The 72,089-nt window shown below is 38.0% G+C and overlaps 2 protein-coding genes and 1 long non-coding RNA gene across 5 annotated transcripts; all 3 read right to left on the reverse strand.

Annotated features, from left to right (window-relative positions):
• Nucleotides 1-24,618: 24,618 nt before the first annotated feature.
• On the reverse strand, nt 24,619-27,046 carry LOC122196349 (uncharacterized). Its single transcript, XR_006187716.2, has 2 exons — nt 26,556-27,046; nt 24,619-24,905 (listed from the first exon to the last, which is right to left on the reverse strand). It is a non-coding gene; the product is annotated as an uncharacterized LOC122196349 (long non-coding RNA).
• Nucleotides 27,047-34,760: 7,714 nt separating this feature from the next.
• Nucleotides 34,761-36,427, reverse strand: LOC111877360 (mitochondrial pyruvate carrier 1). Of its 3 annotated transcripts, none has more exons than XM_023873890.3 (5): nt 36,293-36,427; nt 35,585-35,689; nt 35,456-35,510; nt 35,087-35,222; nt 34,761-35,010 (listed from the first exon to the last, which is right to left on the reverse strand). In XM_023873890.3, the coding sequence occupies exons 2-5, from the start codon at nt 35,675-35,677 to the stop codon at nt 34,962-34,964; spliced, it is 333 nt and encodes a 110-aa protein (XP_023729658.1). In that variant the 5' UTR covers nt 35,678-35,689; nt 36,293-36,427; the 3' UTR covers nt 34,761-34,961. The 3 variants fall into 3 exon arrangements, with proteins under 3 accessions (XP_023729658.1, XP_042754752.1, XP_042754753.1); XM_042898818.2 differs by lacking the exon at nt 36,293-36,427 and adding an exon at nt 35,985-36,270; XM_042898819.2 differs by lacking the exons at nt 34,761-35,010; nt 36,293-36,427 and adding an exon at nt 35,985-36,279 and having other exon boundaries at nt 35,083-35,222.
• Nucleotides 36,428-63,243: 26,816 nt separating this feature from the next.
• Nucleotides 63,244-65,402, reverse strand: LOC111877346 (O-fucosyltransferase 37). The gene is made up of 6 exons (XM_023873866.3): nt 64,704-65,402; nt 64,389-64,560; nt 64,211-64,300; nt 63,918-64,111; nt 63,589-63,847; nt 63,244-63,494 (listed from the first exon to the last, which is right to left on the reverse strand). The coding sequence occupies exons 1-6, from the start codon at nt 65,354-65,356 to the stop codon at nt 63,357-63,359; spliced, it is 1,506 nt and encodes a 501-aa protein (XP_023729634.1). The 5' UTR covers nt 65,357-65,402; the 3' UTR covers nt 63,244-63,356.
• Between the last annotated feature and the right edge of the window lie 6,687 nt (nt 65,403-72,089).

Consider the following 72,089-nt stretch of genomic DNA (forward strand, 5'->3'; position numbering starts at 1 on the left):
AGATTTATTCAGGATTTCTCCAAGATAGCAGTGCCGCTCACCCGACTGACCAAGAAGTCAGTGGTATTTTGTTGGGGTCCGGAGCAGCAGACAGCATTCGAGACCCTCAGGCAGAGATTGTGCGAGGCTCCAATCCTGACCTTGCCAGAGGGAGTAGAGGACTTTGTAGTCTATTGTGATGCCTCGATCACAGGTTTGGGAGCAGTTCTGATGCAGCGAGGCCATGTGATAGCTTATGCCTCGAGACAGTTGAAGCCTCACGAGGCTAATTATCCTACCCATGACTTGGAGCTGGGGGCAGTTGTATTTGCCCTCAAGATTTGGAGACATTACCTTTATGGGGTCCGTTGTACTATATACACGGATCACAAGAGTTTGCGATATCTTATGGATCAGCCGAGTTTGAACATGAGGCAGAGGAGGTGGTTGGACGTGCTGAAGGACTATGACTGTGAGATCCTTTATCATCCAGGGAAGGCCAACGTGGTGGCCGACGCCCTAAGCCGCAAGGTGTCGGCGGCCCCTATCAGGGATCTGTGTATGAGGATGACAGTGACAACTCCACTGTTGGAGCGGATCAAGGAGGCTCAGATGGAGGGCCTCAAGGAGGAGAGGCAGAAGTGTGAGAGGATAGTGGGCCGAGTAGCTTCATTTGATTACGACAGTCGGGATTTGTTGACGCTTCATGGTAGGGTATGGGTACCGTACTGGGGTGGGGTACGGCAGGTATTGATGGACGAGGCTCATAAGTCTCGATTTTCTATCCACCCAGGAGCGACGAAGATGTATCGAGATCTTCGACCTGATTATTGGTGGCCCTGCATGAAGCGAGACGTCGCTTGGTATGTTGAGAGATGTTTGACCTGCCGGAAGGTCAAAGCGGAGCACCAAAGACCTCACGGCAAGATGCAGCCGTTAGACATTCCCGTGTGGAAATGGGAGGATATCACCATGGATTTTGTCACCAAACTTCCCAGGACCGCACGTGGAGTGGACTCGATATGGGTAGTAGTGGATCGGTTGACGAAGAGTGCCCATTTTATCCCGATCCAGGAGAGTATATCAGCGGAGAAGTTGGCCGATATCTATGTGCGAGAGATTGTGGCACGTCATGGAGTGTCGGTATCTGTGGTGTCTGACCGAGATGTCCGTTTCACATCCAGGTTCTGGAAGCGGTTCCACGACGAGATGGATACTCGTCTCCATTTCAGCACCGCTTTCCACCCTCAGACAGACGGGCAGAGCGAGAGGACGATTCAGACTCTCGAGGATATGCTTAGGGCATGTGTCCTAGATTTCGGTGGCAGTTGGGATACGTATCTTCCGTTAGCGGAATTCTCGTATAACAACAGTTACCATGCGAGCATTGACCGACCTCCCTTTGAGATGCTGTATGGGAGGAAGTGTAGGACCCCGATTTGTTGGGGCGAGGTCGGTCAGCGGGTCATCGGGAGCACGGAGGTGGTGCTCAAGACGACTGAGTTGATCCAGCAGGTCCGTAGTAGACTGCAGACTGCTCAGAGTCGGCAGAAGAGCTACGCCGATAGGAGGCGTTCGGACTTGGAGTTCCAGGTGGGGGATATGGTCCTTCTGAAAGTCTCACCTTGGAAGGGTGTCATCAGGTTCCGGAAGAGGGGCAAGTTGGGCCCCAGATTTATTGGTCCTTTCAGGGTTTTGGCCCGGGTGGGTCGGGTTGCTTATCAGTTAGATCTTCCTGAAGAGCTTAGTCAGATCCACAACACTTTCCATGTGTCTCAGTTGAGGAAGTGTTTGGTGGATGAATCAGCAGTCGTTCCCCTAGAGGATATTCAGGTTGATAGTAGCCTGAATTATATTGAGAGACCGGTCGCGATTCTGGACCGGAAGACCAAGACCTTGAGGAACAAGGTGATTGAGTTAGTGAAGGTGCAGTGGCAGCACCGGAAGGCGTCTGAGTGGACGTGGGAGGCTGAGGAGGAGATGAGAGAGCACTACCCAGAGTTATTTGCAGATCCAGCCGTAGCAGACTTCGAGGACGAAGTCTGAGACAAGTGGGGGAGAATTGTAACGACCCGTTCCCGGTATGTTAATTCATTGGTAATTGTTGTAAGTTTTGCAAGAGGAACTCGGCGAGTTCATAGCCTGACTCGCCGAGTAGGGTCGCGGCTGCGAGCACGCGTGAGCCGGGGACTCGGCGAGTCCATATCCTGGACTCGGCGAGTCCATCCGTCTGGGTGAAACCCTAAATCCCCGGGTTGCCCACTATTTAAACCACCTTATAACCCCATTCTCGCCTCCCTCACCCTGAGAACACAGTGAGAAAACCCTGATCCCCCTTTGAGAGCTTATAAGTGTTTTTGGTGCCATTTTGTGAAGGTGTGAAGAAGGAGAAGAAGAAAGAATCAAGGAGAAGAGTTGTGGTGCAAAGATCCAAGGGCAAATCTGAGTTATTTGAGGTATTTTCGGAGTTCCCTCTTGTTATATGCTTTAAACTTCCATTAGGGCTCTCCTAAGAGCTAGTTGATGCTTGTTCCAAGCCTTATGTTTGCATGAATGCCTTAATAAGTCGAGATATCTTTAGATCTGAATGATGGGGTGTTGTAGAGCCCAGATCTACTGTCTTTTTGGAGTTACTTTGCATATTAATCATAGATCTACCCATTTTATGCATCTTTTAGCCTTAATTCCCTTATTCATGAGGTTGTGCACGTAAAGTTGGAAACTTTACGTGGTAAATCAGCTTAATGGACTCAGATCTATCAATTGTATGTGTTGGATTCAAACAAAATCGAGTAAAAATCAGTTGCATGGCGGCAACTCGGCGAGTCGGGAAGAACGACTCGACGAGTTGGGTCGCGAGTTCCCGAGTCCTTCATTTTGGTCAGTGTCGAGTGAATCCAGTGAGTTAGAGAGTGGACTCAGCGAGTTGAGGGTAGACTCAGTGATGGAGGGACTCGGCGAGTTGTTCATACAACTCGGCGAGTCCAAGGCAATCTTCTTAGGATCATGAACAACTCGTCGAGTTTGTTCATACGGCTCGGCAAGTCGGATGAAGATTGTCTGAGTTCTTGGATCAAGAGGGTACTCGTCGAGTCGATGCCACACTCGACGAGTAGCAGCGTGTAGAACTGAGAAGTGAGAGTAGGACTCGGCGAGTTGGGTGGCCCAACTCGGCGAGTCAGCCCAAAGAGAGTTGACTTTGACCTAGGGTAAAAGAGTCATTTTACCCCAAGTGCAGTGTTTAGTATTTGATTGAGTGTGCTTATGGACTTGTAGCCGAGGAGATTCAGGAGCAGCAGGCGTTAGCTTCCCGAGCCACACACTCAGCAGCCAGCTTACGAGGTGAGTTTCCTTCAAGTAGGGACGGGTCTAAGGCCACAATGCCGGCCGTCCAGGTAGCAGTAGTTTCCGGACTACAGTCCGATGTAGCAGCTAGTATGTTTGATGCCTTCGTGGCTCAGACAGGATTTATGGGCTATGTTTTATGTGTTACGTGTTATGTGTTCCGGGCTACGGCTCGATGCAGTATGCAGTGTATGTGTTCATGCTAGTTGATATGCTATGATATGTTCAGTCAGTTAGTTCCGGACTCCGGTCCGATGCAGGGGACAAGGTCCCAGTTAGTTCCGGACTTCGGTCCGATGCAGTTAGTTCCAGACTTCGGTCCGATGCAGGGGACAAGGTACCAGTTAGTTCCAGACTTCGGTCCGATGCAGTTATTTCCGGACTTTGGTCTGATGCAGGGGACAAGGTCCCAGTCAGTTCCGGACTTCGGTCCGATGCAGTTTCCGGGCTTCGGCCCGATGCAGTGGGCAAGGCCCAATATGTGTTATATGTTATTGTATGGTATGTGGTATTTTGGGGGAGCTCACTAAGCTTCGTGCTTACAGTTTCAGTTTTGGTTTCAGGTACTTCCGCAAGCAAAGGGAAGAGCTCGGGGTGACAGCATCGTACACACCACAGCTTAGCTTTTATCCTCGGGATGGTTTTAGTTGTTTTGGATTTGATGTAGTATGATACAGTTTTCCGCACAGTATTTTATTATGATTGGGATACAATCGCGTATGTTTTTATGTTATGATGCTCATATTATGGTTTTGATTATATTGAAAAATGAAAATTTTTGGGTCGTATTTTTGGGTCGTTTTAAGTTGGTATCAGAGCCCTGGTTTGAGAGATTCGGATACACTTTCGGGTGTATCTGAACTCAAACTAAGGGGAAATAAAAAGATTTTTTTTAAGGAAAATGTTTTCTAAAAGAATTTTGAAAGCACTTAGGAAGAAAGGAATTTTTTTTTAAACAAGATAAGGGTGTGGTGCATGCGATCAGCCGAGCTCAAGTAAGTACTCCCAAATTACCCATACAAGTTATTTAGTTTCAGTTTCAGTAGAACAGCATGCTAGTATAAGACTAAGGATCTAGGAGGATGCCTTATGTGCCTGCTTTATGTGTTACATCTTTATGAGTATTGCATGCTAGTATTGAGTAGACAGCAGTAGGATAGCCTGTTTAGGTTATGCCTGATAGTATGAGCTTAGCACTGTATGCTAGATCAGTCCCTCGTTTTGAGAATAGTTTTGCCTGAGTATGTTTCCTTATTCCGAATGCTGCTTGCTTCGTGCTTTGTGGGAGTTCTGAGTGATGGAAGTTAGCCATTAGGTGAACACGTTACACCACATGTGATCAGGGTTGAATAATCCCAGAGTGCTGGAACTGGCCCTATTGCGCAGCTCTTGTTTGAGTCCAACCGTTATAGGGACGGGTCTTTTACTTGAAGGATTATCTGATCTTCGTCACATGTGATGGTGTTCAGGTGATGGTTAATTAGCATTATAAGGAGACCTGCAGCAGCTGAGGACTAGTTGAGTTGAGTCTGAGGTTTCCCTGGGGCAAGCCTAGGATGAGGGTAGCAGAGATCAGTAGTAGTAGAAGTGACCTGGGGAGTCAGGGCAGTTCTTGAAGAAAGTACGGATAGATGTGGAAGGTAGTATGGGCCCGTACTACTGGAAGCAGAGGATCCGTACTCGAATCAAGAAAGGCTGAGACAAGACCAGGAAGCTAGTTGTAGTATCAATGATCCCTCAAGATATTTCTGTTTTCTGATGTAGTTGTGATGTGTTTCAGAATGGTGGTTCTGCGTTCGAGACCAGCAGCCGGCAGCGGAGGTGCCGAGGAGGGATCAGGTTCAGGTTTGGGGGATGAGCGCATGGATGAGCAGACCCGAGAGTTTCTTTCTTCGGAGATTACGCGCATCATTATAGAGCAGAATCCTGTGATCTTCGGTTCGATCAAGGAGGGGATTCTAGAGCTGATGGATGAGAGATTGGGCACCTTCCGTGCCGAGGTGGCAGCCATGATGGGGTCGCGCACCCTTACTTTGAGGGAGTTTAGGGCATGTGGAGCTCCGGACTATCATGGGGCGCGAGACCCCATAGCGAGCAGCAGATGGTTGGCGGATGTGGCCAACGCTTTCCGCACTAGCAGATGTCCCGAGGGGGACAAGGTCAGATTGGCGTCCTGTCTTCTGAAGGACAGGGCACGAGATTGGTGGGAGGAGGTCGGACATGCCATTGGGGATGATGCAGCATTGGACGCCATGACCTGGGCTGATTTCTCTACCAGGTTCAGGGCGGAGTTTGCACCGGTCATTGAGGTGCAACAACTAGCTAGGGAATTTCAGGACCTCACCCAGACTACAGAGACAGTGGCGGAGATCACCGCCAAGTTCAGGGAGAGGGCTCTTCTCGTTCCTCAGTATGTAGCTGATGAGGAAATGAAGAAGGCCCGTTATCATGAGATGTTGCGGAGCGATATCCGCCAGTTTGTGAGCCGGTCCAGCTGTAAAACGCTGGAAGATATGATTGCTAGGGCTCGGGAGAGGGAGATTGATCTCGAGATGGAGAAGAAGAGGAAACCGGAGGCGGTTTCGGGTTCAGGCGGTTCGGGCAAAAAGCCCAAGGTTTCAGACCACAGATCTAGGAGTCAGCAGAGCCACGGTCGATGTGGCAAGTGTGGGAGATTGCACGAGGGAGCGTGTAAGGCAGGGAGTTCTGGCTGCTACAAGTGCGGTCGGATTGGGCATTTGAGTAGGGATTGCACGGCCCCTGCTACTGCCGTCGCAGCATCAGAGCTGATTTGCTTTCAGTGCAATCAGAGGGGACATAAAAAGTCCCAGTGTCCGAGCGTAGCCGCAGCAGGGAAGGTGGTTGCACCTGCCCCTGCTACCTTGAGGATTACAGATGGCCGGCAGGGCCGAGCTGATGCGCCAGTGGCGAAGAGTAGGGCGTTTCAGATGACAGCAGAGGAGGCGCGAGCGACTCCTGATGTGGTGACGGGTATGTATCTTCCCTTTATCTCTTTATTATTATCGATTAAATGTTGCTTATGATTGTATGTTTTATTCAGGGTCGTTCTCTGTGAACGGCATTTCTGCTTTGGTATTATTCGATTCGGGGGCTACCCGATCATTCGTATCACTTGCGCTTAGCAAGAGATTCAGTAGAGCTCCAGGGGAGCTGGATTGTCCATTAGAGGTTGAGATAGCAGATGATAGGACCGTGAGGGTCGGCAGAGTGCACAGAGGGTGTTCTCTTCAGTTATTTGATGAGCAGTTTTCAGTGGATCTGGTACCTATTCCACTGCGAGGGAATAAGGTTATTGTGGGTATGGATTGGCTAAGCCCCAATGGGGCGGTGATTGATTGTGAGCTTCAGCTAGTGAGGGTTCGCACTCCCAGTGGGGGAGAATTGGTGATTCAGGGCGAGAGGCCACAGCGAGGACCGACCTTTTGTTCCGCCGCAAGGGCGACGCGCTATGTTCAGCAGGGTTGCGCCGGTTTTGTAGCTTACGTTTTGGATGCCCGGGAGAAGGGCAAGTCGACAGTTGATGAGGTTCCTACTGTTCGAGACTACCCGAACGTGTTTCCCGAGGATTTGCCGGGGATACCTCCTGAGAGACAGGTTGAGTTCAGGATCGACCTCATTCCTGGTGCGGCTCCGATAGCCAAGGCACCGTATCGACTAGCTCCCCCTGAGATGCAGGAGTTGTCTACACAGCTGCAGGAGCTGTTAGACAAGGGTTTCATTCGGCCGAGCAGTTCGCCTTGGGGAGCGCCGATCCTGTTTGTGAGGAAGAAGGATGGGTCGCATCGTATGTGTATAGATTACCGGGAGTTGAATAAGGTAACGGTGAAGAACCGTTACCCACTCCCGAGGATAGATGATTTGTTTGATCAGCTTCAGGGAGCGTCTTGGTTCTCCAAGATCGATCTACGCTCCGGATATCAGATGCGGGTTAGAGATGAGGATGTACAGAAGACTGCTTTCAGGACCAGGTATGGTCATTACGAGTTTGTGGTGATGCCATTTGGGCTCACCAATGCTCCAGCCGCGTTCATGGATCTCATGAACCGCGTGTGTAGGCCGATGCTGGATCGGTCAGTGATAGTATTCATAGATGACATCTTGGTATATTCCAAGACGCAGGAGCAGCACGAGGAGCACCTGCGGGAGGTGCTGGAGGTTTTGAGGAGGGAGAGACTTTTCGCAAAGTTCTCCAAATGTGAGTTCTGGTTGCGCGAGGTGCAGTTCCTTGGTCACCTCGTCAACCAGAAGGGTATTCTGGTAGATCCGGCCAAGATAGAGGCCGTGATGCAGTGGGAGGTCCCGAAGTCTCCATCTGAGATTCGGAGCTTCCTAGGGTTGGCAGGGTATTATAGGAGATTTATTCAGGATTTCTCCAAGATAGCAGTGCCGCTCACCCGACTGACCAAGAAGTCAGTGGTATTTCGTTGGGGTCCGGAGCAGCAGACAACATTCGAGACCCTCAGGCAGAGATTGTGCGAGGCTCCAATCCTGACCTTGCCAGAGGGAGTAGAGGACTTTGTAGTCTATTGTGATGCCTCGATCACAGGTTTGGGAGCAGTTCTGATGCAGCGAGGCCATGTGATAGCTTATGCCTCGAGACAGTTGAAGCCTCACGAGGCTAATTATCCTACCCATGACTTGGAGTTGGGGGCAGTTGTATTTGCCCTCAAGATTTGGAGACATTACCTTTATGGGGTCCGCTGTACTATATACACGGATCACAAGAGTTTGCGATATCTTATGGATCAGCCGAGTTTGAACATGAGGCAGAGGAGGTGGTTGGACGTACTGAAGGACTATGACTGTGAGATCCTTTATCATCCAGGGAAGGCCAACGTGGTGGCCGACGCCCTAAGCCGCAAGGTGTCGGCGGCCCCTATCAGGGATCTGTGTATGAGGATGACAGTGATCACTCCACTGTTGGAGCGGATCAAGGAGGCTCAGATGGAGGGCCTCAAGGAGGAGAGGCAGAAGTGTGAGAGGATAGTGGGCCGAGTAGCTTCATTTGATTACGACAGTCGGGATTTGTTGACGCTTCATGGTAGGGTATGGGTACCGTACTGGGGTGGGGTACGGCAGGTATTGATGGACGAGGCTCATAAGTCTCGATTTTCTATCCACCCAGGAGCGACGAAGATGTATCGAGATCTTCGACCTGATTATTGGTGGCCCTGCATGAAGCGAGACGTCGCTTGGTATGTTGAGAGATGTTTGACCTGCCGGAAGGTCAAAGCGGAGCACCAAAGACCTCACGGCAAGATGCAGCCGTTAGACATTCCCGTGTGGAAATGGGAGGATATCACCATGGATTTTGTCACCAAACTTCCCAGGACCGCACGTGGAGTGGACTCGATATGGGTAGTAGTGGATCGGTTGACGAAGAGTGCCCATTTTATCCCGATCCAGGAGAGTATATCAGCGGAGAAGTTGGCCGATATCTATGTGCGAGAGATTGTGGCACGTCATGGAGTGTCGGTATCTGTGGTGTCTGACCGAGATGTCCGTTTCACATCCAGGTTCTGGAAGCGGTTCCACGACGAGATGGATACTCGTCTCCATTTCAGCACCGCTTTCCACCCTCAGACAGACGGGCAGAGCGAGAGGACGATTCAGACTCTCGAGGATATGCTTAGGGCATGTGTCCTAGATTTCGGTGGCAGTTGGGATACGTATCTTCCGTTAGCGGAATTCTCGTATAACAACAGTTACCATGCGAGCATTGACCGACCTCCCTTTGAGATGCTGTATGGGAGGAAGTGTAGGACCCCGATTTGTTGGGGCGAGGTCGGTCAGCGGGTCATCGGGAGCACGGAGGTGGTGCTCAAGACGACTGAGTTGATCCAGCAGGTCCGTAGTAGACTGCAGACTGCTCAGAGTCGGCAGAAGAGCTACGCCGATAGGAGGCGTTCGGACTTGGAGTTCCAGGTGGGGGATATGGTCCTTCTGAAAGTCTCACCTTGGAAGGGTGTCATCAGGTTCCAGAAGAGGGGCAAGTTGGGCCCCAGATTTATTGGTCCTTTCAGGGTTTTGGCCCGGGTGGGTCGGGTTGCTTATCGGTTAGATCTTCCTGAAGAGCTTAGTCAGATCCACAACACTTTCCATGTGTCTCAGTTGAGGAAGTGTTTGGTGGATGAATCAGCAGTCGTTCCCCTAGAGGATATTCAGGTTGATAGTAGCCTGAATTATATTGAGAGACCGGTCGCGATTCTGGACCGGAAGACCAAGACCTTGAGGAACAAGGTGATTCAGTTAGTGAAGGTGCAGTGGCAGCACCGGAAGGCGTCTGAGTGGACGTGGGAGGCTGAGGAGGAGATGAGAGAGCACTACCCAGAGTTATTTGCAGATCCAGCCGTAGCAGACTTCGAGGACGAAGTCTGAGACAAGTGGGGGAGAATTGTAACGACCCGTTCCCGGTATGTTAATTCATTGGTAATTGTTGTAAGTTTTGCAAGAGGAACTCGGCGAGTTCATAGCCTGACTCGCCGAGTAGGGTCGCGGCTGCGAGCACGCGTGAGCCGGGGACTCGGCGAGTCCATATCCTGGACTCGGCGAGTCCATCCGTCTGGGTGAAACCCTAAATCCCCGGGTTGTCCACTATTTAAACCACCTTATAACCCCATTCTCGCCTCCCTCACCCTGAGAACACAGTGAGAAAACCCTGATCCCCCTTTGAGAGCTTATAAGTGTTTTTGGTGCCATTTTGTGAAGGTGTGAAGAAGGAGAAGAAGAAAGAAGCAAGGAGAAGAGTTGTGGTGCAAAGATCCAAGGGCAAATCTGAGTTATTTGAGGTATTTTCGGAGTTCCCTCTTGTTATATGCTTTAAACTTCCATTAGGGCTCTCCTAAGAGCTAGTTGATGCTTGTTCCAAGCCTTATGTTTGCATGAATGCCTTAATAAGTCGAGATATCTTTAGATCTGAATGATGGGGTGTTGTAGAGCCCAGATCTACTGTCTTTTTGGAGTTACTTTGCATATTAATCATAGATCTACCCATTTTATGCATCTTTTAGCCTTAATTCCCTTATTCATGAGGTTGTGCACGTAAAGTTGGAAACTTTACGTGGTAAATCAGCTTAATGGACTCAGATCTATCAATTGTATGTGTTGGATTCAAACAAAATCGAGTAAAAATCAGTTGCATGGCGGCAACTCGGCGAGTCGGGAAGAACGACTCGACGAGTTGGGTCGCGAGTTCCCGAGTCCTTCATTTTGGTCAGTGTCGAGTGAATCCAGTGAGTTAGAGAGTGGACTCAGCGAGTTGAGGGTAGACTCAGTGATGGAGGGACTCGGCGAGTTGTTCATACAACTCGGCGAGTCCAAGGCAATCTTCTTAGGATCATGAACAACTCGTCGAGTTTGTTCATACGGGTCGGCGAGTCGGATGAAGATTGTCTGAGTTCTTGGATCAAGAGGGTACTCGTCGAGTCGATGCCACACTCGACGAGTAGCAGCGTGTAGAACTGAGAAGTGAGAGTAGGACTCGGCGAGTTGGGTGGCCCAACTCGGCGAGTCAGCCCAAAGAGAGTTGACTTTGACCTAGGGTAAAAGAGTCATTTTACCCCAAGTGCAGTGTTTAGTATTTGATTGAGTGTGCTTATGGACTTGTAGCCGAGGAGATTCAGGAGCAGCAGCCGTTAGCTTCCCGAGCCACACACTCAGCAGCCAGCTTACGAGGTGAGTTTCCTTCAAGTAGGGACGGGTCTAAGGCCACAATGCCGGCCGTCCAGGTAGCAGTAGTTTCCGGACTACAGTCCGATGTAGCAGCTAGTATGTTTGATGCCTTCGTGGCTCAGACAGGATTTATGGGCTATGTTTTATGTGTTACGTGTTATGTGTTCCGGGCTACGGCTCGATGCAGTATGCAGTGTATGTGTTCATGCTAGTTGATATGCTATGATATGTTCAGTCAGTTAGTTCCGGACTCCGGTCCGATGCAGGGGACAAGGTCCCAGTTAGTTCCAGACTTCGGTTCGATGCAGTTAGTTCCGGACTTCGGTCCGATGCAGGGGACAAGGTCCCAGTTAGTTCCGGACTTTGGTCTGATGCAGGGGACAAGGTCCCAGTCAGTTCCGGACTTCGGTCCGATGCAGTTTCCGGGCTTCGGCCCGATGCAGTGGGCAAGGCCCAATATGTGTTATATGTTATTGTATGGTATGTGGTATTTTGGGGGAGCTCACTAAGCTTCGTGCTTACAGTTTCAGTTTTGGTTTCAGGTACTTCCGCAAGCAAAGGGAAGAGCTCGGGGTGACAGCATCGCACACACCACAGCTTAGCTTTTATCCTGGGGATGGTTTTAGTTGTTTTGGATTTCATGTAGTATGATACAGTTTTCCGCACAGTATTTTATTATGATTGGGATACAATCGCGTATGTTTTTATGTTATGATGCTCATATTATGGTTTTGATTATATTGAAAAATGAAAATTTTTGGGTCGTATTTTTGGGTCGTTTTATTTTGGCCCGTACTACTGAAAGCACAGGACCCATACGCGTATCGGGGAAACCATGACCTCTAGGGTTGGATTGAGAGTTGGTTCCCGGGATAGTGGGAAAAATATGAGATTTTGAGGTGTTTTTTAGTATGGAGATTCCGAGGCATGCTGGGAGTGGATCCGGGTCAGGATCGGGAGCAGGAGAGGGAGTTCCGGGCGGGTCAGTACCGCCCGAGGTTATTGGTCAGATGAGCACATGCGAGTTGGATGCGAGGATTCGTGAGATCCTGCGTGATGAGATTGCTACGTTGTTCCAGGCTGAGTTGCCGAAACTGTTTGGGTCGATCAAGACTGCCATGGTTGAGTATTTTGATGAGCGCTATGTAGCTCTCACAGAGACGGCTGCCGTGGCGGCTACAACGGCTGTAGCAGCGGCAGGGGGAGGAGTTGGTCGGGTTTTTCAGTATCGGGACTTCGATAATACGAAGCCTCCCACCTTTGATAGAGTTCAGGAACCGATTGTTGCTATGAGATGGTTATCGGACGTGGAGGGGTGTTTCTTCACGTGTTCATGCCCTGCTGATCAGAGGGTGAGGTGTGCTCTGAACCTGTAGAGGCTCGGGCGGAAGGATTGGTGGAGATTGACCACGGGGTCATATTCGGATGCGCAGAGGGCTACGGTTTCATGGGATCAGTTCAGAGAGATGTTCAGCACTCGTTATGTTTCGCGAGTTGAGAGAAAGAGATTGGCTCAGGAGTTCCTTGAGCTGAAGCAGGGTTCGGAGTCGGTGACTGAGATCACCAGGATGTTCACAGAGAGGGCGATGTTCTGCCCTGAGTTCGCTTCGGAGCATGCTTAGATGTCTCGATATCTGAGCATGCTCAAGAGGGATATCAAACAGTTTATGTCTACGCAGAGGTGCGAGACTTTGTTCGAGTTGCAGGAGGCCGCCAGGCAGCGTGAGTTAGAGATTGAGTTGCAGTTGCGTGAGCTGAGGCAGGCTCTGGTGCAGTCGCAGCCGGCGCCAAAACGGTCCAAGACCGTTGATTCTAGAGTGGGAGATCTGAGTAGCCACACTTGTGGGAAGTGTGGCAGGAGTCACACCGGAGTTTGTAGGTCCGGTGGTGCAGGCCGCAAGTGCGGAAAGGAGGGGCACTACGCGAGGGATTGTAGGCAGTCAGTGTTGGTTTAGGATTTGAGGATTTGTTATCATTGTCATCAGGTTGGACATTTGAGGGTCAACTATCCATAGCTCGCTGCAGGACTGGTGCAGGCTCCAGCACCGACCACTTTGAGGATCACGGGTGGAGGTCAGGGTGGAGCGGAGCCCCCAAGGGCTCAGGGTCGTGCTTTTCAGCTTACAGCAGAGGAGGTCAGAGCAGTGTCGGATGCAGCCGCGGGTATGTTTCTTTCTTGATGTCTTGTTTATCTTGTGATTATTGTGGAGTAGTGTTTATCTGCTAGTCTCATTATGTGGTTTTCGGTGTGGTATTTGTTGTTCTTTGCGGGTTATGGTTTGGTTATGGATTGGTGTTGGGAATTTTGTTGGTTATCATTCATGGGGGTTATTAGTGGAAATCCGGCGTCTGATTTGAGGGATGGTTAGCATCCGCATTCTGAGGAGTGGTTAGCTGCAGATTGCGTTTCTTTCGAGCTCGGGTTAATCAGTGTTGATATGTGATTTTGTGAAGGTTGTTAGTGCTAGTGGGAATCAGTCCGTGTGTCAGTGTTGGTTTTGTGCAGGGTTGTTTTAGGAGGTCGGTGATAGCGACCGGTGGTTGATAGTCAGTGCTATAAGTGGGGGAGAATTGGAAAATTCTCCGGAAGATAGATGAGCATGTAAGGTTGTTTAGCTGTATGGGATCCAGTAGTGTTATGTCAGCCAAGAGCATAGGCTGGTATGAGTAAATGGCAGGCGTGCGAGGTGAGATACAGACCTAGGGTACCTGATTGGGGAGGGCCTGGGATCAGGCCGGGATTGAGTACGTATGATGGAGATAGAGTTCGGAACCCCTAGAGGGCTAGAACAGTATGCATGGGAGGGTTTCCCGGAGAGATAACTCGGAGTGATGGATGCTAGTTGAGCGGACCGGATAGACTGAAGGCCGGTAGGCGTACCAGTCAGGCCAAAGGCTCGGAGAACGGTCCAGCCAGGGTGAAGGCCCTGGAGGGCGGTCCAGAATGGCTGAAGGTTCTGAGAGTGGTCCAGATTGGCTGAAGGCCTGGTAAGGCAGTCCAGTCATGCTGAAGACTCTGCAGGTATTGTTAGATCGGTTCGAGGAAATGGATTGAGTATGTCGCGATATGTTAGCATTGGAAGGTCTGGCCCCGGGTATTGATCTCGATTAGTAGAGATGGTGCATGGACTCGAGATTCCTTGCGAGCAGATTTAGAGCATGTGTGTTGCATGGATAGCGATTATGCTATAAGGGAGTGGTGTAGCATCGGGCGAGCACGGTGGTACTTGTCGCAGTGACAAGGCGACCAAGTGGATTCCCTTGGTAGGGAATGAGAGAGGAATATAGTTCCGAGAGGGATTGTAAGTTCACGGAAGTGAAAGCAGCAACGCAGAGTTGTGATTGGAGTGATCCAATTAGGGTCTTTGAGCAACATGATTGTGGCAGTAGTATGGAAACACATCCGGATGGGATGTCTGCTGAGGTTGCGGAAGGATTTCCACAAGGGTAGAGCTAAGAGGCTCGGAAAGGATGCTGGGAGGGAGTCTTGGACCTCCAGTTTGATTCTGATCGAGGAATTGTGTATGTAGTGGTGATTCATCCTGGGGGATGTTTGGGGGTGTCATTAGTGTGGCGGGTTTTTCCATTCCGAGGGTACTAGAGCTAGTTTAGCATGTGCATGCGATTGCAAGAGGAGAACTCATGGGAGTTGCTCTAGGGCTGAAGAATGTGTCATTCTGTCAGCATGGAGTGGATAGAATTGGACTCGGATCGGGAACTCGGTGGTTCAAGGTTATATCTAGCTCGTAAGAGCCAAGTGATTGTTGTGATCAGGATTGAGAAAGTACCATGGAGTGGTACTCGGTTGATAAGTGTGGAGCCTGATAGGTGTGGTTATCAGAGGGTGAAGCCGGTGGCCGGCTTGAGGCGGTAGTTCAATGAATCTCAAAAGATCTAGGAATTTTCAATAGATTTAAAACTTAAATTTCTTTTTCGTTTTTCATGGTGGAAATTAGTGAATCGTCATTCACTTACCTTCAAATGTTCTGCATTTTGGGTTATGGCATCCCTCTCCCAAGTTGTAGAGTATTGTGTTGGGTCCTAGCCTTAATATCTCATTTGGGTGATTTATTAAGGACTCAATCAATCAACTAACTTGAATTTTTCTCCCGTTTTGTAGATGTCAAAGTATGACAACTATGGTCTTCCCAAATCCCGTAGAACAAGCTTTTCACATGTAGATGATATTCCACGATTCGATCGAGGAACACGAGATCATGCTTCACTTCCTCCACCTCCTCCTATTGTTCTCCCTAACCCACAAGTTCAAAAGATTTAAAAGTTCAAACTCACTCAAGCCCTTTTGGCAAGTAAATGTGAAGAAGGAAAGTCAGTGTGTGCACACGTCCTAGAGATGAAGTCACACATTGATAGGTTAAGAATGTTGGGGTCTGTTGTCTGTGAGGAGCTGGATGTTGACTGGGTTCTTCAGTCACTTCCTGACTCATATAGTGAGTTCGTAAGATAGTATTATATGATGAACCACGACATAACCCTCATCGATCTCACCTATATGCTTATTGCTGCTGAATCAGCAATGATTTGGCACACTGGAAAAGCAAAGTTGATTGGTGGATCTGCCTTCTAGACCTCTATGGATATAGGCAATGGCAACGAAAGGCATGCCATGATCGAAAAGTTTGATCATAAGAGAAAGGAAAAGTCAGAAGTAGTTCCGTGTGCTGTTCCAAAAGAGTCAATTTGCTTTTATTGCCAAGATAAGGGGAATTGGAGACGAAGCTGCACTATTTACCTAAGAGATCTAAGAGATGGGAGAGTCAAAACATATGACTCTACTTTAGGTAAAATCCATTAACTAACTCTTTTAAGTTCCTATTCTAGATTCTTAATACATGATGTGATAAGATTACATTTCGATGTTTTGTAGGATCGAAGAAAAGAGAGGAAGCTTAAGGGAAGAAGTAAGCTGAATCTAATTGTGAAGAAATGGATTTCGATCGCATTCCTTGAAGATTAGATTCTTGAGCTACTACTTGGAGTTAGAATAGATTGCTAAGAAATATGTATTAACATAGTTTTCAATTTAATTGCATCGTAAGGATAAATTTTTCCGCAATAAAATAAATTTTGATTTTATATTATTTATTTATCCTTGCAATGGCGTGTATGAAAAATTGATGTTTGTAAGTTTCTATTATTAGCAATAATGGATTTGATTCTTAATTATGTTATTTGTAGAAAGGTCAAGAATTTACCAAATAGGGAAAGTTTCTCATCGCCCAAGTTTCAATTGGATAGAAACTTAGAATCATACAACTTGATTGCATGATGAATGAGAAATTTCATATTTGGAAATTTAGACAAATTCTTTGACAAAGTGTCAAGTAAAGGACTAGGAGATCGAGTACACAAAGTTGTGTGTTGATCAAATCCACCACAGGAGTAACAAAGATATTCGTCATGATTTACTAAGGTTAAGTAAATATGATTATACTTATGAGATTAAGTGTAATTCTGAATTGATTGAAAGAGTTTCAATCAATAGCAGAACGGATAAGAAGAATCAAGGAGGCAGAAAGATAAAAGTTTCTCTATTCTAAGAATAAGGGAGAGTACCTTTTATTATGTTTTATGATAGGTCTTAATGATTAAGAACCATATCTCAATTGATCCTCTAAATGAGTCTTAGTACAATTGTATGTCTGAGAAGAGGAATCAATAATTGAAGAAATGGTTAAATCAAGAAGTCAATCATACTTTGTTCCAAAAACAAGTCTTAGAGTTAAGATTGTGAAATTGAGTGACAAGTCCTAAGAAGGTTTATAACATTCATCAAATGTGGAAAGTTGTGATGTATTGGATAAGACAAAGACCAACTAGGACCAATTTTGTGAAGTGTTTTGTCTTGATAAAAGCCACACTAACTCTTGAATATTCGTTTGTCGAGAAATGTTTATTGACAAGAGAATCTTATATGTCAAGGAGTCAGTGGGAGTCTTAATGGTCTTGAAAAGTTCAAGAACTAATCAAGAATAAACCTTATCAATCATCACTAGCACACGACTTGAGGTTTACAACCTATCGTGTTGACACTATCTTGTTTCTGTGCCGTTCCAATTGAGTTAATTATGCATGTGAGTTCTATGAGTTCTCATTTGAACGCATAAAAGGCAAGCACCTTGATCAATGAAAAGTACATTGATAGGAAAGGGTGAGCTGCTTAACTACTTGGAAGACATGGTGGGCACTCTTGTTTCCATAAGGCAAGAACTCAAGAATGACTGTGAGGAAATGCTTTCACTAAGAGATATTTTAAGAAGATAGTGATTGTGAAAATTGTATTCTCAAATTCGATTATGGTTACGGTATCCCTTTCCATATTTCGAATTGTGAGATTTGGAAATTAGTCTGAATTGTTTAGACACACATATGAGCTATCTAAGGCAAAGATGTATAAGATTAAGAAGCTTAGATAAAGGATTATCAAAGCATTAGGTATTAGAAATATGAACTTCAGAAATTCAATAAGTATTGTTTTCTGGAAGTTCAGTTGTTTTCTAAAACATGTCAAAGCTAGTGGGAGCATAAGTGTTATGCTTATATGATAATAGTCATCATGATAGTGGGAGCACAAATGTTGTGCTTGTATGATTATTAAGGCAATTATTGTAAGTTAGCAATATTAATTATAGAAAACAAGAGTTATACTTTGTAAAGTCGTAAGGGTTGAAAAGTTGTTTTGCTATAATTAAGGAAGAGAATATTGTACTTCATTTCAAATCTAAAGGCTTAGGTTGTGGAATGTTAATAAATTTAGTCAATGATACATAGTGTGTTCTCAAATTTCGATTATGATTATGGCATCCCTCTTCATAGTTCGAATTGTCAGAACGCGGCACATATAATATTATGGCAGAAGATTGATAAAGTATCAGATCTTCATGTAAGACATTATGCATCGTATCCCATACGCTTCGGGTAAAGGATCGATTGCAGATGCTATAAAATTTGACCATTCTAAAATTTTCCAAATGTCTAGCGCATTTAGAGGGAAAAAGGACTAGAATCGGTTTTAACTAAAATAATTAAACAACTATCAAAGGACGATCCAAAGCTCGCTGAGGATTGGTCACTTGTGAGTAGTTGGAAGTATGGTATTGGATGGACCATATCGACATTATTATAAATAGATAAGATTCTATTAAGAATGAGTTGTCATATGGCAAATATGGAAATGTTTCCATATTGGGAGCTGATTATTGAGAATCTATGTCTAGATTAGAAACTTTTATGCAAGAAGGATGTTCAAAGGAATGTACTTTGAGTGAGAGACATCATATCTATAGAATTGCTTCTGACAGAGAATGGCCAAGTCTTGATGATTTTGAGCTATGAAAGGATCATTGCATAAAATGTTAGAATCTAGCATATTCTATAAGTGGCAAGTATTTGATATTCTTATACTTATGATAAGGATTGGGAGTTGTGAAATGAGTATGATTGGAAATGTGTTCATTTGATCTATTTCACAAAGTAAGGACCGCAGGTAAACATTGTGTGCATGCTAAGAGCGTGAGACAATTGTTGTTATAATTCAAGTAAGAAGTTGATTACCCGAAACAACAAATAATGAGTAATCAATATGGTGATTAAATAAAATGTTTTATTTATACCCAAAGTTTGGGGCCATATGGGATTAGTATTATTCTTGTGTTTCACTTTGCATGTTTTGACTTCGTGAATAATTAAATTGGTTCAGAACAATCAAATTATTCGAATGGTCCACAGTCATTCATATGTTGGAAGTAGGTATGAATGAATACTGTCATGAATTGGTTTGTAAATTGTCTAAAGTGTATTAGACATAGCAAAGGTTTGCTGCATCGTTCATGAGTGCTTATGAATATGATTTTGAGCATTGGATCACAAGAATCACTTCATGGATTCTATCACGAGTGATTGGTGAGATGATAACATCTTATATTCTTGAAACCGAGATGTGTGAGTTGTATCTTGCGAGTCGGTTACGCATTGATAATATGTAAACGCACCAGTAACTTGGTGTTATAAAACATATTTTTGTGTGTGATTCGGTAAGTGAGTGCAAGCAAGCATTGAATCAAAATTTATCCGTTCCTTTTATCCAAAGTAGGATGAAAGCGATATTTGTGGGCCCCTCGATGATTTAGTGATGACACCCTAAGCGCTTGGCCAAGCCAAGACTAATTTGATGTGTTCAATTGTAGTCTGTTGTCAATTGTCATAAATCGGAAATCGGGAAACAACACATAGACTGATAGAATGATTTCAATCCATGTCTCATGTCTATACGATATCAAGAATGGAGGAATATATGATCCCTTATCTAAAGGACACGCTTCTGATAAGATTAGAGTTAACAGCGGCTTTTGAAAGCTACGATTGCTAATCAGGATCTGAGGTTATACGCAGAATAGTTATTAGACTTATCCAAGTGGGAGACTGTTGGATTAGTGTCTCAGTCCATAACTATTTTGGTATGTACTTGACCCGATTGTGCATGGTCCTTTTGGGTTGCCTTCACACTGGTGACTAGACAGGATGATTGTTGAGGAGAGAGGATGGTTTATTGTTAAGAATAATAAATTGGAGTATAAATATAATTTGTTAATATATTATATGAATAATATATTAATTTGGAATCATATGATTGATTAGTATTTAATCAGAAATTAATTAAGAATTAATTTTGGGATTAAATGAATTAATTAAAAGTACAGGGGCTATTTTGTAATTATTCAATAGTTGAGGCTTTGGGCCATTGGATCACCTTTATTAAGGCTTGAACAAAAATCCTAGAAGGATCTAGGAGTTTTCATCCAAGGGCTTAAGGAAAGGAGTCCATGGACATGCTTAGGCCCTAAGCTAAGGGATTAGGGTTTACACCTTGAAACCCTAGTTAGTCTTAAGTATAAATAGCACCCTAAGGCACTAAGATTTCGTCCAAGCCTTAGGAAACCATAAAAGGGGCGAAATCTAGGGCAAGATACCCTTCTCTCCTCTCTCCCATATTCATCCTTTCACCTAGTGTGTTTGTGAGCCATTAGAGGTACTACACTTGTGGTACTTGCTTTCAAGAGATAAGGAAATTCAAGGAACTAGTTGTTATTGCTATATAACAACAAAAGGCATGTATTCTATTTTTATATATGAATTTCGAAAATAATAATAGCATGCCATGTTTTTTTTTTGTGTTTATAAAGTTCTATAACTAATAGTGAAAACATAGATCTAACTCTAGGGTTGCATGCACACATAGGATTGTTTGTATAAAACCCATCATTAACAATATCTTGAAAGAGGCGAAGATACAAGATTCCTTTGGGGGATTCTTGGCATTATCACATGACACCTATTTGAGTTTGTCTCAAAAGGACCTAACATATTGGTTTGAGCTAGATGAAATGATTTATATTCTATTTGCTTGGCAAATGAATCCATCATTTATGTCATATCATGAGAAAAAAATTGAATACATGGTTAGACCTACGTTGATTTATGCCATTCAAGGATCACATAGAAATCTTTGTGACTTCAAGAGTATACTTAATCAAGCTAAAAGACTCTGGGTCACGAAAAAACACCAACCATATTCTCCAAGATATTTTACTATAATTAGAGTAAATTCAAATATGTAGATAATAATATTTACAGAATTCACACAAATTAAATTTATTCAGACCCACTAATAAACTTTTTCTTTTTAAGCTAAGTATGAGTGGTCACACTTCAACTATAGGACATCATTATTCTAGAAATGGGATTTTGGTTTGAATTTAGTATTTGGATATTGGAACACCATGAAAACAACTATTATATATTGTTTCTATATATTAGGATATGATCATCACATCAATACTTATTGTGTTCTACATATATTAACATGTTTAATCCATGAAGGATCTTATTATTATTCTAAAAGTTCATAGCCGGTTATAATTGTGGGAGCAATTATGGAGTAAGACTAATATGAATTGGATTGGTTGACTCTCACTAAATGAAAAAGTTTCATAGGTACTTATCAGAGAACTAGTATTGAACGGACCCGCATAAAGATCAACTCATAGATTACAATTATGAGTGACACGTGATTAAAAGGTACTATCTTTGTATCCTTAACACTTAAGATACATAGTGGTACTTAAGTGTAGGGAGTGTTGTGATTTGATATGGTCAAATGTTGATCCTTAACCGGGCAGCTATAAAATCCATTTTCAGGTATGGTGTGAACTATGCAAGAAGCTTATGTAGTCAAGATGAGATTTGTTCCTATTGTGCGTTGAAAGTTAGACATATAACACATGTTACCCAAAGTTGAACTACAAATGAGATTAATTGCGATCCAAGTCTCATGTTTAATAGGATGTCTGTGACAAAGGGATAACAGATAAACTTACCTTAATACATCAATTGAAGCTTGGATCTTTTAGGAATTCGATGTTGATGAATGACATTCTTCGTAATGTGTTATTGGGGGCAGTGAAATGTTGCTAGACGTTCACCATTGTCTATATTAATCTATGATGAGTCTTGTGCAAGTCGGAGATTAAAAGATCTTGTATGCCCAAGAGTCATTATAGAATGATATTGCTAAAAACATATGATCCTATAGGGTCACACCTTATAACAAGTTACCACTAATTGATTATTTTTTAATATAATTTGATTATTAATAAATATATCAACACTTTATTTAATTGAAAAAAACATTATTTTGGGAAATAATATCTTTCTAACATAATGGGAATTATTATTTCTACCATATAATAATAAAGAAAACAAAACTATTTATATATCATGTGGTATGATTATTAATGTTGTGTACAATATTTTTGATCTCTTTAAGTAACCAATTGGTCACACATGCAACTAGTTAGTTGAATAAAGTAATTGGTAATTGGTTTTTGTCCTTTTTTGGAACCATGGCCAAAAATGAAGCATGATGGAGTTAGATTTGCTTTTAATCAGTTTATTACTACAACCATGCTTGTAAGAAATGGTCTCTTACTTTTACCTTTCATCATGAATGAAAGATATGGCCATACTTTACCATATGACTATTTTTTTGACTCTTGAAACTCTCTTAATATATAAGGAAGAGAAAGTGATCAAATTGATCTAGTTTTGGGCTTAAAACCTTCTTCTTTTACTCCCAAAACCGAGAGCACTTTTGTGCTCTCAATTCTTCTCCTTTGCCTTGTGTAGTATAAAGTTTAGACCTTTAGTTGCTTCACCGTTGACAATATATTTGGTATATATTTCTAAGGCTTATGAACAACTAATTTACAAGTGAATGACTAGCATCTAATGGTGATTTCATCTTTCTTGGTGGATACTTCTAGAGAGGTCTTAATTTAGAGCTTAAGTCATCTTCATCAACTTCCTAATTGCTAAAAGGAACCAAAGTCTTCAAAGGTTGTAACACATTCCTTATATGGTTGTTTTAATCTTTCTAAGTATTGCAAAATGATATTTTAATGGGAATAAAACTAGTTTTATTTTGTTCAAAATCAAAGTCTTCTGTTGCCATGTTTATGTTTTTGAAACAATTCTTGAATAAAAAAACCCAACAACAACCACTACCACCGCCACCACCACCACCTACCACACCCACCCACCACCATTACTCATCACTCGCCACCATCACCACCACTACCACCCATCACCATCCACTACAACTTTTATCGTTAATTCCACCATCCACTGTCACTATCACCGTCATCGCCACCTACCACCACCTACTACTGTACCACCCACCATCACTACCATTACCGTCTCCACCACCACCTACCACCTCCACCGCCACCGACATGAATGCTCAATTAAAAAAAATGAAAATTTACTATTTTTATAGTTTATATAATGTATCTTTAGATGTAAGATAGAAAGAAAAGTAAAATTAAACAAAACAGACAAAAAAAAGGACAATTCTATCATTTTACATGGATTACAATTCAATTTCATGTCAACTAAACATAATTTGAAATTAATTCCAATTCCATTTCCTGCCAACCAAACAGTTAATGGAACTAGATTCAAATTCTTGACAGATTCATTTTTCAATTCCAATTCCAATTTCTTAGAAATATTCTACGAAACACATTAGCTCTTATGGCCATTTATTAAAAGAAACATAGTTTATTAATATAAATTCATTTGTTGTAGGTATTAGTCAAACTTAAGCCTAACACAACAAAAAAGTCAAACACAACATTCAAAAAAGAAAAGAAACGCGACGTTGCAATGTGTTGTGCTAACAACGTGAGGAAACGGTGCGTTATGAGGGGACGGTGTTCTCGGCATGACAACGAGGATACGGAGTACCACCTCAGCCTCTCCATGGCATTTTAGATTCGTACTCAGCATTCTTAATTTTTCCAAACATATTTCATCATTCAAACATTTTCTTTCAATATAAGTAACCAAACATGAAATAAGCTTTTTATATAGGCAAAATATTTCAATTAATTATGTAGTTAATTAGCTTAAGTTGAAAAGGTAGTAGTTTTTGTTCAAATATTGATTTAAATAACTTTTATAAGAAATAGATAGATAGATAAATACGATGTAAAATGATTATATTGGTGACTATTATTTTTTTGTTTGGTGAAACATAGACATTGAAGGAATTTATTTAAGACCAACAAATTTTCTTGAATATGTAATATTATGTAGTAATATTTTATCTATTAAATTAAATATTGCAATTGGACTTAAAAATGTAGTTTATTTCATCATCCAAGCATCAATTTGACTTCTTCCGTCCCTTACTTATGCTTATGCAATTACGGTGACACCTTTCCAAACGACTTCTATGTTTAATACGACTTGGCGGTTGGTATACGTCATATATAACTTGATGTTTGGTAGATGTTATGGTCTTTCTCTAATTTTTATTGATTACAAAATTATTGAGATTTAAAAGTATAAGTTCAAAGTATTTTCAAAATTTTATTAATAATTAGCGAAACTTACTTATTAACAAAATCACATCAACACATAACTATGAAATATATTCGTATAAAAATGTTTTAAAAAATTTCAAAAATATTATAAAATGTATTTTTCGTCTTTGTTTGACAAACTAACTTATAAGCTACCTTTTAGTTTATAAACTAATTTTTAACTTATAAGCTATCTCAAACTATATCATCAATAAATTAGCTAATAAACTAATTTAAAAACTAAGCTAAACTATTATTATAGTTTACCGACACAAAATTATAATAATAAATTAGTATATTGTTGTCGAACAAAAATTTAATTAAAACTAGAGAAGGTTTTCCGCTTTGCGGGAGTTGGAAGCCATATGTTGATTGCAAATGGGAGGCATTCCTTAATTTTTTGGTTGTCGTATTTTTAATTTTGTGACTCATGTAGGGCAAATAGAAAAGGACATTGCTATTCTTTTACATTAACCAAAACCATGTTAATTCTAAAATTGGGGAGAATTTTCAAAGTATAATGCCTAAATAAGAAAAGTTTGAAACTGCAATTACGTGTAGTGGAAGATGCTCATACTACAATACCATAATGAGTAAAAAATGTAAAAATACTATGTTGTAACAGAAAAGATGTAAGTAAGATGTTGAAAAAAACAAATAATCGAATGTACATTGCTATTTATGGAAATATGAGGTTAACACATTTATCTAAGGTTTTCTTCTTTCTTTTTCCTATCTCCGACATCACTTCAGCCGCCTATTACATTTTAAGATCAGTACATTGACTAATTTTGAAATACCTAAAATACATATCTGAGAACCACCCATCACACCTATTTTGGCATTCGGCCAAAAGAACATAAAATCCAGACTATATGGTCGCTCACACGTTGCATAATTTCCAACCTCAAAGCTTCCACCAACAAAAATAGTAATCTTGGGTACCTATAAAGAATAGAAAAACACAAGGCTAAAATAGGCTACTAAAGTATATTACATTCCAAAAGAGATTGCATAAAGATTGATATTAAAAAATATATATGATGTCAGTTACATTCTGCAAGCTTCCAATGGTTTCAAGACTATTGGGTGACAGGTTGCTACAGATGGATAAAGTACTTTTATATCTTGAAGTAAATAGTTGCAACCTTACATAATATCATATGATAGCCATTAATTTAATGCAGATTTTTATTAAAATCATGCTCGATTACACCTAGGTAGTGTTAATCTGAAAATTTTCTCTACCTATTTATGTCTTTAGTAATCCATATAAAACATAATTAATTCTTAAATAATATATAAAAAAGAAAGGAATCCAAAATAGCATATAATATAACTTTAACAAAAACAATATGTAGAGTTGTCTTTGTAGTGAAAAAAATAATCAGACCAACCATTGGGTTGAGAATTCTTTCAAGCCAGTGTGACCTCTCTTTGCAGTCAAATAAATAACACACATAATGAAGCATTGAACCAATATTTTATATTTTTTAACTTGCACAGATCATGAGTAGTTAATAAAAAAACATAGATTTTTAAGACTTTTAAGATTTAATTGCTCTACAAAAAAAAGTAAAGTCAACTGATGAAGTAAAATCTAATTATGCAGAAGTGAAATTGCAAAAATTGTTAATAGATAACTAACTAAAATATGCTGGCAAACATAAACAAAACACCAATTCACCTTCAACTGGGTACACAACATATTGACAACAATGGAAATTCTAGGCCACAACACAATTTACCATATTCCTTCCCAATAGGGATCCTAAAATATAAAATTATAAATATTAAAAAAATTGGAAAATGAAAATAGCATATGGAAAATTTTGTGAAACCTTAAGCTTACGGATAAGGGAGACTGTGTATCCAAACTGTTGTCACTAAAAAATGAAGCATAATCCATGGATGACACAGTTAATACAATTATCTTTGAGGATGAAAGATTTGTTGTTGGAAGGGATGACCATCCACCCAAAGGGAGACAAGTTCCTTCCCTCAAACATGATTCTGAATCATGGGTTCCTACTTTAGTTGTATACAGAACATTTGCAATCAAGTTCAGGGGTAAATAAGTAAAAAAGTTCAATAGTTAAAAAGCAGTATGCAGAATGCAGAAGGTATTTCTTTTACATGCATTAGTAGATCAAATTTAGTTACTATGGTAACATGTGTTTCCTTATTTTCATTTTTAAGGAAATCTACATGTATAGAAGTAGTTGTCATGTATAATTTGAAATTTTGAAAAAAAGACAATTATAACCCATGAAAAAATGGGAGAACAATAATAACTAAAATGGCATGGACCATTGTTGAGGAAAAGCAATTGAATTCATCACCACATCATCTATAAAAACATCAAAACGTTAAAAAAATTATTCCTAATCAATATTATAGTAACTCTTCAAAATGGCCTAAAACATATATTCATCAAAAACCCACAACAACTTCCATTCGAAACACACACAACAAAAAACCCTAGAAAATCGAACAAAATTTGGTAGCAACGATTGGAAGAAATTAGAATCCATGGTTAGAATCGAAAACCCACAACCACCAATTGAAACTATCGATTCAGAATCGAAAACGTACCTTCAAGGAAACACAGGAAGAACGCAATCGATACTTGAAGAGGAGTAGAAGCACTGGTGTCATAGTGGAGTAGAACAACTTTCGCGATCTCCTTTGCTGAGTGTGTTGAGAGCCGTCTAGGCCGGCGGTCGCTCAATCTCGAACCCAACAATTTTGAAGCGGTGATTAAGGTAGCGTTTTTGGGAGAAAGAAGATGGACTCGGAAATGGCAACAAAGAATCCGTCGGCGGAACCATGATAGACCCAAGATCTATCTACCTAGTAAGCACTAAAAGAAACACAAAATATACTGAAAAGACTCAGATTTGTATTGATAATCCCAGTTTTTGAGATCTGGGTATCTCCAAGGAAGAAGCAAGTTCTTTACAAAATTCTTTGCTAAAGAAAAATAAAGAAAACAAGGCCTACTTATACTCTGAGACTAGACTAGAAGGACTGACCATTACATAAGACCCAAATCTTGTTGTTCCCCACCAAAAAGGACCACCTGCAGAGATAACACAACTAATAAAAAGAAAAGCAATAAAACAAGGACACTCCCATCTTCAAGAAGCTAATTGGCTGTTGTTTTGGTACTAGTGGGACCTCCTTCGGTAAACCAACATAGATTGGGGCTTATCAACATCGGCCGCCCAAACCTTCACCTTGTCCTCAAGGTGAAAACTTGGTAATTGTTGTGTCATCTTGGTGAAATCCTCCCAGGTAGCTTCTGCTTCAGTCAACGCTTCCCATTGGATTAAGACCTATAGTTCCTTGTGGTTTTCTTTCTTGTTTCTGACCCCTTTGAGCTCTAGGGGTTGAACCACCAGTTCCAAGTTAGCATCTAGATGAGGTGGTAACTCTGTGGTCTTTATAGGGACTCCAAAAGCAGGACAAAGTTAGTAGATGTGAAAGACATGGTGTATGGCGGCAGCAGCTGGAAAGTCGAGCTTGTAGGCCACCTTAACGACTCTCTTTAAGATGGAGTAAGCCGGTAAGGTCCATAGTACCTGGCTGCTAACTTTTCAAATATTTTTTTAGCCAAACTCTGTTGCTTATAAGGTTTAAGCTTGAGATAAACTAGATCTCCCTACTTGAATTCCTATTATGTTCACTTCTTATCTGCCTGAACTTTCATTTTCTATTGTGCTCTTAAAAGGTTCATTTTTAAATCATCCAATATTGCGTCTGGATCTTCCAAAAGTCGGTCCAAGGAGTCGATGGTTGTTTGTTGACCTTCATATCTGATGATTGGAGGTGGGTCTCTTCCATATAAGTCTTTGAAAGGAGTACACTTTGTAGATCTGTGGAACGATGTATTATACCAAAATTCCACCCACGCCAACCATTTTGCCCAAATTTTCGGTTTTTCTGAACAAAAACACCTAAGATAAGTCTCCAAACAACGATTCACCACCTCCGATTGTCCGTCGGTTTGGGGATGGTACGTCATGTTGTGTTTAAGTCTACCCCGTTCAATCTGAATCGTTCTTGCCTAAATTGACTCAAAAAGATCATGTCCCTGTCACTGATAATTGAAAGAGGTAACTTGTGTAGTTGTATTATTTCCCACATGAATTTGTCAGCTACTGTGGTGGCTGTGAACAGGTGGCAAAGTGGGATGAAGTGAGCGCATTTACTCAACCTGTCCAGCACTACCCAAATTGTATCCCATCCATCAAATTTTGGAAGTACTATGAAATCCATGGTTACTTCATCCCACATTTGAGCGGGTGTAGGAATCGGCTGAAGAAATCCAACTGGTGAAGTGGTGAGTTTTTTGTGCTTTTGACAAACTTCACAATTTTTGATATACTCCCTTATAGTAGCCCTCATACCTGTCCAGAACACCTCTCTTAAGGCCCTCTTGTATGTTTTCTTTTCTCCTGAGTGCCCACCTATGGAAGAATAATGGAATTCCTTGATTATATTTGGTATGAGGGTAGATTTGGTGGGAATCACTAATCTGTTTTTTATACAATAGGTTTTCTTGGAAAACAGAAAACCCCTTGTGGCTATTAGGGTCTTCCAGAACCTATTTCTTGACACGTGATATCATTTCGTCTTGAGCCATTTCTTCTTTTAGTTTGTCGTAAAATTGCCACACGCCCACTGTCATGGTGTTGCAAGATGTAACAGGACCCTTTCGTGAAGCGCGTCCGCCACTCTATTGCTAGCCCCAGACGGTATTGTATGTCAAACATGAACCCCATCAACTTGGTCACCTACTTTTGATAATCACTCCCGATTACTCGTTGTTCCAGGATGTATTTTAAGCTCAGCTGGTCCGTTCTAACCAAGAATCTTCTACCCATCAAATAAGGCCTCCACTTGAGCACAACCTTCACTATCGCCATCAATTCTTTTTCATAAATTGACTTGTCCTGCGCTTTAATTCCTAATCCATAACCTGAAGGATCAGTCTCCATAATAAACAGTTTCTTAAAGTCGAGCATAGCTAAAATAGGGACAGTGGTCATAGCGGTTTTAAGTTGCTAAAACCCCTTATTGGCAGCCTCATTCCATCCATAGCAGTCTTTTCTCAGTTGATTTGTTAAGGGCGTGGCGATTTCAGCATATCCCTTAACAATTTTTTTGTAGTAACCCGTGAGTCCGAGAAAACCCCTCAATTCTCTTATGTTCTTGGAGTTGGCCAATCCAACATAGCTTGCACTTTAGAAGCTTTAGTAGCCACTCCCTTGGTAGATATCTCATGGCCCAAATATGAAACCTTTCATTGCCTAAATGCACGTTTCTTCTGATTGAGGAACAATTGGTGTTTTTGTAGTACTTCAAAAGCCATGGTGATGTGGTTTTGATGAAGAACTTCACTAGGACTATAAATTAGGATGTCATCAAAAAATACTAGAACAAATTTTCTCAAATAAGGGCGAAAGATGTCGTTCATTAGAGATTGGAAGGTTGTTGGGGGCGTTTGTAAGACCGAAAGGCATTACTTTGAACTCGTAATGCTCGTCATGTGTGTGGAAGGCAGTCTTGGGAATATCTTACGTCCGGACCCGAATTTGATGATATTCGGATCTTAGATCCAACTTGCTAAAAATAAATGACCCATTCAATTCATCTAACAGCTTATCAATGACTGGAATGGGGAATTTATCGGGAACGATGGCCCGATTTAATGCCCGGTAATCAACGTAGAACCGCCATGACCCATCCTTCTTTTTAACTAAAATCACCGGACTAGAATATGGGCCGTTGATGACTTGAATAATCCCATCCGTTAGCATTTCCCTGATCAAGCGCTCTATCTCGTCCTTTTGGAAGTGGGGGTACCGATAAGGTCGGACACTAGTCGGAGGGGTACCGTCTTTTAGGACAATCTGATGTTCTAAATGATGCTTTGGTGGAAGCTCATTAGGTCCCTAAAAATTCCTTCAAACTTGTGGATAATTTGAGTTAGAAATTGGGGTACCTCATTAAGCATTTCCATTTCTGTGTTGCTGAATTCCACCATCATTCCTGCCTTCTCCCTCTTTAGTTCCTTTTCCATTGTTTTTAGGGTAACTAGTGATTTTCCCAGATCAACCTCCCCCTTCAATTTCTCTTTCTGATTCCCCACTACAAATTCAATGGTTTGTTCATTCCAATTGGTTTGTGTGGTTCCCAATGTTTCCAGCCATTTCATGCCTAATATGATGTCTGTGCTTCCCAGTCTTAATGGAAGGAATTCTTCAAAAATATGTATCTCTTGGAGTTGAAGAAGGATACCCTCACACACACCTCGCCCCGCCTCGCTATCACCGGTGCCCATCTTTACACCGTACGATTCAGTATCCGTGACCGGAATACCTAATTCTTCGACAACCCTCGAAGCTATGAAGTTGGGAGTCGCTCCAGGGTCGATCAGGGTAACCACGGGTTTGTCCTAAACTCTTCTAGTCAGCTTCATGGTTTTAGGTGAGGTCAATACAACCACCGAATTCAGGGAGACTTCCATCAGATTGTTCACCTCTGTGGACTCCATACTGGCTTCTGGATCTACCAACTCGTCTGGGGGAAGGATCGACTTTTGTCTGTAATTCTTCTTCTTCCACCAAGAGGACGTTGATCTGTGACATGCATTTGTGATTTTTGTTCCATTTTTAGCGCATTTGTAACAAAGTCCTTTGGCCCACTTTTCGTTGATTTACGCTTCTGTCAGGGGTTGGACTTCTCCCAAATTGTGTTTCCAACAAATAGGGTTCTTTACGGTGGTGACCTTACTGGGGGAATAAGAAGTGACGTTAACTTTAGAGGATAGAGAATTAGAGTTTCTAACCCCCACATACCCAATTTTGCTACAGCTGTTGGGTTGATTTTTTTCTTCAATCTGTTGGGCTAGATCCATCGCACGACCCAACTGCTTAGGAGTTCACATTCGTAATTCTTTTCTGCTGTTGTCCTTTAGGCCTTTCTTGAAGATTTCCATGGCTACCCTTTCTGGAATCTCTTCGTCTAGAGACACTGACAAGTCAATGTAACGGTGTATGTAATTGCCGGTGGTTCCCGTCTGCTCAATTGAGGCCCATTGTTCAAACAAATCCCCATTGTGAATCGACCGAAACTTTTGTAGGAACAAGATCTTCATCTCCTCCCATGTTTCAATGGTTTTCTATTTGTTAGACCATCGATACCATGCTAGTGCATCACCGTTGAGACTGAGGACTACCACCTCCACCTTTTCTTCATTCATGAGTTGGTAAATCGCAAAATAATATTCAGCTTGTAGTATCCAACCATCTGGGTCGGTGCCATCAAAAATGGGCATCTCAAACTTCCGATGTTTCTATTCAAATCGCCCCCTTCCCTGATTCGTTCCGTCGAAGGACCCAAAAACCAAACCCGATCCTCCGCCACTTGGACCGCTGGCATCGCCGCCTCTGCTGCTTCCTTGACCACTATTCTTGTCTCGGGGATTAAACTTTGGAGTGAGTATACCTGAGTTTAGTGTTTCATTCCCCTTCCCCCGTTCCATCTTCTCCACTTTCCCTAATAGAGCATCCAACTTTCTCATCATCTCATTTTGCATGATCTTGTTGTCTTCAATCGCCCTTGCTTGCTGCTGGTTAACTAATTTCTGTTGCTTTTGTTCATCCATGATTTTTCCTAGGTTTTGTTCAACAGTCTCCAACCTCTTATCCGCTGGAACATTCTTATGTGTAGCAACCATGCTCTGATACCAATTGATAGACCCAGGATGTATCTACATAGTAAGCACTGAAAGAAACACAAAATATACTAAAAAGACTCAAATTTGTATTGATAATCTCAGTTTTCGAGATCTGGGTATCTCCAAGGAAGAAGCAAGTTCTTTACAAAATTCTTAGCTAAAGACAAATGAAGAAAACAATGCCTACTTATACTCTGAGACTAGACCAGAAGGACCGACCATTACATAAGACCCAAATCTTGTCCCCCGCCAAAAAGGACCACCTGCAGAGATAATGGCCATGACACAACTAATAAAAGAAAAGCGACAAAACAGGGACACTCCCCTCTTCAAGAAGCTAATTGGTTGTTGTTTTGGTACTAGTCACGCCCCTTGGCCTATGGGACCTCCTTCGGTAAACCAACATGGATTGGGGCTTATTAAACCATCACAACCGATCCTACCCTCTGACGACGGTGGACGTGAGAAAAGAGGTGGTTGGAGCCAGATTGAAAATCGACAGAGGTGTGAGTGATGATCGTTTGAGAGAAGACTGAGAAAGGATGAGAAAGTTATTGGATGAGGAAGGCGTGGGGAATGATCTGATTTTAGTTTGCAATCGATGAAAAATCAGTGTTGAACGCGTATATGGACACCAATCTCATTCTTATTGGCCTACATAGTCGTTGGCTTTAAGTGCAAAAAGTTAATGGAAAAAGCTAAATGGCAAAAGCTATAAACATCAATGACAGAAAATAAAAGAAGCCCCTTTATTATAAAAAATATAAAATAAAATAAATTACTATGAACCAATACGAATACAATACTGTTCGTAAAGGAGTCCTCTTTTAATATATATATATATATATATATATATATATATATATATATATATATATATATATAATATAATATAATATAAAAAATATAAATTAAAATAAATCACTATGAACCAATAGGAATAGAGTATTTTTCGTAAAGGAATCATCTTTTAATATATATATATATATATATATATATATATATATATATATATATATATATATATATATATATATATATATATATATATATATATATATATATATATATATATATTTTAATATATCTGTTTTTTTCAAACTTGGCCCCAAAATGTTTTCATTTACATTTTTGGTCTTAAAAGGTTTTCTTTTACAATTATGGTCCTTATTTGACATGTTTGTGGGCAACAGGGTGCAACACCAAGTTGTGCCACCTCATATGTCACATAGGCAAATGGTGTTATAACACCAAGTGGGGAAATGGGTAACAAGATTCAATACCAACTTTTTCAAAATAAATATGTTTTATTTTTGATTTTTTTTCGATATTAGTTTTTTTTTAATTTTTTTTTTACTTTTTTGTTTTTTGTTTTTTTTGTATTTTTTTCATCACTAACATTAATTATATTTTTTTTTATAAGAACATAAAATTTAAAAACAAAAAAAGACATAATATTTAAAATCTAAAATTACGATTACAATTAAAAAAACATAATTTTAAACCTAAAATCATATCTAAAATACCATTCAAATTACTCCTAAAATCCTAATTAACCCAAATATTACTTCATAATTTGTTCCTTCATCGCTTGTAGCACCGTTTGATCAGCAGACGTCAAACCTTCCTCGCTCGCCTGAAGAATTGACAACTGATGTGTCATTAGTTCCCTCTCTTTTTGCGCATGCTTCTCAAGTGTCTGCCTTTCTAGAAACTCCAAATGACGACGTTTCAACTCATTTTTTTTCTTTTATTAATAAATTGTGCTCGTCGAATTTCGCTCTCATTTCCGCCGCATCTTTTGCTTTCGCCTCAACCTCCTTCGCATGCCTTGCAGCGCGCCTCGCTTTATCACGTCCGGGCGGTCGTCATGGTGTGGATATCTCCTCGACCCAATATTGTTCCTTAGCAGATTTTAACAAATCAAAGTCGTTGGTTCCGCTTTGCTATTGCGCCTGAAGCCGGTTGTAAATACCGTTGAATTTGCTGCACTGCTTAGTTATTTGACCCAATTTGCTGCTCAACATGTCATTATTGCGATACAGATTTTTCTTTAAAATAATGTGAAACTTGTCGAACACTGCCCCCAATAAGCTCCTTTTTTCATTCCATTTCCGCAAGGTTCGTCTTTTGAAGTAGCACACCATGCCGCCGTCAAAGCAATCCGGTGTCCACCATTGTGGAACGTCTGTACTTTCTGTTTCAATCGCTATCGATTTTCCTTTCCATTTCCCTCTCTTACTACCTCCCGCTTCCACTTGAACCGATGGTTGTGTTGTAGGCGATGGTTGGTTGGTTGTAGGCGATGGTTGGTTGGTTGTAGGCGATGATTGGTTGGTTGTTTGTTGCATCGAAGCAAAAGTAAGAAAAAGATTTTGTTGTAAATTTGGGTTTTGACCAAATTGATTTTGTTGAAGGTAAGGTGAGTTGAGAAATTACAATGGCGGTGAAGTGGGATTGAAAGCGGCACCTTGGTATGAGATTTGTGGTGAGCCTTGTGACGATAAAATGTTGAAATAGTTTTCATAACCCGCGAATCCGAGAGGCGAGGTTGTATTTGGGTTTGATGAAGAAGGGGGGGGGGTGTTTAGGTGTTGCTCCAATTTTTAAAAAGAAATGTGTATAAGATATAAAAAGAATGAGAGAAATGTTTAAAAAAAAATGGTTTAAGAATAGTATTTATAGGTAAAAAGGTAATTTTTTTTTTGTTTGAATATTGACCGTTGCAAACAGTCATTTTTTTCCCTTTTCAAATCGTTGCGATGGTCACGAGATTTGCTCGACGAGATGCAACGAGTTGAGACGGGGGGGGGGGGGGGGGGGGGGTGGTGTTCCCCAGTTACGATGGCGTTTCGCCTTGCCACCTCAGCCTCGTCTCTTCGAGGCCCATACCGGGTACTCTAATAGTTTTTGTGATTGTTCCAAATAGAATTACTATATTTTTTGGACGATAATTTAGTTATAGTCGAAGTACCAAAAAAAATATTCATTTTTACTTGGAACATGAAACAAAAGGTCACAAGGACCACAAACATGAACTAAAATTGCAGAAATCATATATAATCATTACCAAAAATGTTATTTACTCTAAAAAGAAATGATACAATAATTGAAATCGTCATCATTACAAATCAAGATATAAACCTGTAAATATTTTAACAAACCGTAAAATCCATTAGAACTAGAAGCTTTAAATTTACAGTAAAACCAAAAAATAACCACCTAAAAGTCGAAATTAAATAAACCATCTGAAGTCAAGGTGATGGTGTGATTGGTGTCTTATCTTCCTTCTGCTGCAAATACCTTTTAGAAAAAAAAATTAAAAAAATTAAAAAAATGTAATTAAATTGCAACTAGCATCATATTAAATGTAGCTTACCCTTGACCTCTTGCCCATCGTGAAAGTTGAAAAAGTTGAACCGTTTCATTTGACATATGGCATCCAAGAAGAAGATAGTTGCGAGGCCGAACCATCCACGCAAATCTCATACACAAAGCCGAATATACACACATCACTGCAATCCAAAAGTAATAACACAGTCTCAGCAGCTGCAGTGTAAAAGTTTCAATTCCAACATGGATTGAACTCCAGCCACCTAAGTAGGTTACTGCGTATCTGATTTACATCTCAAAGTATTGGATGACTTATGAGTTATCCGAAGAATAACTTTTTTTTTTTTGCAGACAAAGTATGACTTAGTTTAGGGGTTGTTGGAACTGCTAAAAAAAAGTATGGGTAAGTAGGAACCTGAAGTCATGTTGCCAGATACCATCTCCGGAGGCTTCTCAAGGTCGGCCAATGCCTGCCATACAGCGAATGATTATTCAGTTTCAAGTTTTTATAGAAATTTCTAATAAAAATAGTGGAAAATAATACCGCAGCAACGAATCCCCAATTGGCCATAGGACCCCAGAAATGAGTAGTTTTAGGCCCAACAGGACTGTTCCAGTATGTCCTGAAGAACGACATAAATGATCCTCTCTGCAAAGTAAAATTTCAGAGAGAAATTAGAAATTTGTTGTATTTGAAAATCTAAAACTATTAGAAGTATGTATGAATTTCTGTAAACTAAATGTTATTATAAATCCCCTGATAAATTCCTCACAGTTAAGTTTAACAAGTCAAATCGCCAATAAGATGAAAGAGCATTAGATGACAAAGCTTAAATTAATGATTGTTTTTAATCGAGTCGCGGTTCCCGAGTTCGTGCATGATGCAAGAACAAAAAATTAGGAAAGAAACAAGTATGAATTTGAGTTGCTGACAGATTCCTTACCATGAGTCACGGGGTAATTGCTTTACAGATCGATCATATTCATATCTAGAACTAGTTCAAATGAAAACTAAAATTTATAGAATCATGGAGCGAAGATTTTAGAATTCATCTGAATGTTAAGTTTCGAAGATTTTTAATCGTGAAAAAAAAATTCTTCCAAAACATGGATGAACAATTCCATGGCAAATTTGCAATTTATACAAAATCGAAATTATCAAACCTAATTTCTAATGAGAAACTACGATTGGATGTCTCATAAAAGAAAAAGGGAGCTCAATAAACATTAATGGAGAATTGGAAATTCTAACCGTAAGAAAAAGGACGAGAATGGCAAAGAAATGGAGAGGACGGCTTTGGTAGGAAGAACCAGTGGGATATCAGAAGTACGCCTTCTCACGTATAACTATTTTATAGGGATAAATTAACACATGGTCCTAGCCTACTAGGACAATATATATCTATACGATATTTCATAAAATTTTAATTAAATTATAACTTTTTTTTATAATATACAAAGCACATATCATAATAGTCTTTTTTATTTTTTATTTTTTTAAACAGCTATAAAAATGAAAAATACCAAAATAACAACTATTTTTACTAACCACCGTGTCTGCCAAAATCCACGTCATCTATGGACTTTTTCCCTATTTATTATTATTATTATTTTTGCCAAAATCCACGTCATCCATTGACTTTTTCCCCTATTTATTATTATTATTATTATTTTAATTTTTGCAAAAATGATTGTCAAATGTCTAACGGGAGGCAAGTTGGGGTAGGGGTGAGTATTTGGACCGGTGGACCCAACCGGACTGGACCGGACCGTTTTTTTGGACCCCCTGGCCGGTTCTTAGTTCTTGAATTCCATCAAAACCGGTTCGGTTTTTTTCCCGGTTCGGTCCGGTTTTGACTGGGTTTAGAACCGGTTGGATCTGATTTAAAATTTTGTAATCTGTGAAAATTTTTAAACAACCATAGCTCATTCGTTTTAAGTCAGATTGACATGCGGTTTTTCCAACGTTTAATTCACAGTTTGTAGATGAATTTATACTATAATTTTGTTGATTTATGTATTATATTCAATGAGTTATAGTCTTTCAAAGTTGAGCTATCAAAGCTGAAATATTTAAGCTTTTCAGCAAGATTTTAAAAATTTTGTAATCTGTGAAAAAATTTTAACAACCATAACTCATTCGTTTTAAGTCGGATTGACAAACAATATTTTCCAACGTTTAATTTACAGTTTGTAGATGAACTTAGACTATAATTTTGTTGATTTTGGTATTATATTCAATGAGTTACTGTCTTTCAATGTTGAGCTATCAAAGCAGCAAAATTTTTAAAATTTTGTAATCTATGAAGTTTTTTAAACAACCATAACTCATTCGTTTTAAGTCAGATTGACACACGGTTTTTTCAACTTTTAATTTACAATTTGTAGATGAACTCAGAGTATAATTTTGTTGATTTTGGTATTATATTCAATGAGTTACTGTCTTTCAAAGTTGAGCTATCAAAGCTGAAATACTTCAGCTTTTCAGCAAGATTTTTAAAATTTTGTAATCTGTGAAATTTTTTAAACAACCATAACTCATTCGTTTTAAGTCGGATTGACATGTAGTTTTTTCCAACATTTAATTTCCAGTTTGTGGATGAATTTAGACTATAATTTTGTTGTTTTTGGTGTTATATTCAACGAGTTACAATCCTTCAAAGTTGAGCTATCAAAGCTGAAATATTTCAGCTTTTTAGCTATTATTTTAGACTATAATTCTGAATTTTATGTATCTTTGACAAATAAATCATAAGCAAGGGATCTAGGTAGAGTACCGGAAAATTATGAATTTTAAATTGTAACTATTGTGACATGTTCATAGATGGCTTGTATGTTGAACGATGGATTCGACTTGGGTGCTTGCCTGAGAACACAATTACAAAAGAATCGTTAAAAAATAACCGGGTCTTCTCCCAGGACGTCACTCCGACGATCAAGTTAGTTTTCTAAGAGTGAGAGAGAGAAAAAATCTGGGGGTAATTTTCACAAGAGAGAAGATGGATCCCTTCCTTGAGGTGGAAGAGATCCTTTTGTACCTGTTACTAACAGATCGTGGGGACCGTGCCTCGTGAGCATAAAACGTGGCCTCCTCTTACTGGGAGAGCTATTCACGCTAACTAACTATCAGGTGACGTTAGTTCTGGGCGTCACCCGAGCTATTTGTTGCCTTAACATTGGTTGTGAGTGAATGAGAAGATTACATGGAATGTTCTTACCATGTGATGAGAATTGAGTTGCTGCCCTGGCCTTGGCTCGCTTAGGCCAAAAACGGGTCTTAGCTAAGGTAGTAACGTTTCTGTTACATTTTCCGTTACATTTAATGTGTTCGTTAGGTAACGTTAACAAGTCCCTTAGATCAGTAGGCCTCTGCGTTCGTGACGTAGCAGAGTTGTTATGCTCTACTCACAGATACGTGGTGGGATGCTATTGATAGCCTATGCTGATGGCAGGGCGAAATTGCCGTTGATCGGCGGTTTCATCATAAAGACGGTTTGTTGCCCCTTTCTTTGTATTTAAATCTCTGTCTTCCCTGAAAAATCTTCCCCACCTGCTACCTTACTTTCTTTATGCTTCTTTTCGAAATAAAACTTTTCGTTTTTTCCTCCAAATCCTTCCATGGCTACTCCGCGCACTTTGGGAAGGAATCTTACTGTTAAAGAGTGAAAATCTTTTCAATTCCGATTCGGGTTTATTCATGAACATGGGGTGCATATCCCTTTGCCCGATGCTTCTTTGTACAATCCTCCTGAGGGTAAAGTTGGGATCCCAATCACCCTGTTTGAGGCAGGTTTGTGCTTGCCTACCACTGGTTTCTTCAACTTGATCATCTGGGAGTACGAGTTTTCAGTAAGAGAGTTGACCCCTATCGCTATCAACAAGATAGTGGTCTTTGAACTCCTTTTCCGCGCCCTAGGCCACTTGCCGACCGTTCCCGCTTTCAAGCACTTCTTTAACACCTCCACCCAGTCGGGGACTTAAACTTTTTCCCACCGACGGGGGAGTCCCTATTCTTATCCAAGATAAGAAGTCAAAGAAGAACTGGAAAGAGAAATTCTTATGGGTGAACAACGATCTCGTGGTACTTAGTTATTTGAGGACTAAGGTGTACGTCGATCGTGTTGGATTAGGTGTCTAAGCCCAAAACTATAATTGGTATATAACTGATCCGATAGTAGCATTGTCCATTTGGGTTGTGTTCACCGGAGCAATTTGATAGGAAGGATATTTGAGAAAGAGGTTATTTGTTATTTATTAATATACTATAAGAATAATATATTAATTGAGAAATCATATTATTTAATTGGTATTGATCAAGAATTAATTTGGAATTAATTTAGTGATCAAAAGAGACTGATTGAATTAACAGGGGTTGATTATGTAAATTAGTGATACATATAGTTTGGGCTAATGATCCATGGTTGATTAGTGATGGACTAAGCTTATGTGAGAGTCCATGAAGTGTTAGTCCAAATGAATTAGTAGATCAAAAGCCTAAGTGAATGGATTAGGGTTTACAAATGACCCTTGGAATTCTACACTATATATGTAACCCCTAAGCCCCTAAAATCGACACACAAGAGTATTTTAAGAAGAAGCTATCCGATTTTGGTGCCTCCTAAACCTCTCTCATAATCCTTAATTTGTTCTTTATGTTTTGTGACACATTTGAGGCATCACATTTGAGGTGCTAAGCTCTTGTAAGGACAAGTTCTACAAGCTACAACAAAGAGGTAATCATCTTACTTGTTTTTATGTTTCAATTTTCAAATTTGTATGCTAGTTAGGCTTCATGCTTTGGAAAATTGAAATTGCATGTATAACTAGAGAAAACTTAGATCCAAGCATCTAGGGTTGTATGTGCACCATAGAAATGTTATAGTGCTCAAAACCCATCAGTGGTATCAGAGACTAGGGTGTTTTCTGTTATATTGATGCATTGGTAATTATTCAAAGCAAGGATATCGTCTTTTTGGGAATCTGCCTAATGACCATGACGTGGTTATAGTTACCACGACGTGGTGACTGTTCAGTGGACAAATTTTCAGGTTTTTGGCCAAGTTTTGGATTAGAATCATTACCACAAACTGTTTTGACTAATAAAAAATCATTTTTTATGATAAGGTAATGATTATCTTCATCCAAATTAAAAGATAATTGTCAAAATTTTAAGATAATTGCTAGTTGATATGATAAGCTAATTATTTGTATTATTTAATTTGAAATTATCTTGCTATATGAGTTAAATTAGATCAAATTGGTAAATGATAAAAATATGTGATTATTTTACTTGTTTAAAATTTGATCTAAATGACTTTGATGAGTTACAAAACTTGCCATCAAGTTTTGGAATTCAAAAGGTCTTGAAGAGTTACAAAACTTGCCATCAAGTTTTGGAATCCAAGAGGTTTTGAAGAGTTTCAAAACTTGCCCTCAAGTTTTGGAATTTAAAAGGTCTCATTTATGAAACATTAAAATTCTAAAATTCAAGAGTTTTTGAAGAGTTTCAAACTTTCCCTCAAGTTTTGGAATTTGAAAAGTCTCATTTATAAAACATTAAATTCTAAACCCTAGAATTTTAAAATGTTAAAATTCAACTATAGAGGTGTTGATCACTTTTCCAGAGATTACAATTCAAAGAAAGTTGACACTGATGAATATTATGAAGAAAAACTCAAGAAGTTGTTGTGTTCTCTAAAAAGGAAAAAACATCGATGTCAAAGTACTAGTCGCTGAAGCAGAAAAATGGATGTCTGAAGAAGAATCATCTAATGAAGATAAAGGTGAGGATAATTGTTTGATGGCTTGCATTGAAGATCTGGTTGCTAATAAAGAAAGAGGCTCTAACTCTTTTAAATATGATCTTGCTAAAGCTGCAAACGACTCAAAACATCAAGATTGGGATTCATCGTATTTGTATCAGATAAACAAGTTCATTACTTATTCTGAAAATGAAAAATGCATGATATTTGATTACTTTTGTCATCATCTCTCCAAGGTTAATAAAAAAACAGATACTTAGGGTTGAAATTGATACACTTGTGAATAACTTTTTTGACATTAAAATGACTCTTGCTTTAACCAACACTAAGGTCAAAAACTTATATCATCTAAACACTAATCTTCATTCAAAAAAAGGGATCAAGCTGAAGCACATTATAATAAACTTCAAGATATAATAAATAATTAGGCTCATTCTCATAAAAATCTTAACAAAAAGTAGATGCTCAGATTCCTGATCAGTGTGAGAAAATCCTTGGTGGAAACATTGATGATACTTGTAACATATTTATACAAATTGAAACTAAATCAAACTTCTTTTCTCTCAATGACCTCTATGAAGATTTTAAAACTAGGTTCATTAGTCACTCTTTCATAAATCAATCTCTCATAGATAAACATTTCACTACTAACCCTGAAGGTGTCACTATTTACACTACTCGTCTAACCTCCTTGGATCCCACCATTCCTAACCCATTCTGGACATTCCTAATCCTACTACTGAAATGTATCTTAAATTTCCCATATCCAATTGAGAATTTCACTCCATACATGAGATACTCAGTGTATCACCAGAATATATTATTAGTAGTTATGACAACGAGCCTTCCTACTCCCTTGACACCGATGGATCTTTCTGTACATCAATGTCACAGGTCTGATTTGCACCCTGTCACTTTGACTTTTACAAAAAGGTATCATCTCATTGGAAAACCAAAATGTCTTGAAAATAGAAATAAAAAACATGGGAGAAGGATTTTTTTTATCCTTGTGGAGAAGCTTCTCATACGATCAGTGAATGCACTTTTGATGAATATTCTAAAACAATTGACAATCTTCTTTAAAAAAATGAGAAATGTCTCAAAAAGGATAATTCTTTAAGTTGTCTTCCTTCTTTGTGTTATAATATCTTTAATAAACCTATTGAAAAATGGGTCACTGTATCCTAATTTGTTTTTTTAGCTTTACAGGGGCAAGAGCACACTTGGTATCTAGACAGTGGGTGCTCAAGACATATGAAATGATTCAAGTATCTCATGAATGATTTTGTTGAAAAAGATGGCCCATTGGTAAGCTTTAGAGACAATCACAAAGGAAGAACTCAGGGATTTGGATCGATTCAGTACAATTCAATGAATTTCAAGGATGTTTCCTATGTATCAGGTCTGAGATATGACATCATCTCTGTCAATCAACTTTGTGAAGCTGGTTATAATCTTTTCTTTAGCAAAGAGGAAGGAAATATCGTGGACTCAAGGAATTCTATATTGCTCACTACTATCAGGAAGAATAACATTTATATGTCCTATGTGATTTCTGTTTGATAAATAATATATGCTTTGTGATTTTATTATTTTAATGCGTTGCTTTCAAAAATTACAAAAACATGAGGATTTTTGCTTCAAGAAAAATAAAAGATTCTAGCTTTTGTTCTACCAAAGGTGTATACATTTAATGCTTTATTTTTATATCTAATGATCTCTATTGTTTCTTTTCTTCTCTCTCAATTCTCAAGTCTTAGGATCATTTATCTTCTACCTATGAAGTTGAAAAATATTTCCTTTTCTTAAAAAAGAAAAGACCAGCGCGCCTAAACTTGCTTACCATTTGTTGCAATATATTATCGTTGAGTTTGGCTTTGCATCTTTTCTTCAACGCCTACATCCTTTAGTATGAAGATGATAGTTAGGGTGACTGGCATCGGGCTTTTTACTATTGACACAAGATAGGAAAGAACTTTGTCTAAACAATAGGTTCAGGATGCTCTTCTTACCCTCTCTTGAACTCTATTTACGTTGCAATGTGGCCAGGCGAAGCTAGTGAGTATGGAACGACTAATTTCCATAGACTCACTCACTGTTACATCAAACCCTATCTTAGATCGAAAGGACTTATTATCAAGATAGTGAGCCATGTGTCTCAAATCGTGGTTCACGTCTCATTTTTTATTTGAGTATCTTCCTGCCATCTTTCATAACTCAAAGGTTACAATTACTGAAACCTCTTACCTCGTTGGTTACAAAGACAGTTGTAGAGTCTAATTGTGTTGTGATATGTTGAACCTTAGGTAGTGGTATTGATAACGAATGTTTGAAAATGACGATGGTCTACAAGACTTAGTTGTGTATGTATTTTACTAGGAACATTTTGAAGGTTTTTGAGCATTCTAACACTCCTATGGTGTACATGCAACCCTAAATACATTGGATCCATGTTTTCTCTATTATACATGCAAACTTGAACTTTCCAAGGTATTACCCTAACTAGCATACAATCTTTGATACTTGGGTAATATAAACAAGTTATAAGACATACCTTTTGATGAATCTTGAAGTCTTGATCTTTAAGAGCTTAGCCCAAATAGTGTGGAAGCCTGAAGTGGAATCACAAATCACCAAAACCACCTTGGGAAACTTGATAGAATAGAAAGCACACTAGAAATTGGCCCACTCTTGTATCCTCACACCCAAGTCCATTTCTTGTGCCAAAGACCTCTTTATAGAGTGCGGAGGATTAGGGTTTCATCCATGTAAACCCTAATATCCATGACCTTTCATTTCCATAGGATCCATGGGTTAAAAACTCCATCGACTATCCATGCAAGCTTAGCCCAACCTAAATGAACTTGGCCCATGCTATATATATAAGAGTCCATATTTAATTAGTTCGTTTTGATCATTAAATTAATTCTAAATTAATTCTTGATCAATACTAATTAAATAATATGATTCCATATTAATATATTAGAACTTATAATATATTAATATAAGTCATAAACATACTATTCTCAAAAGACTATCCATATAAATTGTTCCAGTGAAGTGCAACCCAAATGGACCATGCCAAATCAGGTCAAGTACATACCAATTATAGTTATCGAATTAGACACTAATCCAACAGTATCCCACTTGGATAAGTCTAAAACAATTATTGCGTATGACTCCAAAACCCGACTAGCAATCGTAGCTCTTAAAGCCGATGTCGAACTCTGACCCTAGTTAATTACTTGTCCATTAGATAAGGGATCATATATTCCTCCATTCTATATATCATATGGACTGAGACATGGATTATAATCATTCTCTCTGTCCATTTGTTGTTTCCCGATTTCCGATTTATAACGACCGACTAATTGAACAAATCACATTAGTCCAGGCTTGGCCAAACACTACGGGTGTCATCACTAAATCATCAAGGGGCCCACAGATATCGCTTTTATCCTTTCAAGGGTAAAAGGAATGGATAAAATTTGACTCATACGCTTGTTCTACTACTTGTTGAATCATACACAAAGGCATGTTTTATAACATCGAGTTACCAATGCGTTTTCGTACAATCAATGTATAACCAACTCATAGGCAACAACTGATATATCTCAGTTTGAAGAATATAAGATATTATCGTCTCATGATCACTCATGATAAAATCCATGAAGTGAGTCAAATGAGTGTGGGTTTAATCCAATACTGAGAACTTATGAGCACTCATGAGTGTTGTAGCAACTCTTTTTATGTCGAACATCTTAGACATCTACAAGCCAACTTCATAACAGTCTTGATTCATATCTACTTCCAACATATGACCGACTGTGGATGGTTTGAATAACTTAGTCATTCGGGAATAATGACCTAGCTGTTCTGGAAGCCAAAAACATACAAAGTGAAACACAAGAATAATAGAATCCAATATGGTCTCAGAAATTATGAATATAAATAGAACACCTTTTATTTATCACCATATTGATTACACATTATTCATTGCATATTGTTTCAATTTATCAACTTTATACTCGAATTAAAACAACAGTTGTCCCATGCTCCAAGCATGTACACTATGTTTTCTAAACACTAGTCATGCCATACACCAAGTATACACACTATGTTTTTCTAAACATTAGTTATGCCATACACCAAGTATGCACACTAAGTTTGTCTATGATCTTTACTTTGTGAAATAGATCGATTGAACATACTTCCTATGATTCTCATTTCATAGTCCCAAATCCTTACCGCAAATGCAAGAATTCCAAATTCCTGCCATTTACCGAAATTTATTAGATTTTAAACTTATATGCACTGATCCTCTTGTAATGATTATGCACAAAGTCACAAAGACTTGTCAACAGTCATTACAGAGTATTCCAATGGAGATCAACTCCATGGAAACGAAGTCTCAAATTCAAAGTACATTTCTTTGAACATCCTTCTTGCATTAAGTTTTCTAATCTTACACAGATTTAATGAATAACTTCCACCTATGGGAATATTTCTATATTCTCATTTTGACTATCACTTCTAAACAAGAGTTGCATATTTTCAGAATATGTCAATATGGTCCTCTCCAAAAAATTTACACCATACTTCCAACTGTCCCTGAGCAACCAATCTTTGGTAAACCTTAGATTGTCCTCGACAATTTCTTAATCACTTTATTCATATCTAGTTCTAGTACTTGTTCCCTCCTAAGGCCATAGGCATTTGGAAAAATTTAGAACAGATGAATATTATAGCACATGCAATCGATCCTATATCTGAAGCATATGAGACACAATTCATGATGTCTCATATAAAGACATGATATTAGACCAGTCTTTTGCTATAATATTTATTTTTGTATTTGCCATGTTCTCATAATTCAGATTATGAAAACGATGTCGTAATCACAATTGAATTTTAGAACGCAAATAATGTTCCCATATATAGAATTTCCTTATGTTGAACCATTCCGACATAAAATTCATATATATATATATATATATATATATATATATATATATATATATATATACCGTTGACTAAAGATGATTAAAACCTTAATCTAAGCTTTTAGAATTGAAATGAAGTATAATTTCCTCTCCCTTAATTATAGCAAAACAACTTTTTCCCAATTGAAACTTTTTGTTTTCTATATTTAACATTGCTAACTTGCAGCACTTTATCAAAATGATCATGCTCCCACTAACATGAGAATTATCAACATAACACTTATGCTCCCACTAGCTTTGACTTGTACTAAAAATCAGCTGGACTTCTAGAAATCAATACTTTATTGACTTTCTTACCAAAGTTCAGACTTTTGATACGAGATGCTTTGATAAAAAAAAAACTTTATCAAAATCATACACCTTTCCTTAGATAGCACACATGTGTGTCTAAACAATTTCATAACTATGAAAAAGGATGTCGTAATCATAGTCTTAATTGTTTAGACATTTGCCATTGCTCACCAGACCATGTTAGTGTTTCGGTTAACCACACACGCTCCACTAACGACTTTAAGAATGCAAATATCACAATTGCTATCTACTTAAAATATACTTAGTGAAAGCATTTCCTCACCATCATTTTCATGAATCGGAGAGAAACCTTACGACAGTTAGATTTTATGGTGTATGTGTTCCTATCCATGTGAATTTGTCAAAACCATAATCTCAAGACAAGGTTAGTGACAAATCCAAACTCATATGGATTGAGCATGTGCAGTCTTAACTTCTTGCCACCTGGCAGCACAAGGGCCTGCCATTGCTTCCAAGTTGTTATTCAACCAATTGAGAACTCTCAGAACCCATATGCAAAGCCAACTTTAACAAGAATGGTCATAGAAATAGGAATATGTCAACATGATAGGTTATAAACCTCAAGTCGTGAGCTAGTGAGAAACTACATGTTTTATTCTTGATTAGATCTTGAAATTCTTTCAGGATCTTTTAGACTCCCACTATCCTCTTGACATATAAGACTCTCTTGCCAAGACCTATTCTTTGACAAACAAATATTCAAGAGATAGTGCGGATTCTTATCAAGACAAACACTTCACACAATTGGCCTAAGTTGGTCTCTATTTTATCCAAAACATCACAACTTACCAATTTCAAATGTACAAGAGTAGGATACATTTTACTCTTACATTTGACAAGTGTTAATAAACCTTCTTTAAGATGTGTCACTCAAATTACAATCTTGGAGTATGACTCTAAGACTTGTTTTTGGAACGAATTATGTATTACCTTCTTGATTTAACCATTTCAATAATTCAAGGCTCCTCTTCTTAGCCATAAGAATGCACTAACATGTCCCTAGAGGATGAATTGTGATATGGTCTCACAATCATTAAGATGATCATAAAACATGATACTAAAGTACTCTCCTATCTTTTCAGATTTGAGAAACTTTTATCTTTCTGCCAAATTTGATTCTTCTGATTTGTTCTGCCATACATCAAAACTCTTCCAATGCTTTAGAATTATACTTAAACTTGTAAGTATAACCATATTTACTTAAATTTAGTAAATCATGATGAATAGTCTTATCGCTCTTTTGTGGTGGACCTGACTAGCGTACAACCAAGTGTACCTGATCCCTTTGTCCTTCATTTGACTCACATATACATGTGAACAAGGAATTTTTCTTAATTTTCTAGAGATGAAAATTCTCATTCATCATACAACTTGCATGATTCCAAGTTTTTGTCCAGTTGAAAACTTGGGTGATGAGAATCTTTCCTTAGTTGGTAAATTTAAACGCTACCACAAATGAAAGAATCAAATTCATATTTCCATTATTGCTAAAAACATACAAACATCAATTTTTCATAAGCGTCATTGCAAGGAGATATAATAAAATAAAACAAAATTTTATTTATTTATAACATGCGGAAATTTTTTTTCCTTACAATGCAAATTTAAATGAAAACTATGCTATTACATATTTTCTAGCAATATATCATAACTCCTCAGTAGTAGCTCCTTAGTAGTAGCTCAAAAATTCAATCTTCAAACCATGCGATTGAAATCCATCTTCGCGATCAGATTCAACATACTCTTCCTTTAAGTTTCCTTCCCTTTGCTTGATCCAGCCATACATCAAAATGTATTAAGAATCTTCAAATAGGAACTTAACAGAGTTAGATAGTGGACTTACCTGAAGCAGAGTCAAACTTTTTGACTTGACCTTCTCTCAGATCTTTCAGGTAGTTAGGGCAGCTTCGCAACCAATGCCCCTTCTTTTGGCGATAGAAACATATGGACCCTTTGGGAATGGTACACGGGACTATCTCAAATTTAGCCTTTCTTTTTACCATTTGGTCAACTGAGTTGACTATGGTCGATCCCTTTCCATTAGGAAGAGAAAGCTTTTCTGGATATTCAATGTTACCATTGTCAATGTCCATGGTATTTTGGGAAGTTGATCTTCTAATCAAATTTGCTTTACCAGTGCTCCAAATCATTGTTGATTCAGCAGCACCAAGAAAATAGATAAGATCATTAAGGGTCATGTCATAGTCTGTTACATAGTAGTCCTTAACGAACTCACTATGTGACTTAGGAAGTGATTAGTCAACATCCAACTTCCTCAAAACTTTGACACCCAACTCTCCCGGCTTGTCAATATGTGACTTCATCTCCAAGATGTGAGCACACATAGACCTTGCTTGCCAATAAGGCTTGAGTGACCTTGAACTTGTTGGTTAGGGAGAATAATTGGATGAGGTGGAGGGAGTAAAGAATGATTTCTGGGACATCATCTTCCTTAGGAAAGCTTGTTCCAAGAGTTTTGGGAGGATCATAATTGTCTAAACTAGACATCTTTTGGGAGATATTCAAGATAGTTGATTTAAAGTCTTCAATATAACACCCAATATGAAATATTAAGGCTAGGACCCAACACAATATTTTATAACTTGGAAGAGGGATGTCGTGATCCAAGCTATAGAATATTTGAAGGTAGGCGAATAACGATTCACCAATTTCCACCATGAAAAACGAAATAATTTATTAGGTTTTAATTGGATTTGAAACTCCTAGATCTTTTGAGTTCATTGAACTTTTCAATGGCATGTTTCAATCTCGATTGTGCCCTCTCAAATTTTGTGACTGGGATGTCGAGGATCACAAAACAATGTGTGAATAACCATGCAAATATACTTGGTACCCTTAATATTTATCACTTAATCGATGTGTCGGTTAACCACACGCGCTCCACCGATCCTATGATAAACATTAAGTTACCCATTGCCTACCTTGTTAAATCCAGGTTAGTGTGTCGGTTAACCATACATGCTCCACTAACGACTTAAGCAAAGTACAAAGTGTAATTTCATGGGTTAGCACCAAATTCACATTTTCCTAAAGTAACTAAGATTGGGAATTTATAAAAGGTTTAGTTACTTTAGATTTATCATTATACTTATAATGAAGGGGGAATTATAGTCCTTGTCCTACCCGTTCGGCTAACGACCCTCCACCAGTCAAGGAAGCGGTGGGTGAGAGTGGACACCCATTAAACTGCCATTTTATAAGCGGTAACCTTATACCCCCCTTATAGACCAGCTTCGTGAATGAGGCCTACTAACGGTAAGACTGACTTTGATCTTATATATATATATATATATATATATATATATATATATATATATATATATATATATATATATATATATATATATATGTATGTATGTATGTATAATTAACTTATAATACTATAAAGTATAAGGGTTGAATTTTAACTTTTAACATTCTAAGGGTTTAACTTGGAATTAAAGTATTCATGAGGGGAAACTTTACAAATTCCAAAACTTGAGGGCAAGTTTTGAACTATTCAAAAACTTTTCAATTCCATAACTTATTTGTTTAAAGTAGTTTTAATGAAAAACTCTTCAAGTTTCATAACTTGAAGAAAAGTTATCGAAGACTTCAAAACATTTAAAATGAGACTCTCCATTTTCATAACTTATGGAAATCTTATAAGTTTTAATAATCATAAATGTGACTTTTCATATAACTTGAGGAAAAGTTTCAAAAACACATATTATGAACAACTTTTAGATCAATTTGGATTGAAAACATATTATCACATAACTTTTCTATTAATCTAAATCAACTCATAAGAACAAGATAATTCAAATGAAACACTTTTCATGTAATTAGCCTAACCCTTAAACTAATACAAAACATGAATCTATTGACAATTATCTATGAAATTGGATTAGCATGAACATTACCACATCAAAAACAGGTTTACAAGTTCAAAAACAGTTTAAGGTTATGTTCCTAGTCCAATTTCAGCCAAAAAACATGAAAATCTACAAACTGGAAGCTCAAGTCGTCGAGTTCTCCAAGGAAATCATCGAGTTCATGCCTTAACACATGAACTCAGCGAGTTTTTGGCCAAAACTCGTCGAGTTTTCCAGTCTGGGAAGATTTTGGTTTTGAAAAAAAAGTTTGCATGAAGTATAATTGAAAACAAGCCTATGCTCTGATACCACTGAAGGGTTTTGAGCATTCTAACACTCCTAAGGTGTACATGCAACCTTAAATACCTTAGATCTATGTTTTCTCTATTATACATGCAAACTTAAACTTTCCAAGGTATTACCCTAACTAGCCTACAATCTTTGATACTTGGGTAATATAAACAAGTTATAAGACATACCTTTTGATGAAGCTTGAGTCTTGATCTTTAAGAGCTTAGCCCCAATAGTGTGGAAGCCTCAAGTGGAATCACAAATCACCAAAACCACCTTGGAAAACTTGAGAGAATAGAAAGCACACTAGAAATTGGCCCACTCTTGTATCCTCACACCTTAGTCCATTTCTTGTGCCAAAGACCTCTTTATATAGTATGGAGGATTAGGGTTTCATCCATGTAAACCCTAATACTCATGACCTTTCATTTCCATAGGATCCATGGGTTAAAAACTCCACGGACTATCCATGCAAGCTTAGCCCAACCTAAATGAACTTGGCCCATGTTATATATATGAGTCCATATTTAATTAGTTCCTTTTGAGCACTAAATTAATTCTTGATCAATACTAATTATATAATATGATTCCATATTAATATATTAGAACTTATAATATATTAATATAAATCATAAACATACTATTCTCAAAAGACTATCCATATAAATTGTTCCGGTGAAGTGCAACCCAAATAGACCATGCCAAATCGTAGGGGTGGCAAATCGTGCTATCGTTTCGTGTTTCTGTCTGACACGACACGACACGACAAAGTTTTATATAACACGAACACGACACGAAACGATGTCGTGTTTTTTTAACTAACATGAAAACGAACAAATTAAAAACGACAAACACGACACGACACGAAAAATATATCATATACTAAAAACTAGTTTATTTAATGAATACTTTATCAAATATAACACGAAAAACACAATAAAAAACTGCTAAATCGTGTCAATTTCGTGTCGAGGTTTGAACACGAACACGGCACGACACGACATCGTGTTTTTTATAGTTAACACAAACACGAATTCAAATTTCAGTTTCGTCCCAATTTCGTTTCATGTCGTGTATTTTTATCGTGTCGTGCCATAAATGGCCACCACTACCAAATCGGGTCAAGTACATACCAATTATAGTTATGGACTTAGACACTAATCCAACACATTTATAGGTTCGTTTTTAGTGACGAAATCCTAGTATATTTTTTCTATCCGCGAGCATCCTATAAATAGGGTAGGTACATAAGTAAGTTGTAACTTTTATACTCTTACACATTGGGCTTTCTCTCTCTCTCTCTCTCTCTCTCTGTAACTTCACATGTACTCATTTCGGATTTGTGCTGAATCAAAGATCTTATTTACTCTTAGTGTTCAAACTTTGTTAGATTTCATTTTTACGATTTATTGAAACTTAATTCAAAGTATCCTTTCAACTGGTATCAGAGCAGGAATCAACATATCGTTTGAAGAACCTCATTCACGTTTTCATCTTATGGAATCTTTTGTTTAGATTCAATCTCTGCAAGTGAAAACGTAATTCTTCATTCGGTCACTGTGATTTAACGATTCTGGGATTGTTTATCAATCATTTTGTATATGATTTCTTTCTTTTTCAAGATCATCCTCTTTTTACTCTATCAAATGGAAAATTTGAATGTCAACACGGTGATGAACTATGAAAATCTTCTTGGATCTGCAACAAAAATTCCGATGCTGCTTCCAGAGTATTACGATCAATGGGCAGATCATATGGAAGACTTCCTCAATGGAATCGATGAAGATCTAAAGATATCTATTAGTGTTGGTCGTTATTGTACCGATCGTCTTTAAGCTGTTCGAAATGCTGGTGTTGTAGAAGATGTGATAGAGTTCAAGAAAACAAGCAAAAGGCTAATGATAAAAGATGTCTTCAAGAGCTACATGATGCTTTGCCACTAGTTGTTTACAACTATATTTGAGGTTGTAAAACTGCTAAAGAAATATAGGACACATTGAAGGAGAAATTCCAATGGAATGAGCGAACCATGAAGAGCTCAATAACTCAATGATTATAAGAGTTAGTTGTCACTAAGCAGAAGGAGAGTGAATTAGTCGAAGCCTATTACTACGATTCATGAGCTCATCTATAAGTGTACCAAATATGCTATTGTTCGTACCACTCTCGAGTTCAACATCACCTTCATTCTGGGGCTAAAGAAGGAATGGAAGAGCATTTTCCTGATGATCACTACTCAAGAGAGCTTCGACACATACTGATTGTTGAATCTCTACAACATTTTAAAAGCACGTGATTATGAGGTGAAGGAGATAGTCGAAGAAAACAACAAGATGAAATTTGGAGGTCCTACGGATCTTGTCATGAAAACAACTGGGAAGGAAGTTGATACTGATAATAAAGTTGGGGAGAAAGAAAAGTTTTATGTTAAATTTAAATGATGAAGCTTTTGCCTATTACTCAAATAATAGAGTCAAGAAGTTTTATAAGAAGCCACTCAGTGGAAAATTCAATAACAGCTCAGTGAAGAAGCCAATGTTAAATTTTGGTGGTAATCTAAAAGGTGTTGAAAGAAGGAGAAGAAATAAGAAAAGAAGAAGATTGAGAATAAGCTTAAAGGGGATTCTAGTTATAATTGCAACTATTGTAACAGACAAAATCATCTTGGTCGTGACTGCATGCTAAGGAAACATGAAGAAAAAAAGGAAAAAGTGAGGGATGGGGCGTACTATGCGATGAAGATTGAGGAACTTCGTGCAAAATCCAAGAATCTCTCCTTGGTTGCGAAGGATGCAGTTGATGATGGTGGTACCTATCAAATTTGGTCTTCAAGCTTCGATGACAAAGAGATGCACCATCCTACTCATGGAGTCATGTATATGAAACATGTGGTTGATCATTCAAGTGGAAAGATCATGTTCGGTGAATTTGAGAAGGACAATGATTTAGAAGATTTGGAGAAGAAGAATGGAGATGAGAGTAAAGAGGAGGAAGAGATGATAGTTGGAAGATGTTTCGTCACAACCGATTCAAAGTCTCCCATGACTAATAAGGTATGTGATCTCTTATCTCTCTTAACGTTCCTTTAAATTCTTACAATGCCATTTTATCTAATTTTGATGGTACATGTTCTTACTTGAATGATATGTTAATTTCTATGAATAGCGAAGTGTAGAAGAATAAGGCATTGCTTTACGATGTGAGAAATAAGTTGGAGAAGAAGAAAACTAGGATAGAAAGCCTAGATTTAAAACTTATGAATGTGATGATTGATATAGACTCGTTGAGATTAGACAATAGTTTACTTGTGAAACATAGTAATATATGTTATAATACTGCTAAAAGGTTGTATGGTCAACTAACTAATCTCTATCATTCATCTGAAATCTGTAAGGAACAACATAGGAAGTTACTCCCTTTTATTAACTTCAAACATGAATTAGTTGATGAAACCACTTATGACTGTGAGAGTAAAGTTGTGAATTATGATAAAGGGATTAAGCTCTTAATAGAAGGAAAAGGTGGCAAGAGTGTATGATGGGCGTACGTTAAAGTACATTGCGCGTACGTGGTCAGCTCCTCATCTTTTGGTCAATGCATAGTACGTCGTGCATACAAGCTCAGTTGAGTTGACCCGGTTAACTTTTGACTTTGACCAAGATTTTACCAAGTTTGACCTAGGGGTATTTTGGGTGTTTTGAATTATAGTTTATTTTGGTCATTTATGATTGAATAGGTGTCCGATAGAGCTGATATTCGGAGAAATGTCCTGTTAAGCTATTTTCGTCTCTCTGTGAGGTGAGTTTCCTCATTGTATCCGTGGGTCGAAGGCACCAATGTCGGCCCGTTATTTTGTTATGTAGAATGCTAGCTATTATGTGACTTTTACATATATGTTTGTACGATCAGGTTGAAATAAGCCCCAGGGCGGGGACCGTTATGGTATGATCGGGTTGAAATAAACCCCAAGGTGGGGCCCACTATGGTATGATCAGATTGAAATAAACCCCAAGGTGGGGCCCACTATGGTATGATCGAGTTGAAATAAACCCTAGGTCAAGGCCCACTAGTGTATAATCGGGTTGAAATAAACCCCAGGGTGGGGCCCATATTTTTTTATTGGGTTGGAATATACCCTAGGTCTAGGCCCAATATATATGTTTGTTATGTGTTATTTTGGGAAAACTCACTAAGCTTTATACTTACAGTTTATGTTTATGTTTTCAGGTACTTCCGGTACAAAAGGGAAGACCCGACGTGATGGCACAACATCATCCCCTCATGATTTCCGCACTTTTTGGATACCATTACTTTGATGTTTTGGATATTGTACACTGTTATTGAATTGGATCTATTTGGTGATTGAAACTGTGGAATTATAAATGAAAAATTTTATCACGGTTTTTGGGTTGTTACAACCCACTTGGCAGTAGAACATTGTCAAGCCAAGCAAATGTATTTTTCTTTGTTTGATTGTTGATTGAATGTTGAAGTCTATTCAAAGACAACTAAAAATTGGGCATGTTATAAATTTTGCAGATGTGCCAAAACAAGCATTCCACTACCCTATTGTAATCAATCCTAGCCCATAAATTTCAACCAACATCGTTACAACAATGCCCATGATATGAATCACATAGATAATACTTAGGGCCAATTATATTCAATTGTACATATCGTATATGAATGCGACTTCCCCACTGTCCTGAAGGGATTCCTTTACCCTTAAAGGACCCAAGTCTAGCCTTTGTCACTCTTTATATTCCTAAATGAAACACTATCACTAATTTGTCATGGTTTTTATCAATGGAAATTATGATTAACATTGACCATAAGTAACTCTCATTTAAACGGAAACTGCCTATAAATATCAATGATAACATGTGCCTTAGAAATGATTTAATCTACAAAAACTATGGTACCATTATTAGTAAAACTGTAACACCCGTTTTTCGAAATCGGATCAGTATGGGGCATAAAGGACTCAAATGCATGGTTTTTAGGAAAAATCATGTGTCACGACGTGACCATAAGGAGGCCACGACGTGACATTCCAAAAATGAGAACGCATATGCCGAAACATGTCATGTCATGACTTGAGTGTGGTCACGATGTGGTAATAGGTACAACCCAATCCCGTGATCTTTTAGGGCTTCTATTGTATTTAAGCATCATACCCTAAGGATTAGGGCACCCTCTTCAGCCTCTAACCCTCTATCATGAAACCATAGCCTCCCTTTGAGAATTTTTGCTCAGTTTGGTGCTCTTGGTACACTTGAAGGAAAAGAAGAAGGTTTTGGAGAAAAGATCAAGCAACCAACTTTACTTCACCCTTGGAATCATTCTTTGGACCATTTGTAAGACTTAAATCTTCTACCTTTATGATTCATTCCTTGTAGATCTAGCTTTCTTGTATGTTTTAGTCCATTAGAGGATTTTGTATGTTAGGATGAGATAAATTTTGCAACTTTATGGATCATCAAGGTCCCTTAAGCCTTATATCTTTCAGATCTAGATAGTGGTTGAGATATGGGAGCTTTGCATGAATTTTTGGTTATATTCTTACCTTTTGACCTAGTTTAGGTAAAGGACATGCATGCGTGATGTATGTCCATAAAGTTGAAATTTTTAAAAACCTTTAGAGTCCTTAGAAGCTTTTTGAAAACTTGGAATTGAAAGCTTAATGGATTAAGGAATCAATCCATTAAGATGTTTCTCAGCCGGTAGTCACGACGTGGCATGGAGAGTTCCATGACGTGATGTTGGATGAATCCTTAGCTATCTTATCTAGACGTGTCCATGTCTTGGCGAAAGAGGGTCTACATCGTGATGATTTTTGATTAAGTTGACTAAGACCGAGTTGGATGAGTTAGAGCATGGCCGGATTTGAGATTGATTTGAGTGCATTCACACGATGTAACCATGGGCTGGTCACGATGTGAGGGTCAGCTGTTGATGATGTTTACTGTTTACTTTGACTTGACCATTGTCTTTTGGCTTGAGTTGACTTTTGGTCAAATTTCTAGTTTTAAAAGGTGGACTTAGGGTTTACCGTATGTGGTTTATTAGGAAGTGTTTAACACCCATTTATTGGCTAAGATAGCTATTAGTTGTGGACTACATGGGCAAGATGAGTCTTCTCACTATACTATGTAGGATACTAGCTGTCTTTGTGATACTTGCATGGAAGACTAGATGGTGGCCCCTGACATATGTATGAAAGACCATGTGATGGCTCCTAGAAATTGTATGCAAGAATTGGGTTTATCATTGACAGTTATATATAGGATGCTTGTTGTCTTTGTGATGCTTGCATGAAAGGACCATGATCGGTGGCTCTTGGCACTTATATATCAGACCAGGATTTGGCTCTTGGTCTGGCAAGAAAAAACCATGATTGGCTTATGGCTGATAGTAACAGTAAGATTATGGGTGACCCATAGCATTCCCCATCCTATGTATCTTATGTGGTATTTTGGGGAACTCACTAAACTCTGTGCTTACGATTTTGTGGTTTAAACATTTTCAAGTACTTCCAGTTCCAAAGGGAATGACACAGTTTGACTGCAGAACATCCCCTGATGGTTTTTCTGCACTGATCAGTATTGAATTACGTTGATTTACTCTAATGTTTGAAAAATACCTTTTACTCTGATTGGTTTTGGAACAAATGGTTGTATGGGTTTTGATCATTTAAAAATGAAAATTTTGTTGGTATTTTTTGGATGTTATAAAAAACTATAACAACAAATATACAATGTATACATTACAAAAGCATCTTACCATACATCCCAAAGCCACAAAACATAACTGAAGTCGGTCTAATACATTTTTATTGATTCTACTTATCATATTACGATATAATTATTACTAGTAGGTTGGTAAAGCTTTGTTGGTGAACTCTAGCTGGTGAACTTATTTTCAAATACATTAAAAAAATGATTGCAAAATGAGTTTAATATATATATATATATATATATATATATATATATATATATATATATATATATATATATATAGCATTATCGTCAAAGTGTCTAAATTCCAAGTGACATGACAATTTCCAAATGAAATGACAATTTACTGGTGAAATGATAATTTTTATTAAATGACTAAAACTCACAATCAAAGTGTAAATTTTCTTAGTCAAAGTGAGATGACAATACCCTGGTTAAATGAAAGTTTACTGGTGAAAATAACAATCTAATGACAATTCTTATTAAGTGTGTAAAATTCATAGTCAAAGTGTATAATTCTGTAGTGAAATTGACCTGAAAATTCACAAATAAAATGACAATTCACTAGTAATGTAACATTCAATTCAGGTGAGCAATTGTCAAGTTTATAAATTCAAAGGTTTTAACCCTACTCACGACGTGAGGTATGTATGTCACACCGTGAAGAGATTAGTGCAATCACACATCACCTTTGGGCTTACGACGTGAGCACATATGGCTCACGACGTGAGGCTAGCCTGAGATGAAACCCTAATTTTAGGGGTTTTATTCTATATTTAAAGGAAGTGAGTGCTAGGGTTAGCCCATCCTCAGCCTCTATAACCTCCTTGCACTCCCCTTTGAGACCCTAGTATCCATATTTTGATATTGAGCTTATTTGTGGTCTTTCTAGCCAATAAGAATTAAAAAAAGAGCATTTAGTCCATCATTTTTGCACTCAAGTCTTATCATCAAGCATTTTCACACCTTCTGGACCTTTATGAGTTTCAAGTTCATTGCTTTATGAGTCCATATGCTTAAATCTAGGTTTTTATGCTTAATCCTTCATATTCAAGATGATGTAGTGGCTGATATCCATAGAGTTGCCAGCTTTATAGGTCTCCAGTGCCATTGAGTAATATAGATGCTAGATATAAAATATGGTTGAGTTTTATGTTACATGCATGAGATTTGGTGTCATTTCTTCATTTTGTGCCCTAGATAGTGTTTGGGACATACATGTCCAAAAGGCCACGATTTTTACGATGTTCTTGAGTAAATAAGACTCTATGGAGGATTTGGTTGCTTGACCAAAAAGGGATTAAGGGCTTCATTCAGCACTTCTGTCCAGAGCGTCCTCACGTGGTGAGCTCTTGTATGTCATGACATAAGGATGGTGTTCCTCGACTGTTTTGACTTATTAGGTCACAACGTGACCGTTAGGGGTCACAACGCGATTAGTAGCTGTGGGACTTTTGAGTGTGGATTTATTTTGACTTTGACCATGGTTTGACCAAGTTTGACCTAAGGGTATTCTGGGTATTTTGAGTTGTATTTGAGATTGGTCACTATCCGATGAATAGGTGACCGATAGAGCTGATATTCGGAGCAGTGTCTTATTCAACGATCTTTTCAGACTGAGATGTGAGTTTTCCTCACTATACTTGTAGGTCGAAGGCACCAAGGCCGGCCCACTGGATTTGATCTGGAAATATTGAATATTGTTATGCTGAATTTGTAGTAGATTTGTATGATTATATGATGACTGTGGATACGCGTTAGACTGGTAGATCTATAGGACTACCTGCAATTACTGGCTATAAGATTAACTGTCTGCTAAAAATCCTCCTTAATAAATGAAGGTTTTTTTGCCACTTGTCAATCTCTCATGGGTTTTGACACGTGTCATTTTGTGGTAATTTTGAAATAAATATTATCCACTTGTCAATTTTTTGTTTGTTTTCATTTTTAGTTAAATTCATATACTTATATATGAAAAATATTAAATATCATATATATGATATTAAATTGTAATAAATACGTTTCTTTCTTTCTTATTTTAAAGTTGTACATTAAAAAATATTTCATTTTTATACTTTAAGTTTAATCATTTTTTAAATCAACCCGTATAATATACGGGTGTCACACATAGTGTTTATTATTTGTTATATGTTGACATGGTTTGTTTAGGGTTGAGACTGTACTTCTTTGTGCTATCAGTCAACAGACCAGGGCAATCCAAACAGGAGGCTATGGGCCACGATTATCTAACCGGGAGGTTATGGACCTAGTACGTTATATGCAGGGCAATCCAACCGGGAGGTTGTGGCCATGGTAAGCCAACCGGGAGGTTGTGGACCCAACATGCAGAATTGTATATGTTATATGTTTGTGTAGTGGTACTTTGGGAGAACTCACTAAGCTTTGACTTACGATTTCAATTTTATGTTTCAGGTACTTCAGATGACCGGGACAAGGCAAATGCATGATCGTACAGGTAAGATGAATAATTGTATTTATCACTTGATTGATATGGTTTTAATTTGAAAACATTGGTTTCTTTGAAAGTAAAAATTAAAAATTTTATCGTGTTTTTGGGATGTTACAGGTAAGATGAAAATTATTATTAAATGTCTTAAATTCGTAGTCAGAGTGTATAATTTTCTAGTCCAATTGAAATCGTAATTTGCTTGTGAAATGAAATTTCTTATTAAATGACTGAAATTCGTAGTCAAAATGTATATTTTCATAATCAAAGTGACATAACAATTCATTGATGAAATAACAATTCACTAGTGAAATGTCACTTCTTATTGGATGTGTAAAATTCGTAGTTAAAATGTACATTTCTTAGCCAAAATAACGTGATAATTTACCAGTGTTCTAAAAGGCACGCCATGGCGGGCGCCAAGGCGCGACATCGCCGTTACGAAAAGCTTCATAACGTTGCTGTTAGGCGTGATGCGTGACAAGGCGTGATATGGCGTGCCATGACGCGTTATGGCGTGTTATGACGCGTGTTTTTTCGTTTGAGACACGTTTTTTGCTCTTTTTTATACCTTTTCTAATCGACATACAAGTATTATGTTTTTTATTAACTTTCTGTTATTAGTTGTTGATATAACACTTCTAAAAACTAGGTGTATTTGATATAAATTTATATTTATGCGGTAATATAATTATAAATTAATATAAAAATCGCCGCCTTACATCACGCCTTGAAAAACGTCATGGCTCGCCATAACTCGTTAAGCTTGAGGCTTGGTCTTGTCGCCACGCCACGCCTCACGCCTTTTAAAACCCGGTAATTTACAGATGAAATGAAAATTCTTATTAAATGTCTAAAATTTGTAGTAAAAATATATATTTTCATAGTCAAACTAAAATGACAATTCTTATTAAATGACTAAAATTCATAGTCAATATGTACATTTTCGTAGTCTAACTGACAAGTTAAATAATTTGTGCGTTTGTGTATACACAAAAAAAAAATACATGATCATACTGAAAACCAGGTTGACTCCATGTTCGAACTGGTTCAACTAAGAGTCGGCCACCAAATTGATTCAACTAAAAAACCAATTTTTAAAATATTACATAAAGCTTGGACAAAAACTTGAAATTTACATCACATATTGCCACCAACCCAAAACCTTACACTAACGTTGTAAAACCCATAAAAGATGTCTCATACTCAAATCCTCACACTAATGAATCTTTATGGTCATGAAAGTTTGTCCACAATGATTTCAGGACATGAGGTATAACTTCAGGGCATCATGAGTCTATGCCATTGAATGATTACTGGTACATGAAATCTAACCGAAACCCTAGTTATGAAAGTTTCCTTTCAACAAAAAGATACCCTACATTAAAAATCTCATGCAACTATCGTGATCCAACTCTTCATAATCACTCATCATCCCACTCTCCTGACTCCCATGCAACAAAACCATGTTTTCCAGATTTAATTAAAACTCGCTTTTCTACAACTAAACCATCTTCCACGTAATCATAATCCCATTCCCATATAACAAGCTTTAAACTCATGGTTATCCTTACTCCACGTCACCACCTTCCATTCCCCTTCATGCATGCATAAACCTTTCGCTTGCATCGGAAAGAACCTTCCTAAATTCACGCCATTATTTTAATTCCAAACCATCGACACACCCGTATCTCCTCACGTTACCATACCTGGCAATGTGGCATCCTAAACACATCCACCGCCTTAATCACCAAGTACGTAAACCCCAAGGAAACACTTATTCCCACTCGACATCTCCTAAACCCTTCACAAAACCTATAATTCCATAGCCCACATCGCTTAAAATCAAAATCCAACGTCCCAAATAGGCAAATATAATAAACCTATAAATACCTTACAATTTCATCAGCTGAAATCATCTTTTCAATCTCTTACAAGCTTTTCAATGATGAAATCTCCCGATCATCTCTCGGTAATCATGTCTTTAGGTTACTTTTTATAATTATTATTTTTTGTAATATGACAATTAATTATTTTTAATTGTTTGGAGTTATAATTTGTCATTTGTATCAAATAAATTAATTATTCGTTTTGATTATAATACTGCAAGAGCTCCTAAAAAAATCCATATTGATAAAAAAATCCTCCTCCTTAATACCATGATACCACTTTGTTGTGCTATTTTGTGTGTTTAATTGTGTTCATGAAAGATAATTTAAAGAAAACAATCAGAACTTGATGAACCAAAATATGGATTTCAAGTCTAGCTCCTGTGATGAACACGTATAAAGAGAACATATTTTGTGTTTTTGTGACATATAATTAGAAGAAAACAACCAGAACTCGATGAACCAAAATATAGTTTCCTGTTCTCTTGCGATGAACAGGTACAAAGAGAGAAACAAAAGAAGAAAAGTAAAACTATTATGCCTCGTTTTAAAACCTGATTTATTATGGTGACAATTTTGTATATAGTTTATTGTGATGTGCCTCGATCTGTACGTGCCACACCCAACACAGCCATGGTGGGTCTAGGGATGTTGGAGTCGTACCTTGCAACCATGGCACTTGTCTATAGCCTTTATTTGTGTAGTCAAAATTAAAATGACCCCACAACCCTATAATATTATATTTATAGACTAACCTTAAACAATTGCAAGTCATTTTTAACCTACAATATTAATAAGTAGCGACACTTAATTTTATGTCATTTTATGATGCAACACTAGTATGTATTCCAAACGTTTGTCTTTAGTGAACTCGATTCTATGTCATTCATTGTGTTTTTGATGGGTCATTGTGCATATGTGAGACACAGGAAATTAGTAACGATGTTGATGAATTCCAAGAGACAGTCGTAGCCTAGGACAAAGAAGTGAGACAAAGATATAATAGCGTTTTTGGTGCAAGAATGTATGTGTAAATACCACCCTAAGGACATATTTTGGGAAGAGTGTTAGTTGTTCTTGAACCTATTTGATATTTGTAGCATAATCTTCATATTGTATCAATTCTTGACTTGGGATAGATAGATATCATTGGGTCGCTACCGGATAAGATTAGGTTAAAAATCTTTACATACTGGTAATTGTCTAGTTTGGTCCATTAAAAATTGATTAGAATCAGATACAATAGAAAACAATGCTTAAAAATCTTGATTTTAGAATTGATACAATATGAACATGCTAAAAATCCCAAATTTGTTAAAACAAAGCCATCACTCTTCCCAAAAATCAAAATACCCTCAAGACTAATGTGTAACATACATCCCGACGCTTGATAGGCTTTTACATCTCCCATCTCTTCTCCTACCTATTGGCCTCGGTTGCCCTTGAAATTCATCAAAGTTGTTAAAAAATTTCTATGTCCCACATATGCACAACAACAATTGAAAACACAGTAAATCATAATACAATCAAAATTCACTATAACGAAGGCATAATTAAAAACTTGTGGAAATTAATAAAATGCATACCTTCAAGGATCGAACCACATGAACATCAAAAGAGGCAGAAAAACATCACTACTTACTACTTACGACACTATATAATCATGACCCAACTTGAGGTGGGTCCCATCCCATCCCATATCTATGGTTAATATTTATCGTTTCTTAGCACTATAAATACGAAGAACCCACTTAAAAGATTTTGGGGGTTGAAACTTGAAATAATATATTGTGAAGAAAAGAATCCCATATATAATCAAAATGGGTAGAGCATATAGAATTCTTTATGATATACGAAGAAGCCTAGATACAATTGAAAAAACATGATTCAAGAATTGATACAATATGAACATGCTACAAGAATCCCAAATGGGTTGAAAAAAAAGCCAGAAGCACTCTTCCCAAAATACCCTCCATGACACTAGTGTTTACACATACATTCCGGCACCGGATAGGCTATTACATCTCTATCTCTCCTCCTACCCCTTGTCTCCGGTTGCCCCTTGAAATCCCTCCACATTGTTATAAATTTTCTATGTCCCACATATGCACGATGACCCTTAAAAACCACAATAAAATCAGCTTCACCATATTAATTACCATATCATATCCAAATTAAAACTTGTAAAAATCAAGAAAATTAATTCATATACCTGCAATGCTCGGACCATATTACCATCAAAAGAAGGAAGAAAAACATCACTACTTAGTGACACAATATAATCGATTGCAGTCAAAATTAGGGTTTTGTTTCTATATGGATCAAGTTCACCATCTCGAGCCAACATCTCTTTTGTCACCACATTTGGGAACTCAGCCTTCAATGGCAGAATCGCTTCATCATCCTCAAATGGCTCACCACTTGCAATGTACAATCGAGCAGTTTTTGGTGCTCCTAATTCTTTAAGCAGCCTGAATTCGTAACAAATTTTAAGCTTCTTTTTTTTTTTGTTATAAAAGATGGAATTAAAGAAAATGGTACCTTGCTACTTCTGACGCATTAAGAAACCCGTGTTCTTTGGTTATAATAGAATTGTACTCTTTTGTTCTTAACCAGAGATTTTTTTCTAGTATGAGAGGAATGGCTACATATGGGCCCTCGATCCACATTCTTCTTGCGATTCGGTTTCCAAGATCTCGAATCGGTTTTGCAAATTTCAATGCGTGAAATGCAACCTGAAATTAATACAAAAATGTGAATATGAATTTAACTGGAATGATTCCGAAATGGGGAAAAAATGAAAAAGAAGTTGGAAATTGGATCATGTTTAAGACCTTGCATCGGAGTTTTTGAAGATCGAGTGGAAGATTCTTGGAAAGTTTTGAGTCTAGGCCTGTTAATACTAGAGACCCTTCTTCATTAAGCTGAAAATTTTGAAGGTTTTGAAGGTTGTTAAAATGGTGGTTTTGGTTATAGAAAGTGAAATTGAACAGATATTTTGATGTTTCTTACCTTCTTTAAGAATTTTGCGCGAAGCCAAAAGGGGGGAACGTTGTGTGGAATTTGATTCTCTAATGATTGCCATGAAACCAGATGTGTAGTGGGAAGAGATGATACTACTCTAATGTCGGCTTTTAATGTCTTCTTGAAGTACTCTACATCGAAAATTTTTGAAAATTCTTCACTGCATAAGCGAATATGTAAATCAAAAACCAAGTATGAAGAGGGAAGAGATGACATATGGAGCAATTATGAACCCTAAATCGACAATTAGGAGCACGAAGATACACAGATTTAACCTAATAAATTAAATTGAGCTACTGTTACCTCTCATCTCCCTGTAAAACGGGGAAAACCAGCGCAGCTTCGAGAATTCTGGCGATAACTACAGCATCCACAATCTGATTCCTGATCTGAAACAATCCTCCCGAAACCAAAACCACTAAGAACTTCATCTTCTCTTTCGCAATCTTACTAGACCTCCTCCGGTAATTCAAACTAAAATCCAAACACGGCCGGTACCCTTCCCCATCCGGCTGCTGCCAGAACTCCGATGCAGTTCCTGTCACAGAACGAGGTGGTAACGGCACCATTGCAGTGGTGGTGAGACTTACCGGAGCATCGTTGTTATCAGCAGCAGTTGGATCTTGAAACACGGAGGACAATGAAGCGAGAAATAGGGGCGAGTATGAAGCTGATTGAGAAAATATAGACAACGACGGTGTGTTCAGAAACGGATTCATTGCTACACAGCATAGAATCGTAGCCAACAAGAAAGTGAAGAAGAAGAAGAATACTCGCATTGAAGGGGCGAAAGATAATTGGGGGTTTCTCGGGTGATTCTTTGGTGAAAAGAGAGAGAGAAATTGAGGGAAGATATGGGGATTAAGGGTTACAATGGAGTTCTTGAGGGATTTAGTTTTCGCCATTAGAGCTGATTGAGAGAGAAAGAAGGAGAGCTGTGAGCATAACAGAATCATTTGGCATTTTATGCCGCATCTTTAACTGTTCATCGGAGAATCAGTTAACTTTGGCGGCAAATATACTAACGACCCGAAGAACGATCAGATTATTTGCTCCGACTGCAACAAAATTTACCAAATTATCTAAAAAAGCCCTTCCATTCTGTGAAATTTGTAATTCTAACCCTAAGTTTTAGAAACAATGAAATACTCTATCCAAAAACCAATTGTCCTTACGTCTTGAATAATACAATTCTTTTTATTTTAAAGCATCAAGTTTCAAGGTCAAGTCAAACTGTCTTAATTAGCATCCAATTTTAAGAATATGAGTAAACTGCCTATGTTTAGATTTGAGAAATCTCTATTATGGAGTTAGAATAGGGATTTGTATTTATAGAAGTTCGCCATGTGTGTTTAGATCAATGTTTTTAAAACCGTTTTTTAGTTGAGCTGCTTTGGTGATTGGTTCCCGGTTCAACTGGTTTGGCCACTAGTTCGACCGTTGATTCAACCAAGAATTTTCCTACATCTAGCTTATGTGTATCGGCCTTTGAGTTGTGTACACTCCGAAAACATTTAATTTGTTTTGGAAATGAGTTGTTTTTTTAATGGGCTAAATGAAATCCAACTATACAAATCTAATAAACAGGTTCAAACTGTTTTTTACCGATTCTATCACACGAGTTCAACATGGTTTATAAAGAAACTATATGTTTTGATCTAGTCTTAAAATTGGCATAAAGCCGGTTGTTATTGAACCACTCTCATCACTAGTTCTCATTCCAACCGACTCGAACCGGTTTTTAAAACAAATGTTTAGACATAAGATTTTTAGTTACGTTCATAGCAATGCGAACAAAAAGAAATGTAATGATGATTTAGTGATTTTAATTAAGTACTGCATCAATGTTTTAAATATCAGTTTGGTCACCGGTTTTCGGTTAAATCTATTTGACCGCCAGTTCGACAATTGTGTACACTCCAAAAATATTCAATTTTCTTTGGAAATTAATTGTTTTTTAACGGGCTAAGTGAAATCTATCTAAACAAACCAAAGAAATTGGTTCCATCACGCTGGTTCAACCCGATTTTTGAGAAAATCATCCGGTTCGATCTAGTCTAGAAATTGACATAAAACTGGTCGTTGTTGAATCACTCTTATCCCAGGTTTTAAAACATTGTATTGTATCATCAAACTTTTAAGTTGGAAAGTGTGCATCGACTCCCTAAGTTAATAATTATCATTATTTAATTAGTTAAAGATATAAAACAATAGGAAATTAACTATGGTGGTCAATATAAATTATTATATATTAATAAAAATGATCAGCTTTTTTTTTAGAAATTTGCGAAATGACCATCATATCTAGAATATCACATTCAGAAGTGGTAAAGGTTGTTCTCGAATTGGTGACAGTTGTCGTGATATGACATCTGGAATGTAACACTTGTACATTTGGGGCTGAAAAGAGCATTATTGATACAAGTCTGAAATGTACAGACAATCTGGTGCGTTGTTCCAGAGAATTTCCGTTGTTGCTCCAATTTGAGAAAAACTTCATATCTATACCACATAAAACTTTGTGTTATTGAAAAAATGAATTCTTATAGTAAGTATTTTAGAGTAATTGATTGTGGTCGTGGGCAATAAGAGTGAATCGACGGATCAATTTGATATATGGTTATAGGCTACACATGTTTTGGTGTAGATTTAACCATAACTATCAACTTTTCTGGATTGATGATGTTGGTTTCTTCGAAGTCCATGTTGCATACTAGTTAAATAGGTATGTATTTTCAATGTCTTTGAACACACATAGTTATACAGATTAATTGTTTATTGACAATGGTCGTGTCGAAATGTTTTCTCTAAGTTTGTTAATAGTATGTTTCCTAACACAGTATAATGGTTTGTTGTTAATCATGTTCTAGAAAGTGGTGCTAATTCATTTGTATGGGAAAATCATTCTGGTGGCAATAGGTCTTCTGGTGATGGAAGTTAAATTTTTTGTAATTTATCACCTATGAAATTGAATCAGGTTCCTTCTTATAATGGGTCCATAGAAAGTGTTGCTTAGGTATAAAGGTAAGGTTTTTGCAGATGATTGTCTAACATTTGAGGGTGGTGAATCAACAGTTGATTAGGAAAATTTTATGATGTTAGTTGAGGACGGTAATACTTTCACACAGAAACCTGATGGAAAATTTTCATTGTTTTTATAAATATGATGGTGACAAGACTGGATATGAGGAGGAGGAAACTAAGTCCCAACAACCATGTAGGGAAAAGTATCATTGTTTGTCACACCCCGACCGATAGCGGAAACGCCAGGCGGTGCGAATGAGGGGAGATTGGACCGAGGCATACAGATGTATAAAGAACAACACAAAGGTATATCACAAACATTACTTTTATAAATTATTTGGGACTACATCGTTTGAAATACAAGCAGACAACGTAACGTCACTAAAAACGATAAACAGATGGAACTAAACTCCTGCAACCTTCCTTGAAGACCTCCTCTTCCTTGGCACAACAATCCTCCGCACTCATCTCCTTGAGAATACATGTACTTTGAAAACGTCAACATAATGTTGGCGAATGCACAAGTTTTAATAGATTTCAGTTGTTATTTGGTTGTATAAATTTATGAATCCTTTTTCTTTTAGAAAAACCACTCCTAAAGTATTTTATCAACCCTAGCTTACTATCTTTTTAGGATATTTAACGATCCTATCTTATTATCTTTTTAGGATATCTTATTAATCCTAATTCACTATCTTTGTAGGATAACTAACAACCCTAACATATTTTATCAACCATTACAAGGCATCCTTAATGTTAGTCAGATCTTTAAGGCTTTTGTAATGTATTACCATGATCCTTGTAATGTATTACCATGATCCTTATAATCGATGTTGTTTAACTAATAATTTTCCCTGCCACAACGCTTCATCGGATGTTGAATAGAGTGAATAATAAGAAATATATCATTATGGGATTATAGCTAGCAATCGGAGGTGGGGTTGTCAATCCTCGTATAGATCTATACATATCTTTCTAGCTCTCGTAATATTAACAATTATAGGTACCGGTGAATGCCGAATTTAATCAAGGCCTTTGGATGAATATTAACAGCTCACTAACGCATTAACCTTATGTATTTATCTTTTATCTTTTATCTTTTACCCTTCTCAGGGATTTCCTATAACTATCACAATATAAATATTTTATCTTATATTTGATAATTATAACGTTTGATCTCATAATTATTTTGTATATATAAGTATTCATACGTATACCCTAATTATGGTTATTTTGAAAACATGATATTTGGGAAGAATAATGATTAGGTACAGTGCATATCCCCATATTTGACCAGTAGGCCCGGCCCCATACCTAAGCGACTTGGGCTTAAGCCCAGGGCAACAAAATTTTGGGGGCATAATATTGTCCAGCTATATCTATATTATGGATAATAACGCGCCTAAAAAACGAAACGCCCGCTACTTGCATTGTTGTTGATTGGATAACTCGATGCCTAGAATCACGTAGCTGCAGATGTCGATTTGATAAATAAAGTAAGAACCTATAAACAATTTTATGATTTCTCTTATTTTCTCTAAATATGATATTTTGCTTTAAGTTTCTTCAAATTGTTTATGAATCAATTTATGATTTCTAAATACTCTAACTTAAGTATTTTTCAAGTTATGATTTCTCTTATTCTTTCTGATTCGTGATTCTAATAGTTCTATTCCTATTCCTATTACTTAAAATTAATCTTTTCTCTTAGTGTTATTCTGGTTTGATTCCTAAGTTAGAGTTTGAAGATTTGTGTGATCTTAGGATTTAGAATTTCAAAAATCTTAAAATCTCAAATATAATTTTTATGGTCTACTATCTATATATATTTAGAAAAAATGATTTCTTTTACCTTTTAAATTTACTGGTTTCTAACTAATGTATAAATTCAGTGAACTAGTGCAATGGCTCCATGCATCAAAGCAAGAATTATTTGGTAAGTGGTAAGAAACTTTATTGTATTCACTATTTTTTTATCCATGAAGTTCACATTTATTTACCATATAAGAACATTATGACTTTTGAGAGACATTTGATATTCTTATTTTTTGAAATTTTTAGGTTGTATGTAGGTAATACAAGAAATTAATGGGATTATTCTTACATTACTCAAGCTTTGCAATTTTGTTGAGTTGAAGGGATTTAAAATTGTTTATAAAGCCTATCCAAAAAATTTGGTATCGTTTTTAATTTCAATAGAATCTGTCACTAAGTGTTCCTGTTCATCTTTTGAATCGATGACTTTCCCATCACTTTTATTTTGTGGAGTTTATTTTTGATGTTATGATTTGGAAAATAGAAATGTTAGCTTTTCAATGATAAATTATGTAAATCACCCTTACAAATCCATTGATTATTGAATATACCCCTAATGATTGTGCACCAACATATATTTATCTATTTGGTGATTGTATCTTATATTTACATGCTATTTATTGGTGTTACTTTCACTGAATGGCTAACATTTTTCAATGTTAGATTTGATGGAACAAGGACTAATTGACTTAAAAATGGTTGTAGAAATATTGATTGAGATGTCAAAATCGAAGCTCTTGAAGTGGTATCTCCGAATTATTATGACTCGAGAAAGATGGGATTGAATGGTTAAAGCAATTTTATGTATCGAAAGTGAATTTTTACAAATTGTTAATTAATGTAAAATAAAAGAAAAAAAATGCATGAATGCATCATTTTAGGTGATTTTTTTAGGTTTTTGTTTGATTGTGAAATTTACTATATTTGTGTACTTATCAAATTGTTTATATTTACCTTTTGTATATCGTACGGCATAAACATAGTGGACCTCTCCAAAGGGCAACTACTTCAAGAAGAGAGTGAGAGAGGTGTGCTGGATGGAATGGCACAACCCTCTATTTATATTCAAGTTTTGGAGGTGCACATCGGGAAAATATATTTGCCCGTTGCGCATGTTCATCGTGGCTCCACAGGAGGTTGCCACGTGTCACTACCCCACAAGGCCCCGTCTCTCGCAATCTACTCGAATCAGGTGTTAGGTGCGCGACGTTCAGAGATCCGCCCCTTGCGCACAAAAAGATTTTGTGAAAATCATAACTTCTTCATGCGAGCTCCGATCTAAGCCCTCTTTATATCTATGTGATGATCTCAATGGCTATTACAGCTATCCTTTATGTTGTTTTGGCTAGTTTTGACTTTCATTTTTGTGTCTAACGGAGGTAAAAATAAATGATTATACAATAATCATATCTCTCTCATAGGGATCCCGTTTTCGGCAAACTTATTCCCAAAGTTTGTATCTTAACGAGTACTATGAAACTCACTTTTACACTTTTAGTCAAACTCAACCATTCCATAAGTGTCATTTTGAAATTACGCGGTGGATTTCTATTTCTATAAAATCCATAACTCTTTCCTTTGGAGTTGGATTTTCACGAATTTTATATCTTTGAGATCACTTTAACGAGTACTATGCAAGTATGTGAACCATCTTAGAAAATGATACAACTTTTTGGACGCTAATTTTTTTGAGTCTAATGGACGTTTTAACTAATAAAGGTAATGGCACATATGATTTTTATTATCTTAAAAATCAAATATTACAATACTAAGCTATTACATCTATTTTCCTACTCTTTCCTAACGGTGATTAGTGACGGAAACCTCTCGGTTGTCATAGTCTCCCCCTGTTTAGGAAATTTCATCCTAAAATTTTATCTTGTCTTCGGGTTTCCTTCTAACAAGTGAGGGTACTTGTCCTTCATCTGGTCCTCTTGTTCTCATGTGTACTCTAGTCCTTGCTTAGAGTTCCATCTCACTTTGATAACGAGAATCGGAATCTATTTGAGTCGTATGACCTCTGTCTATTATTTTGACTGCCTCTTCGATGAAGTTCAGTTCCAGGTTATTCTGAATTTAATCAAGTGGATGACAAGCATGTCTTCGGAAAGGCACTTCTTAAGATTAGACACATGGAAAACGTTATGCATGTTATTAAGCTCTTGGAGAGCCTAAGTCGATAGGCAACTGGACATATCCTTATAAGGATTTCGAATGGTCCTATGTACCTCATATTCAGTTTACCCCGCTTTCCAAAATTTATAAGTCCTTTCCAAGGAGATACCTTAAGCATCACCCTATCCCCGACTTGGAATTCTAGGGTTTACGCCTCACATCAGCATAGCTCTTTTGACGGTCACATGTTGCTTTCATGCGCTCTCGTATCTGCACTATTTTTTCAGTTGTCTCATGGATAATCTATGGGCATGTCCGTAGGGTATCCCTTGCGAATTTATTGTCCAGTTGGGTATCTCCGACTTCTGCCCAACAAATAGGAGATCAACATTTTCGTCAGTATAGTGTTTTGAACGGTGTTGCTTTGATGCTCATGTGATAGCCACTGTTGTATGAGAACTCAACCAAAGGAAGGTGAGTATCACATGCATTTCTGAAATCTATCACACATGTTGTGAGCATGTCTTCTAGCATTTGGATGGTCCTTTCATTTTGTCCATTGTTTTTTGGATGATAGGTTGTACTAATATCCAGACACGTACCAAGGAACTTTTTCAAACTCTGCCAAAAGCGAGAGGTAAATCTACTATACCTGTCAAAGATATAGATAAGGGTACCCCATGCAATCTAACGATTTCTCTAATGTATGTCTTGGTCAGCTTTTCCATCTTATTC

Source organism: Lactuca sativa, chromosome 4, assembly GCF_002870075.4.
Source record: "Lactuca sativa cultivar Salinas chromosome 4, Lsat_Salinas_v11, whole genome shotgun sequence".
In the NCBI taxonomy this organism is placed as follows: Eukaryota; Viridiplantae; Streptophyta; class Magnoliopsida; order Asterales; family Asteraceae; genus Lactuca; species Lactuca sativa.

Coding starts and splice junctions, on each gene's coding strand:
- LOC111877360 (XM_042898818.2), bottom strand. Junction 35,511..35,584: donor ATTGGGGATTCGTTGCTGCG/GTATTATTTTCC, acceptor GCTGTATGGCAG/GCATTGGCCGACCTTGAGAA. Junction 35,011..35,086: donor CGATGGGCAAGAGGTCAAGG/GTAAGCTACATT, acceptor TTTTTCTAAAAG/GTATTTGCAGCAGAAGGAAG.
- LOC111877346 (XM_023873866.3), bottom strand. CDS start 65,356: ATGATTCTGTTATGCTCACAGCTCTCCTTCTTTCTCTCTCAATCAGCT. Junction 64,561..64,703: donor GTTTTACAGGGAGATGAGAG/GTAACAGTAGCT, acceptor TCGCTTATGCAG/TGAAGAATTTTCAAAAATTT. Junction 63,495..63,588: donor ATATGGTCCGAGCATTGCAG/GTATATGAATTA, acceptor GTGGTTTTTAAG/GGTCATCGTGCATATGTGGG.